The sequence below is a fragment of the Astatotilapia calliptera genome, chromosome 22 (genome assembly GCF_964374335.1).
Source record: "Astatotilapia calliptera chromosome 22, fAstCal68.1, whole genome shotgun sequence".
Classification (NCBI taxonomy): Eukaryota; Metazoa; Chordata; class Actinopteri; order Cichliformes; family Cichlidae; genus Astatotilapia; species Astatotilapia calliptera.
Window position 1 is genome coordinate 29,111,223 of NC_137442.1, and position 72,089 is coordinate 29,183,311.

At 41.3% G+C, this 72,089-nt stretch overlaps 2 protein-coding genes and 2 long non-coding RNA genes across 5 annotated transcripts; 3 read left to right on the forward strand and 1 right to left on the reverse strand.

Moving 5' to 3' along the window:
- The first annotated feature begins 724 nt into the window (after positions 1–724).
- Positions 725–26,110, forward strand: LOC113014574 (CMP-N-acetylneuraminate-beta-galactosamide-alpha-2,3-sialyltransferase 1-like). Of its 2 annotated transcripts, none has more exons than XM_026156205.2 (7): positions 725–3,026; positions 3,683–3,951; positions 12,421–12,617; positions 13,469–13,636; positions 16,914–16,959; positions 17,644–17,763; positions 24,938–26,110. In XM_026156205.2, exons 2-7 carry the CDS (start codon positions 3,700–3,702, stop codon positions 25,103–25,105), a joined length of 951 nt encoding a protein of 316 aa, XP_026011990.1. In that variant the 5' UTR covers positions 725–3,026; positions 3,683–3,699; the 3' UTR covers positions 25,106–26,110. The 2 variants fall into 2 exon arrangements, with proteins under 2 accessions (XP_026011990.1, XP_080152758.1); XM_080296632.1 differs by lacking the exon at positions 24,938–26,110 and adding an exon at positions 21,345–21,374 and having other exon boundaries at positions 729–3,026.
- Positions 26,111–28,378: 2,268 nt separating this feature from the next.
- Positions 28,379–30,841, forward strand: LOC145423801 (uncharacterized). The gene is made up of 2 exons (XR_013904843.1): positions 28,379–29,429; positions 30,503–30,841. It is a non-coding gene; the product is annotated as an uncharacterized LOC145423801 (long non-coding RNA).
- A 1,167-nt stretch (positions 30,842–32,008) lies between these two features.
- LOC113015091 (coiled-coil domain-containing protein 106-like) lies at positions 32,009–41,688 on the reverse strand. The gene is made up of 4 exons (XM_080296633.1): positions 41,553–41,688; positions 41,007–41,165; positions 38,919–39,119; positions 32,009–32,969 (listed from the first exon to the last, which is right to left on the reverse strand). The coding sequence occupies exons 1-4, from the start codon at positions 41,686–41,688 to the stop codon at positions 32,647–32,649; spliced, it is 819 nt and encodes a 272-aa protein (XP_080152759.1). The 3' UTR covers positions 32,009–32,646.
- LOC113015010 (uncharacterized) lies at positions 41,417–44,809 on the forward strand. The gene is made up of 4 exons (XR_003271048.2): positions 41,417–43,343; positions 43,533–43,640; positions 43,759–43,966; positions 44,130–44,809. It is a non-coding gene; the product is annotated as an uncharacterized LOC113015010 (long non-coding RNA).
- Positions 44,810–72,089: the final 27,280 nt, after the last annotated feature.

Below are 72,089 nucleotides of genomic sequence, written 5' to 3' on the forward strand. Positions count from 1 at the left end.
GATAAGTCAACATCGAAACACCTGCGGCTTTTGGTCAGGTGCGGCTAATGTATGTACAAAACAGGATTTTCCCCTGATTTTAGCTTGTGCGGCTAATATTCAGGTGCGCTTTGTAGTCCGGGAAATACGGTAATTAAAAATGTTTTCCCAGCTAAAGATCTAACATTTAATAAAGCCAACTTAAGTGTTTTAGAGGCATTACTTGTCCCCTCGGTTTTGGGAGCAGTCTGTGGCACACAAGGTATGTTTACTATATTTAAAGATCTTTTAGAGTGCAGCTCTCTGTGTTTTGACCAGGCCACATGTCTCCTGTCACCTAAAAGTACAGAAATTTTAAAACCTTCTAGTAAACAGGGTCCCAGCTTCTTCCACTGCCATAATCCTCGCAGCCCAGACCCTCCACACATCACACATCAGACTGTGGAGACAGAGCATGAAGGTGGTAAAGAGGAACTAAGGGGGGCGAGGCTGGGCAATGTGACTTCGATTGCTCTGTTGAGGGTGGGGCTCGATGGCGAACCTTTAGCTGCTCTGGTGGGGGGTTTATGGGGGACAAAAAGGGATTGGGCCGGGGGGTAGATCTGAGCCCAGCATTGACCCGCTCCATCAATTCCTCAGTGAATTTCAGGTGTGGGCAGGAGGGAGAAAGGGAGGAGGAGGAGGGTGATGGGGGTGATGGCCTGTCAGGGGTTTGGGGAACTGGGGAAGATCGTGGTCCCTGGTCCTGGTCCTGGTCCTGGTCGTCTGTGTTGTTGAAAGAGTTGGAGGCAAATAGGGACCCCTCTTCTTGCCTCAGATGCCTCTCCTTTCTGAGGCTCTTCCCGGGTGGGGGCAGATGGAGCTCCTCCTCAAGGTTTCTGCTGGGCTTTGTCTGTTCTTGGAGTACTGTTTGTTCCTCTTTATGAGATAACTCCTCGTTTATCTCAGCCTTGGCACCAAGCACAGATGGATGACGTATGGAATAAAACAAGTTGGAGGTGAACAGTTTCACCCCTGACTTGTTAAAATTAAATCCATTTGCTTTAAACAGATGCCTGCGTTCCCAAAAAATATTAAAGGGTTATTAAAGGCTGCGTACTTTAAGGCTGCAGACCCTGAATTGGGATACAGCCAGCTTCTTCCCCACAGCTGTCAGGCTCCTGAACTCTGCCTCCTGACATCTGACCCACGTTAACACATGGACTGGACATACACACAGCCACAACCACCTACACACACACACACACACACACACACAATGGACAACAGTACCCTCAAACACACAATAATAACATGGACTGAACCACCACTCACAACCACTAGCACTTTATATAGCCTCTTAACTGCACTACTGTATAGTTCTGTGTAAATAATCATACGATAATTTTTAATTCTATAACTGTTTACAACTTGCATAGTTCCCATTTCTGTATAGCTGTATATCTCATATATGAATTTCCTTCATATTCTGTATAGTTTTTTTCACATTTATATTCTGTTCATTGCTTGTACATAGCTTGTACTCACTACAGCCTGTACATACTTATAGTTATAGCATATTCATAACATACTTCATACTGTGTGCATATTACATACCGTAATAGACCCATTTCTGTAATATACTTACATATCTATATTATTGCTAATATATATTGTAATATATCTATATCATGGCTAAAGCACTTCTGGATGGATGCACACTGCGTTCTGTTGCCCTGTACCTGTGATTCAATGACAATAAAGTTGAATTCTATTCTATTCTATTCTATTCTATTCTATTCTATTCTATTCTATACCACACCTTTTATCTGTACCACTGACAGTTCATGTGCTGACATGTTGCGTCCACACCTTCTCTGTCAACATTCTTTTACTCAAAGCACAGCTGCTGCCATTAGATTGATGATGATTGTAAAAATAAAGACCTCACCTAAGCAGCTTATATCCAGTGACTCAACAAGTAAACAAAGTAGAATTGACAAAAATAATACCCAAAATGTATAAACGCTTTCAAGTTTAAAATTAAAGATCTGAAATTTCTTTAGAGGGAATTAATGTACACATCCAAGGCCAATTCAATGGCACTTTAAATGATTTACTCTAACTGTTATAATGGAAGGAGTACCAAAGGGCTGAAATGGTCAAATATATATACAAATATCAATAAAATGCTCCTCTGATATCTATAAAATTAACATTAAATATCATGTATGTTCCGCAAGCCTGAGATAACTCACACAGTTATCACACTAGTGATCAGCATCAGCCAACAGCAAATATCATAATGTGTACTTTATGCAAATATTTTCATCTCGAAAGCTTCAACTTAAGACAGCGGCTGAGGTGCGACAAAGGATCACTATTTTTGTACTAACTTTGTCTTTCTTTTCTTTTTTACGAGTAGTGTAATTGAATATTTATCTGTTATGCTCTAGATTAAAGACTATGGTTTGTTTATAACATTCTCTACTTACCTTTAGCTGTTTTGGCAGAAAGTGGTAGCTTTATTTATACAGCTTCTCTTACTTTTTGACTTGGTCATATGCGTTCTTTTAGCCTCATTGAATTTTCAGTGTTTTTTGCATATTTTTAACCCACAATGTTCTATATGGTTTTTTTTAGTTAGAGTTTTTTTTAGAGATATGACCATATATGAGGGTGGAATTATTTTCAGCTAATGAGAAAGATCCTCTAGTAAGAAGTATTCATAAAATGTTATGGTGCAAAGCATGGACACAAATTTCAGCTAATTACTGCTGAGTAACAGGCTAATAGATTATATATTTATACGTATGTATGTATGTATATTTGTGTGTGTATGTTTTGTGGGTTTACATAAAACATTTAAATTGTGTGCAACAGTTGTGTGGCAATTCACAAGTCAGACACAACCCCAATAACTGTTTGCACATAGTCCATAACCCCTCCCTCCCTCTCCTTTTGAAAAGTTCCTCTTTTGTTGATAGCTACATAGATAGCTTGGTAGATGTATCATACAGGTTCTTCTTGACTCATATTCCTGCTTTTGTAATTTCATCTTTTTGCTGGTAAGACACCTTAAATTTACACTCTGTCTCATCTCACACTAATCTGTACTGAACCTCCAGTCATTAAGTTTCCCAAATGTATTTTTCTCTCACTATATGTGTGTGTTTGTGTGTGTCTATATATATATATATATATATATATGTATGTATATATATATATATGTATATATATATATATATATATATATATATAGACACACACAAACACACAAACACACACATATATATATATATATATATATATATATGTATTAGAGATGATATTTTAGGTTATTCATCAGCAATAGAGTTAATACTACAATGGCACAAGTAATTCATGCAATTACACCAACCGACAGACTCTGAAAGTATTTTATGTTCTGTGTTTTCCTTTCTGTTGGCTGTCATGCTATTTGATTCAACTTTAGGCAACACACCGTGATGTGCTCAGGAGTAGCAGCTGGTTTATGCTGGTAAATGCTATCTGTGCAAATACCATAAATACAAGAGGACATTAAACCTTCTATGTTTATCTGATTTTTCTGCCTTCCAGTGCAGTGCTCTTAATATGTTGCCAACTATAAATAATTTTAATTAAAGAGTTATCATTTCTGTTACTGTTTTCTTAAAGGCTTAGTGCTAATTTTCACATTCACTCACATTGTATTTGTTCATAGATTGGAACTCCATCAAGATGTATTTCAAAAGGGGAAAATTCAGAGTGCACATTTCCCCACTACTGAGTATCACAGCAATTGTTTTGGTCTCCATCCTTTTATGGAATTTATCTGGATATACCTTCTGTCATCAGGAGTCAAGACTTTGTGCCTGTCACAAATGTCTAACAGACAGTGATCCTTGGTTTAATGACATCATTAGTGAATCTCCTAAACCTTTTATGTCACAGAAACATAAACCCTTGGAGGAAGATTTCAACTGGTGGAAGGTAAATAATGAAAACATATTACAATAAACCTTTGTCCCACTGTGGCCATGTTAAAGTTGTTTTAACTGCCCATCCCTTGTTTATTTTATGACACCTGTGTTTACTGGTATAGCAAGAGCAGTATATTCAAGTGTGTGCTACCTCCACCCAAAAAACCAACACAAATATTCCTCCGTAATTTAGCTACGGATTAGATAAGTTTAAAAAACCTTGTTTGATACTTATCTTTCTTTCTTTTATGTTTACTCAACTCTTTATCCTTGCAACCCGTATTTCTAACTGGCTGAAGAATTGTAAAATACAATTACTTATATAGACATCTTTAAAACAGTGGTTCTTAACCTTGTTGGAGGTACCGAACCCCGCCAGTTGCATATGCGCATTCACTGAACCCCTCTTTAGTGAAAAATAAAATATGATTTTTTTCAAATTCAAGACATAGATATGTTTTTTACTGGTGCACAAAATGAGCCGTGGTGGAGGCTCTGCCGAATCCCTGAGACCGACTCACCGAACCCCTAGGGTTCGATCGAACCCAGGTTAAGAACCACTGCTTTAAAATGACAAAAGAAAAAAAAAGAAGTTTCACCACTCATCTGAGAAGCTTCTTCAGTTCTAAGAGCAACTGGTGGAGAGTCCCAGATCTGAACCTTATTGGAAGTATCCAATTGGAGGGATAATAGGTACTTTGTATCAAACCAGTGATTTATGACCCGCCGTCAAATGATGTATGACAGAAGAAGTAATAAAGGAAGTAATAAAGGTTTACGAAAGTCATAATTTTTATGAATATCATAAAGTTATATAATAAACAATATAAATAATCATATGACCCAAAATATATCATCATGGAAGTATGGTGATGTAATAGGATGATAAATGATAAATGGCCTGCATTTGTATAGTGCTTTTCTAGTCCCTAAGGACCCCAAAGCGCTTCACACTACATTCAGTCATTCACCCATTCACACACACACTGGTGACAGCAAGCTACATTGTAGCCACAGCTGCCCTGGGGCGCACTGACAGAGGTAAGGCTGCCGGACACCGGCGCCACCGGGCCCTCTGACCACCACCAGTAGGCAAACATGGGGTTAGTATCTTGCCCAAGGATATTTGGCATGCAACCAGGAGGCAGCCTGGGATCGAACCACCGACCTTCTGATTAGCGGTTGACCTGCTCTGCCACCTGAGCTACAGCCACCCACCCATGTTAAAGCCAAAAGGTTTACTTTTTTGACAAAAAAATTTCATCCTTTTTAGACAACTGTTTTTGCGTGTGTGTGTGTGTGTGTGTGTGTGTGTGTGTGTGTAAAAACGTGTTAAAAGGATCTCTTCACAGCCCCCTCACCCAGTTTTCAATTGGAGATGCTCCATGTTTCAGCCATAACTGAAGAGTCCATTCCTGGAAATGGCTTGCATTACCTGGATTTAATTGACACACAACTGAGTTTAAGATTGAAAATAATGAACAGTGATGGCTCTTATCTGGCCCTTGATGTCCTGGTTGTTGTACTTTTGAAACGGTGCCGGTGCTTAAACTGGTGCTTAAAGAATGAAGAACACAAACTTTGTCCAAAAACCTCTCATGTTTAGCTGTTTTCCACTTTTTCTTTGGCCATTTTAGCCTTTTTGGCCAGGGTGAAGGGAGTATCTGCCATCAAACAAGAAGACAGCCGCATGTAACTATGACAGTGTTTGCTAGTTCACCTTACATGCATTAATTTAATAACGTGGTTAGCCTACTCAACGTAAATTACACACGAACAACATTAAGCTACTGATGCAGAGAAGAACGCTGTTGCTGCCATCATCATCTGTCATCATTTCTGCTACACTGGCAGGGCTAGGGGCCAGGACTCACCTCTTCGGGTTCTTGAGGGATGTTGCAAACTCCAGGTCCGATAACAGGCACCACACCCGCAGTAGATGTGCACGGTGTGAGGTGTCGCAGGTCAAGCTATCAAATACGGCGCATTTCTCGGCTTTTAAAAAAACGCTATGCATCGCCAAGTGTTTCATCAGATTCGAGGAGTTACCTCCTTTGCACAGTACCTTAAAGCACTTGTTGCAGGCTGCTGAGTTTGAATCTTTTGCTGTGAAGTACAGCCAGACTTTTGACTTGGGCATTTTTAATCTGTAGCTCTGCTCTAAAAGAATGTACGTACCTGGCCCCACCTACTATGCTTGCTAAGGTAAAATGATTGGCTAGAATCCAAAGTGTATGACATCTCAGTAAAAAAAAAAAAAGCACCGAAATAAAGCCCTGAAATGTGCACTGCTTTTCGGTCTGGTTACTACCGTTTATGTCAGAAGTATTTTTTGCCTGTTAAAAACATTCAATTCAAGACTCATTCCACGCAATTATTAAAAAAAACATTATAATACAGTATAGGGCAGTATAGGGCTTTGTATCTACCACTCAATTCAATTCAATTTTATTTATAAAGCACCAAATCACAACAATAGTCGCCTCAAGGTGCTTTATATTGTAAGGTAGACCCTACAATAATACACACCGCTCATTATATCTCACTCCGCTGTGATATAATGAGCTGTCACGGTCACGTAGCTTTCCGTTGCCCTGGAGGTCCACCCATTTGTAGTAGTTAGAGCAACAAAAGATGCCTGGGACAGTTCAGCCATAACTTAAATCTTTTCCTGCTCATACATGCTTGGAACGATCTTGCCACTAAAGCGGACGTGCAACGGGATATCACTGCGTGGCTCAAGCACATTCATCATAGTTTAAACCCCTTGTTTTGCACAACGTCTGCAGCTAAACACCCCAATAGCTTCTGTAATAGCTTTACCCCGGTCGGACTGGGCAGCAAAGGGCTGCTTAAATACCGCAAGCTCCTCTGCTAGCGCTGGCCATAACTAATGCTTGACAGACCCACCACGCGCACCATACACATACTTTTTTTTCTTCTTTTTCCAATCTTACGGATCAACCGTGATCCGTTACACCACTAATGAACACCCATTTCCCAACCAGAGAATCACCACAATACCACCTAATAAACCAGGCATGTCCAAAGTCCGTCAGATTCCAAGTGGCCCACAGCTTCAGTCTAATTATAACTTTCTAAGTCTGAATAAATAAATCATGAATTTAAAGGTGTAATTCTTTTTTCACCACATGGTGGCAGCACCGCCCCCCCCGCTACTTGCACCTGTGCTGCGAGCCCGCCTTCCTCTGCTCTTTTCTGCCATGGCGACTGTACAAAAAAAGAGAAAGGTTGATGGTGAGAGCTGCCGCTTTCAGGAGTGGTGGGAATTGCAGTTTTTTTTAACTGAAATTCGAGGCAATTGTGTTTGCCTGATTTGTAAAGAGACTGTTGCCTTGTTTAAGGATTTTAACATTAGGAGACACTACGAGACTAAACATGCTGCAACATATAACAAGGTAACAGGGAGTGAGCGCGCTGAAAAAGTGAAGCAACTCCAAGCTGCTCTGGCTTCGCAACAGCGATTTTTCATGCGGGTCTGTGAGACACATGAAAATATCATGAAAGCCAGCTACGAAGTGGCTATGTTAATAGCTAAACATGGCAAACCTTTCACTGAAGGTACGTTTGTCAAAGACTGTGTGTAACTCCGAAATGACAACACAGGCACGGCTTCTTCAAGACGGGCGCTTCGCTGCATTTATTGAACGCCGTGAAAAAATTACAAACATAAAACACAAAGGCTTTAAGCGCTTCAGTCTATCAAAAGTAACACTTGTGCTTTAACAACAAGAAATTACCTCGTGGCCGCCTGCCACTTCGGAGGTCCTAGAACAATAACCTTACTGTGCATTCTAAATTAAAACATAAAATAATTAGAACACCATACATTACAAATTTTCACAATATTACAATACAGTTATAGCAAATGACAAATAGCTTGTACAGTTAGTAGACTAACCAGGCCTTTGCAGATAGCTCGCTGAACTCCTTAGCGTGATTATTAAACGTGGGCTCACAGCCTATATTATCACGCCCAAAACCTTGCGATAATAGCGGTGTAACAAAACTTGTTCTTTGTGACAAGATAAACGCACCTTTACAATATTGTCCACAGAAATGTACAAGCAAGAACATTTTAACTGCTGGAACCATCTATTAAACTTCTTTATACATAAACCATTTCTGTGACACTAACACTGTGTCATGAAAATGGTGGAGAACATTTGCCCAGAGAAGAAGCAAGAATTTCTGAGTGTTTGCTTGGCACACAACACTGTATTCGCTCTAAAGCTCTGTACCACCAACAGTTTCAGCAGTTTCTGCATGACATCCTGGCTGAATATGGTGACGTAATTTATTACAATGATGTGAGGTGGCTAAGTCAGGGGTCTGCACTACAGCGATTTTTCTCTCTCAGAGAGGAAATCAGACAGTTTTTAGATGAGAAGGGACAACCAATGGAAGAACTGTCTGATCCTGTATGGCTAGCAAATCTGGCTTTTTTGGTTGACATCACGAAGTATCTGAATGCGCTGAATGTTAATCTTCAAGGAAAAGACGTAGTGGTGAGCCAACTATATGCTCACATCAAGGTCTTTGGAACCAAACTGCAACTTTTCCAAAGACACTTGTCCCTAACAGAGCCCTGTACCGCACACTTCCCAGTTTTGAAAGAGGTTATTGACAGTTTCCCAGTGGACATTAATGTCCAAATGAAGAGTTACGCAACAGCTATCGCATTTCTTTCTGGAGAATTTAACAAACGCTTTCAGGACTTTGCAGCTATCGAAAAAGACATGCTGCTTTTCTCATCTCCCTTCTCCATGGAACCTGATGATGCTCCTCCGCAGCTTCAGCGGGAGCTCATTGAGCTGCAGTGTGACGATGAGTGCCGCAGAAAACACCGGCAGTGTTCTCTTGTTGACTTTTATCGGCAGCTATAGACAAAGACAGGTTTCCTGAGGTGTGATCTCTTGCTAAGAAAATGCTGAGCTTATTTGGTTCCACATATTTGTGTGGCATTTAACACCATCATCCCCTCAAAACCTGCCATGAAGCTCGTCGACCTTGGGCTGGGAACACCAATCTGCAGATGGATTCTAAACTTCCTCACAAACAGGCCCCAGGTGGTGAGAGTCGGTAAGCACACCTCCTCATCGCTCATCCTAAACACAGGTACGCCACAGGGTTGTGTGCTTAGCCCCCTCCTATATTCCCTGTTCACACACGACTGTGTTGCTAAACATGAGTCCAACATCATCATCAAGTTTGCGGATGACACAGCCATCATAGGCCTCATCACAGACGGCGTATAGAGAGGAGGTGATGGCACTGTACGAGTGGTGTCTGGAAAATAACCTGACTCTCAACATCAGCAAAACTAGAAAAATGATAGTGGACTACCGGAAACGACCAGTCAGGGAACACCAGCCCATCCACATCAACGGTGTCAAGGTCGAAAGGGTCAGCAGCTTCAAATTCCTTGGAGTCAACATCACCGAGGACTTCTCCTGGACTCTTCACACAGACACTGCTATCAGGAAAGCTCGCCAGCGGCTTTATTTCCTGAGGAGGCTGAGGAAATTTGGCATGAACGCCAACATCACCTCAGATTTCTGGAGACTGAGCTGAGGGATGCAAAATATGCAAACTCAGCAGCCAGCAACAAGTGCTTTAAGGTGATACTGTGCAAAGGAGGTAACACCTCGAATCTGATGAAACACCTGGCGACGCATAGCGTTTTTTTAAAATCAGACAAATGCACCCTATTTGATAGCTTGCTGCGAGACCTCACACCGAGCACATCTACTGCGCGTGAAGTGCCTGTTATCAGTCCCGGAGTTAGCAACATCCCCAAAAAACCCGAAGAGGTGAGTCCTGGCCTGTAGCCCTGCCAGTGTAACAGAAATGATGACGGATTATGATGGCAGCAGCAGCCGTTCTTCTCTGGGTCAGTAGCTTAATGTTGTTCGTGTGTAATTTACGTTGAGTAGGCTAACCATGTTATTAAATTAATGCATGTAAGGTGAACTACACCGTCGTAGGTGTTTGAAGGCAGATACTCCCTTCACCCTGGCCAAAAAAGCTAAAATGACCAAAGAAAAGTAGAAAACAGCTAAACATGAGAGGTTTTTAGACAAAGTTGGTGTTTTTCCCCCCCCATTGATTAAGCACTGCTTCCAGCCAAGAGTGATACCATAAATCCCCTATAGCTGCAGAAAAGGTTAACATTGTTGTCTTTTTACAAAAAAACAGCAAAACATGAGAGGTTTTTGGACAAAGTTTGTGTTCTTCATTCTTTAAGCACCGGTTCGAGCACCGTTTAAGCACCGGCACCATTTCAAAAGTCCCGTTTTTGTACTGGTATAAAACCTAAAACGTAAATGATACCCATCCCTAATTAGCAGTGCTAGTTAGTATAGCTCCAGGCTCAAAGGAAACAGTCATTAGAATTTAATGTAGCCCCCAAAAGGCAGTCTCAGTAATCTCAGCCGCAGGGAAACCAGGAAATCCACAGTTATTATTGTTCCCTGTCACACAAAACACAGCCCCCGAATAAATAGTCCAAAGTCTGAAACAGAAAAATTGTCCTTTTTACTCACCAAAGCCGGCTGCTCTAAAATCCCGGGGTCGGACTGTGGTGAGGGGCAACAACGGCGTGAGCACCACTTCCCATTTGAAGGCTGGACCGACGGGCCGAGCAGCGAAGCGGTAATGGCTGGGTGAGTGGTAGTGCCCGGGGAGCGAAGGTGAAGCTCGTTCAGAATAAAATCCTGTGCGAGCGGATTAAGTGAGCTGAGCAATCAGGGGAGACCGGGAACTAATCGCTGTAGCCGATTAGCTATAGCTTTCCCCTTATGCTGCGGGGACAGATTGATTAGCCGCTCCACGGAGTAGGTGACGTCCCTCTGGAGCTCCTCGGATGGATTAAATGCAGCGGGGTCCACAGTGGCTGGTTCCTACTGTCATGGCTCATGGGGCAAGCCATGTGGATTTTAATGAAGGACCCAAGATGCAGACAGCTTTCAGATGCAAGGGAGTTTCATTAGGGAAGTGAAATAAACATAAATACAGTGGGTATGAAACAGAACCTGAGGATAACCTAAACTGGAGACAACTAATAACAACAGACCTAAAGGTGATACCTAAAGTGTGTGAATGTGTGTGTGAATGGGTGGATGACTGGATGTGTAAAGTGCTTTGGGGTCCTTAGGGACTAGTAAAGCGCTATACAAATACAGGCCATTTAAAGGGGAGATGCAGGGAGACTCGGGAAAACCACACAGGAAAACTATGTCTACTATGAGCGACCATCTTTGAACAGAGGCGGTGGCTCACGACACCAACTGTCTACCATCTATAATCCAGTTTTGAGATCCCTTCCCAGACACCTTAACGCCCACCCAGGAAATCACATGATAGGGTGGGGTTAGGTTTCACAATGAGCTACCCGAAACCTTGGCTGATTGTGACCTACACCCGTTTTCACACCTTGGCTCATGTGATTAGGTAGAGGATCAGTAGGGGGTCCATGTCCCTCTTGGGGGACACTCCCACGGGTCTTAAATCTGGGACTCTCCACCATTTAACCCTAGAAATGAAGAAGCTTCTCGGATAAGAAGTGAAATGTTTTCAAGCAACTCAAAGAAATCGAAGACGCTTTTCCCCCAAGCTCCTTAGACTACAATGACCTGGATGATTGAGAACCTTCACAGACATATCTCAATAATTAATAACACAAATGTGAATACGTTTGATCCTTGAAGACACTTAGAAATAGATGCTGGTGCTATCTATAAAATAACTGAAATTGAATCAAACTGAATTGATTTCATGATTTTTAGAATATTGTGTTTCTGTGACTGACAGGGGATTTCTAAAAATCACCCCGTAGTTCTTCAGCTAAGACACCTGAGTTAGAAAACACAAACACTGCAGTTGTCTTTACTCGCGAGGGCAGTCATGAACGCAAAACCTGCGACCTGCGTCTCATCACTGTCTGCGTTCTTTATTTATACTTCAGAATCAGAATCAGAATCAGAATACTTTATTAATCCCGAAGGAAATTAGGGTTATTTGTCTGTATGTCTGTGTGTGTGTGTGAACAAATAGCTTCTTATTCTAAGAACTCTGAGCTGAGGTTCCCCTTTTTCTAAATCTGTATGTTCTTACAGAAAGAGGAAGCATTAGTTGTTTATCACAGAAAAAGTACATGTCAAAAGTCATGTAGACATTTGCTTAGTGATCAATAAAAGAATACATTTCATGGAGCTGATCACATTATATAAAAACAATTTTCCTTTGACAGTGACAAAAGTCAGAAAGTACGTATATTGTATGATTGGAATACTTAGAATCAGAACAATATTAATCCCTAAGGGAATTACACTATTGCGCACAGTTGCTCCAAGACAATGCAGATATTTTGTCATTAGCAGGGATAATGTTAAAGACGAAATGTGTTTTGAACAAGAGATGTGATCTGAGGTTGCAAAACTTTATTCTTTTTTCTCAGCCCTTACAGGGGGAAAAACAAAACTTCACTGTCTACAATAAAACACTAGAACGTGTGTTTCAGACAATAACACCCATTGCAGATGTTGAAGAACCTCGCCCTGATCGCTGCAGGAGATGTGCAGTGGTGGGGAATTCTGGAAATTTGAGAGGATCCCAGTATGGACCCCTGATTGATTTCCATGATATTGTGATAAGGTAATAATAATTTAATGGCATTTGTCCCGATTCGTGATTGAGGTGTGAGACAAACGACTACTGGTCCAAGTGCGTCAAAACAATGATTTTATTAAACACATGTGTGGAAAGATACACAGCTCGATATTGTCAACCCAGATCTCCCGTCAAAACATACTTCAGCATGGTTTTATTATGTCAGGGTAAACACCCCTTCTCGCGTTAGACAAAACATCACATGTATAGGTTATCATTAAGTTTCCGTATTTAACAGCATTTTTCCCTATATGGTTGTCCAGCTCCTCCAGATGCTTCCTGTAGACCTTGGATCACTAGTTGCCAAGCAGAGACAAAGCAAGATGTCTTTCACTTTTACCCTAGAAATTATACTTCATGTCTATGTGTATGTAAGCATGTTAGGCATTCATTCACAGCATTCAAGTCATTTCATCAATATATCAGTTCAGACATAACGCTGAACGACATTTTTAACCTTCATTAGACTGTATACTTAACTCTATCATGAGCACAAATGAAATGTGTGTTAATAACATGATTGAAACTGTATGTTTAATAAATGGAATAAATGTTTAATCAAATGCCATTGCTCAAAGCTTAATAAAAAGATAGAAAGGAATCAACATGATATAAAATGATATAATCCCCACACATTATAACCATCATTACACAAAAACAAAACACAAAAGCTAATTTCAACAGCACTGTTCACTGACAAAACCTGAAAAGCCTAGATTCATGTCACAAAAAAATCTAAGTTTTGTTATGTTTTGTTATGCATATAATGTGATGTAAATTACAATGTGTCTAAAATGCTAAATATGTAAACTTATATATCCTTCTGTACTATTTAGAGTCAACCGTGGGATGACCAAAGGTTTTGAAAGAGATGTTGGAACTAAAACAACTCATCGTGTCATGTATCCAGAAAGTTCTACTAGATTGGACAACAAAACTCATCTTTTGTTTTTTCCATTCAAAACACCTGACTTTTTGTGGCTTCTGAAGTCATTAATTCCAGGGTAGGCCAAACATGGCTTCTGTCTTCACTTTAATTATATTTCAATTTCATTTAAAACTTATGTTGCTAGAAACTGTACTGCTACTGTACTGGAATGGCATTATGAAATTTCAGATTTTAATATCTTTGCAACACAGTCTTAGCTAACTATAAGTAAAGGTGCAAACCAGGTTCGTCTGTTTGAACAAGCAAATTAAACAAGGTTCAAAATTTAGTTAAACCTTAAAGGGTTCAGATCAATGGTGTATATTTTGTTTGGCATTGAAATTATATATTTTAATTTTCTTTCCTGGCCCTTAAACTCATTTACACAGTGGTCCCAACAGGCCAAACGGACTGCAACTTAAGAAAACACCAGCAATGAGAAAAACGCTGCAAAAGCAAACAAAACACAACGGAAATAGAAAAAACAAAAAAAGAAATAGGAAAAAACAGATTTCCAAAAGCACCAGGGAAGTGTTTCTGGGGAGACAATTTGCAGTAACCAAAATATGCTAAGTATTGCACTGGGAGATACTTAAAAGAAGTGGAGGATCTATCGGTTTTGTGAGGAAAGAAAAGATGAAAGGCAAGTGTGTTACCCTAACTATTAGCCTAAAAATCCATCATAAGTATTATATGAATCATGTTTTTTCCTATTTCTGTTTTTGTTTTTCCCATTTGTGATTTCTTTTTTCCTATTTCTGTTTTGTTTTTCCTATTTCCGTTGTGTTCTGTATGCTTTTGCAGTGTTTTTATTGCTTGTGTTTCCTTAAGTTCCAGTCCGTTTGGGCTCTCAGGGCCACCATACATTTAGCTGTAAAATGTATAGAATGTTATAAATCCTAAATGCTTCAAATAACTTAACTAAATGTTAAAAAAATGTCATTGTTTTGTTAGCTGACATAAAGGGGAAAAAGATTATTTGGGGTAGTATCTATCCACCTAATGCTGATGATCAGACTTTTAAGTGCTTTAAACAACAATATTGCCCTGGTGGGGATTTTACGGTGTCAGTGGATCCAGATCATAGTGCCACTGTAATTTGTAGGCTTGAAAACAAATGTACACTGGCGAAGGCATTTGAAGGTGGTAAACACACTGGACACAGTGAAATAATCTCCTACACAAATCCTTTGTTTACTCCAACACAGATGACTCAAGTTTATGAGCAATGCTGCAGCTATTAGGAGATATCAATATCAGGCCTATATCTCATTTCCCAGCCTAATGTATGGGTAACTGAACCCCCAAAAAAGAAACTATATGTGGTTCTGTGTCTTTCCTGGGGTGTTCCCACAACTGTTTCATGGGGAAACTTGCTTTAAAGAGTGGAAACACCCACACCCTCTAGCAGATCATTACATGAAGGAACCTTTTAAAAACAAGCGCGTCCATGCTCACAGGTGTACACACGGGTGCTCACACACACAAACTACACCCTTTTTGGCTCTTACCTCAAAGCACACTGTGCGCTGTCGATATTATGTGCTGCACAATAATGTTTAATATTTAGTATTTACTGTTATATTCCCATATATCATCGTGATGTTGTTTATTGTATTGCTCTCGTTTTCTTCTGCTTGTTTTCTTTTTTCTTTCTCAACAAGTGATCCGGGTGATTGATATATGTATTTTTTTGTCTGCTTATTTAGTTGGTTTTTGTTTTTTTGCCCTTTATCCCCGTCCCTCTTCTCCGCTGCTTTTTCTCCCTCTTCCTTTCTCCCTTTTCTTTTCCTCATTCAAGTCTGTCCCGTATCTAGCAAGTGAAAATAAAAAAATAAATAAAATAAACTGGGCGATCGTGGCTCAAGAGTTGGGAGGTCGCCTTGTAATCGGAAGGTTGCCGGTTCGAGCCCCGGCTTGGACAGTCTCGGTCGTTGTGTCCTTGGGCAAGACACTTCACCCGTTGCCTACTGGTGGTGGTCAGAGGGCCCGGTGGCGCCAGTGTCCGGCAGCCTCGCCTCTGTCAGTGCGCCCCAGGGTGGCTGTGGCTACAATGTAGCTTGCCATCACCAGTGTGTGAATGTGTGTGTGAATGGGTGGATGACTGGATATGTAAAGCGCTTTGGGGTCCTTAGGGACTAGTAAAGCGCTATATAAATACAGGCCATTTACCATAAACAATAAAAGGTGAATCAAATAGACCATTACGGCAAGGCTGGGATGGTCAATTTGATAAAGTAAATCCGTTGGGCATCTTTCCTCGCCTTTAGACAACAATCCTGATGGCAAAAGAGCCAAACGGGACAGGCAAGAAAAGAAAAAAAGATAAGAAAAAAAGAGTGAAAACACAAACGTGTTCTTCATCAATTCTTCTACCAGGCTCATCTTTGATTCATTTTCTCACAATCTACTTCATTTTTCTGCATACAAAAATGCCTTGATTTCCTAAGGGTCATGAATTGAACATCTTGCATTGTCCCATTGTATGTGTGGTCAAGCCTTTGACAGAATGTTAGCTTCAAACCATCCATCCATCCATCCATTCGCTTCCGCTTATCCTTTTCAGGGTCGCGGGGGGCGCTGGAGCCTATTCCAGCTGTCATAGGGCGAGAGGCAGGGTACACCCTGGACAGGTCGCCAGTCTGTCGCAGGGCTAACACACAGGGACAGACAACCATTCGCACTCACATTCATTCGAACATTCACACCTATTGGATTATCCAATTAACCTATCCCCACAAGCTGCATGTCTTTGGACGGTGGGAGGAAGCCGGAGTACCCGGAGGGAACCCACGCAAACACGGGGAGAACATGCAAACTCCACACAGAAAGATCCCGGTCTGGTGTTGGAATTGAACTCAGGACCTTCTTGCTGTGCGGCAACGGTGCTAACCACCGTGCCACCGTGCTGCCTAGCTTCAAACCATGTTTCCCTAAAACAGGCACTGCATCTCCCCATTAAATCTGCTATCTAGTTGCCGTTGGGACCATTGGGAGTAATTTAACTTACAGCTGAAGCAGTAATACTATTACTTTTAGCTGCATATCCACTTTCTTTAACAATTTGCACATTTTTTAGTGGGCTAATAAACAGGAAATATTAAAACACAATTTTGAGACACCCCACTCCCCAAGAGCTGTTTGATATTAAAATATATTCCTATGATATATTCTGGTTTTTCACATAGCTAGCAGCAACTCTTTTTTTTTTTACATGGAAAAAAGTTAAATAAATTGTTTTATGAACAACTGAACATCTTATTGTGATTCTTAAGTCTTAGGTAATTATTAGCATTTGTTTGTTAAACAATAATTTCTTTAACAAATTCAAAAATATATTTTCTTTTCAACAGGGAAAACGGTGCTCCAAACTCTAACAAGATAACTAACAAAGATTTGGTGAGTATTTTAGGTTTACCTTAACAAAACTGGCAAATGTTGATGCCCAGGAAGTCCAATAATAACTTTATGCTACCATTAATTCAGGCATGCATGCTTACATAGACACACGCAGTCACTGTCCCCCATTTAGAAAGACAGAGGCGTTAGACGCTCTCACAAACCAATCCAAACCAAACCAAACCAAACCAATCATCAAAGTCGTCATTTGGAATAAATGTAATTTTTTAAAATAAGAATTATGTATGCTCCCACTAAAAATCAAGAATGTTGGATACTGTTTGTCGGCGATTTGGACAGCCCAGCGGGTGCTCCCAATGCCTTTGGAGTAGGTGAAGCCTAAGGCAAGATATGCTTCATCACATTTTCCAGTAATGCCCCCCCCCCCCCCCCCCCCCTCACAATGGCTCTCCCCACCCCTCAGCCTTTACTTTGTTGCAGTATTTGTTGTTTACTCTGTTCTGCATCCGGTATGTTATTGTTTTCCACAGTTGCTCATACTTGACAATTATGTGCTCGGAAGGTCATGCATGTCACTGAACAAAGCCATGCCACTAATAGTGGCTTCTTTTAGCCACAGTGGTGCTTATTTAAAGTATTTTGTATATTAGTATATTGTGCATATACTTCATAAAAGAACAATTAATAAAACTCAGATTTAAAGATTTGTCTGATTCATAACAGGTGTCGATCCTTCATCCAGCTTTCATGAAATATGTTCATGATGTCTGGCTGAGAAAGAAGGCTGCTTATCCATCCACTGGCTTCCTTGCTGTGGTTCTCAGCTTATTAATGTGTGATGAGGTATGTTCACCTTACACAATCTACTTCTACATTATAGACATACTCGAAGAAAAACTGATTAAGAAGCTGTAGTTTATGGAGTACACTTGCAAGAGAAAGCACTTCTGAATATATTTCAAGCATGAAAAATGGTAATCTTGAAGCTCCTTAAGTGGAAGGTTGATGCAGCTTTAATGAAGAATGCTATTGTAAATATGTATTCATATTGCCAACTTATAGAAATACTGTTTCTATACTGCTGTAACTGCTATGAAGCTGTAACTTTCACGAAATAATATATTCTGATGTGCCAGCAAAGCATGCCGTCATATGTATTAATATCGCTATATTTTGTAAAGTTCAAGTTCAACTTGTGATAGAAATACTGTCAACAGTATACTGGTGCATTTACAATCTGAGTCGATTAGAGATGATGCCAGTGGCAGTGATAAAACAAAAAGGAGGATGGGGATTATTTAATACTAACAGTTTCGTCAGTGGATCTCGGGATGTTAAAGGAGCTGTGGATGTCAGGTAATTTTTCATGGAGTTACAAACATGTTCACTCAGCTGGTTAACCTAAGAAATATGTATTTAACAGTAAAAAATGAGTTATCATTTATATAATATTTTAACATACAGTATTCTAATACTTTTCAAAGCAGTGCAAAAATGTTGCATCTAGCTTTTGCCTGATTAATTTAGGGCTTGCTAGAAAAAATAAAACTTAAATTTGACTGCAAGGAATGCAAGTAAAACACAGCAAAAAATAAATAAAATCAAAGATTCAGCAGCACTGAGTCCTGTCGCTCTTAAATTTATTGTCACCTGTTTAGCAGGAGTGTGGCGGGTGGAGGTTTGCCAGGTGCCGCAGCGGTCATGTCAGTGGGAGGATCCGGGGGTTTCTCTGTGAATTTAACATTCCTGTGGCAGCGTGCTAGGTGCTTGCTCAGATTCGAGGTTTAATCTTTCGCTGAAGAAAGAAGTTTTCTTCCCACACAGAGTGTACAGCGGACACTAATGTTTTTGTCACTTTTTACAGAATAAAACTTAAAGTAATGCAAGTATGTCCACACTTTAAACGCTGCAAGGTCATAGTCTCTCCCACACTCCTTATGATCTATTGTTGATCTACACATGTCTATTGCTGCCACGGGTGTCGCACATGCTTACGGCATTGTCATGAGACACTTTCACAAACAAAATCATGACAGTTTAGTAACGCAATAACACAGCGTGCTTACAGGAAAGTAACAGTAATTTAATTACATTTTTGTAATAGTAATCCCTTACGTTACTCATTACTTGAAAAAAGTATCCGGAATGCGATACTGCACATCTCTGTTGTTAATGCAACATAGATTGGAAGTGGAGATAAGGGGTGTTATGATGTGAGAGGATGATAGCAAATCAGAGGGGTTAAAGAACATTTGTAACCTTCCTCTTCTTTATGTCAGACAAAAGACATAGGTCAACAAAATTTTTTTTGTAATCATCAGAAAGCACAAAACACTTTTCTAAACCAGTTTTTCATGCTGACTTCAGTCACATGAACTTTTTGAATTATTAGTAATATTCATTTGCAATAGACTTGAATGCATTTTTTTATTAAACGGCGGGCACCAATCAAGTAAATTTTCAGTGCGAAGTCAGATAGGCAAACACTGTGTCATAGATATAATGACCAGTGTCAGTCAGCTACCACTGTACTGTACCGGCCCACCAGGTATTAAAGCCATAAAGCCTTAGAATGAAAACAAACACTGTTGTGACAGTGATATACACTGTCCTGTTGGTATATGTATGATTTCTATACATTTTACATCAGATAAAAACTTTGGTTGTAAGATTCAGATAATTATTTAATAAAAACTTGACATTTTAAATGAGAATACAAAAGAAAAGTATTTCTTTGTGCCCCCCTCCCCCATTTCCCTCTTAATGCCCTACCTGCCCCCCTGGCAAAACTTTGCTGGACCCACCCCGGCACAGTTACTAGCTGTCAGCTACTTAGAAAAGGATCCTGGTGTTATTTGTCTCTCAGAAACAGTTCATAACTTCCCATCAACTCATTCATGCCACCTTAAAGATTAACCTGTTTCTCCGTCACCTGTTCAGGTCTGATAATTCAGCAGGGATCTCTCCTGGTTTCATCTTCATGTTTCCCTCTCACCACATATCCAAACCGATATCATGACCAGCTGCTTTTACGGCTGTGACTCCAGCAAACATCAGCTGATACTAAGAAATATTAAATAAATTCTAACAACAGCTGATCATGCTGTTGTTTATAGCGCGACATCGCTGGTTTCTTCTTTCTGGCGCAAAGTGGGAGATAAACAAACAAGAGAGAAAAGCCGATCAGCTGATCAATGGTCAGTTTCATGATTAAAGTAGCTACAGGAAAGGGAGGGAGAGAGAATGAGAGCAGCTTACAGCATAAAGACAGAGTAACTCCAGCTTTGTGTCTTTTTCCATTCTAGCTGAAATCCGGGACAAACTGCGTTCCTTTTCAGCTCAATGCGAAACGTTTTCTCTGAATACGAGACCATTCAGTTTTTTACGGGACGGTTGGCAACTCTACTAACTAAACTTATGAACAAAATAAACTTCACTATCAGCCCAGCAGCATAGAAACTCCGTCATGCTAGCTAGTACGCAGTACCAGTTATTGTAACTAAATTTAAAAAGTCAGCAAACCGAAAATAAACTACACCTAAACTTGGTTTATATCTGACCCAGATAGACTGCAGGTCATAACTTGACACTTGGACCCTCATCCACCTGCTGGCCTCTGTGGAAACTCCACCATAGCCACCACCAAACAACTGAGTTATTTTTACACATCGGCCAGCATCTGGCCAATCCACCACCATTCATTGTTTATACCGTTAAAAAAAAAAAAAATCATCGGCCAATAAAAACGAAAAATCACCATCGGCCCACCGGGCAAATGCCCGGTATGCCCAATGGCTAGTCCAGCTATGCCTCAAGGCGCTTTTTCTGGAAAGGATTCAGAAGTGTGAGTGTAGGAAGTGTATTTTCATTCACATGCGACAGCCCAGTTTCTGGTAGGAATCAAGCAGATGCTGAACTCCTTCCTTGTATGTAGCAGACTTGTGGATGCCCGCAAAGTTTTCGCAGAGCCACTTGAATGCCTCCCAAGCTTCAAACTCTGCTGTTGAGAGTTTTTTTGAAGCATTCATTCTGCAAAACTGACTTGATCTGCGCACTTACAAATATCCCTTGCTTCAATTTCGCAGCACTTATGTTTGGAAACTTTTCAGCAAAGTACTGAAAATGTAGTGAGTTCACTTTGCCCGTGGCTTTGACAAGATTCTTCATTAAGCTTCTTGATATAGAGAGGTGGCAAAAATATTTTATGCAGTTCAACCAGAGGCAGAAACTTGACATAGGCATCTAGTGGCTGCCAGTTACGCTTGACACAGTAGATTGACTGCCCACAGGCCCAGGAAACGGCAGTATTTGGTGATTTGCCTTCCCAAAAGCTTGCATTCCCATCAACATACCAGTCACCTACAGATCACTACTGGTGAGTTTTATATGCAACTGACTCAAGCAGTGTCTTCATGTTGTCATAGGACTCCTTTAGATGAACCGAATGGGCAATCGGCACACTTGGTCTGGCATTTCCATTATGGAGTAGGACTGCCTTCAAGCTTTTTTGTGAAGAATCATTGCAGAGATGACATTCAGCTCTTGTGTCTTGGAACATGCTCTTGTGACAAACTGCTGAAGAGTCCGTTGACGTCATGACAATGCCACAGTGAGTCATCAGCAGTGAAGAATGCTGTCAAGTTATGACTTTGACCTCTTTACAGTAACATCCTTGGCAAGCAAATGCTTCAGCTTAAGCCTCAAAGGCAAGAAGTTCTCCTATGTCTTTTGACAGATTTAGATCATGAACGATATTGTACAGCTCTGCTTGTGCAAAAGTCTCTGGTTCTAAATAGTCATCAGGCACGTAATAAAGATCTGATGACTCTGGATTGTAACCAGATGCACCGTGACTGTGTTCCTCGTAATGTTCTACAGAATCTAATGCATCATGTGACAGTACAAGAACAGGCAATTAGTTATCATGAGAAACAGGCCTTATTTTAGAATCCAGACTGGGATATAAAGTTTTGTGCTTATTTTTGGCTGAGAATCCTGTTGTATTCACGTGACAAAAATAGCCACCGTTGAGATGATCTTGCGGTTCCCACCACACCATCAGGATTGCAAATGCCATTGCTGCCACAGATTTAGCTAGTAACACAGTCCATTGGAACAACTGTTGTAGATAACATGTGGAGCCCAAATTTATCCTGGTCACCCAGTGGACAGTCAGAGTACAATTTGCATATCTTCTTAAGGTCTGTTGTAATTGGGTGACATTGTGCTTTCATCGTGAATAAACCAGACAAGTAACAGAAACTGTCTGGATGAGTAAAGCAATATCTAGGCATGGTAACAACTTAAATCAATCGCAAGTAAGGACATGGACCGCAGCTGATGGTTCTCCTATTGCAACTTATGGGGAAAGGTTAGTGACTGCTAGTTTCCACGGTCGGGAATTCCAGTGGAACTTTGTTGTTGATGCCAGCTCAGTGCCTATCTTAGGCGCTGATTTTCTTGCTCACGGGCTGTTAGTCGATTTTGCTCACAGACGTTTGATTAACGCTCTGTCATTCTTTTCGCTGCCCTGTTTTATCCGGGCCGCTAACCCCCTCATCTTGGCCAATTTGGTAGCCCCTGGGGACGTGTTTCAGCGTTTGCTGTGTTTCCGTCACTGTTAACTCCTAATTTCTGCAGCGAAACAAGGGGTTGAGCATTCCCATATCCCATGGTTGGTTCCGGTGTTTTTGCACATGCATTGCCTCGATCCTGCGAAGCTGTCTGTTGCCCGGGAGGAGTTCGCGGCCATGGAGTGCCTGTGCATTGTGCAGCATTCGAACAGTGCCTGGGCCTCTCCCATTCACATGGTGCCCAAGTCGGACAGGCGGTAGTGACCGTGCCGGGATTTTCGACGTTTAAATAACGTTACGGAGAACGAACGTTACCCGATTCCCCACATCCAGGATTTTTCCACCCATCTCGCTGGGACCTCGATTTTTTCCAAAATCAATTTGGTGCAGGGGTCAGTAATACCAAGTGCTGGTACGCGCTGAGGATGTTCCTAAAACCGCCATCATCACTCCCTTTGGCTTGTTGGAGTTCCTGCGCATGCCATTTGGGTTGAAAGGTGCCGCTCAGACGTTTCCATGCCTGATTGACTCTGTTTTGTGGGGCTGCCTTTCGTTTTCGTCTACCTGGATGATATATTGGTGGCCAGCAGGTCGGTGGGCCAGCACCAGGTTTTTCAGCATTTGGTGGAACATGGCCTGATCATCAACCCGTCCAAGTGCCAGTTTGGTTTGCCGGTCCTGGATTTCCTGGGGCACCGCATCTCCGCTGACAGTGTGGTCCCATTGTCAGACAAGGTTCAGGCTGTCACAGCTGTTCCGCGTCCCACCTCAGTTAAGGTGTTGCAGGAGTTCCTGGGTATTGTCAATTTTTATAATCGTTTCGTTCCCCGGGTCGCTCACCTGTTACAACCGCTCTACGCTGTTTTAAAAGGTAAAACGTCTAAAGACCCTGTTGACTGGTCTCCAGACCGCATCTGTGTGTTTTCTGTGGGGAAGTCAGCACTGGCCAATGCTGCTCTGCTGGCACACCTGTCCCGATCAGCGGAGATCGCATTGGCCATCAACCCGTTGGATGTAGCGTTGGGCGCCGTGTTGGAACAGCGGGTCTCCGGCGTCTGGCAGCCCCTTGCCTTTTTCAGTCACACGCTCCGAGATGCTGAGCGTAAGTACAGTGTTACGTACAGAAAGTTGTTGGCTCTCCATCTCACAACACAACATTTTCGATTTTTCCGCAAGGGTCCCAGTTTTACCACGTACATTGACCATAAGCCTCTGACCTTCACCATGTCCAAGGTTTCTGATCCTTGGAGCACGTGCCAGCAGTGTCAGTTGGCGGCCATATCGGAGTTTACTACGGACATTCAGCACGTGGCTGGCAAGTCCAACCTGGTCGCTGACTGTCTGTCCCGCGCGCTGGCGGGACAGACAGTCGGTGACGACTACGCTGCCATGGCTGCGGAGCAGTGCACCGACCCGGCCGTCCTTGCCCTTCGGTCCTCGCAGACGGGCCTCGTGCTGGAAGACACGCCAGTGTGGGACAGTCATCCATGGTTGCTGTGCATCGTGCACCTTTTCTGTGCCTGGCCCCGCGCACCACTCTCTACCAGACATTTTTGTTCCGCTGTTGCTGGGCTCTTCTAGTTTCGTTTTTGTTTGGCATGATGCCCATCAGCCCCACTTACGTCCGTTTTATGACGGCCCGTTTTGGGTTATTGAAACAGTCCCAAGCATTTTTTATTGGAATTCGGGGGACTTCATGTTCTACAGGAAGCTCCACTGATGCCGGCCCGGGCCCCAGGGTTGCTGACGGACAGTTGGACTCTGACCCTTCCTCGGAGATTGCTCCGCACCCCCGGTGCTCGTCCAGCCAATGGAAGGTTCAGCCTGTCTTTCCCGGCCCGGTGAGCCCACAGCCAGTTCTCTGACTCCCCATCTCAGCCGTTCTGGACTGTTTAAGCCCTGGGTCCTGGACTAGTGGACATTTTCTTTGGGTTTTTGCGAGGGCAGGGGTGGGGGGTGGGGCATGTGTGGTGACCCACTAGAGGGCTTCACTTCCACCCAAGCTTGGAGGAGATGTTCTGTTGTGTTTGGGTGCGATATCCTGAGTTGATGTGTGGAGGTGAATAAAGTTGTAGTGGAAAACTAGAGCTCCTGTGTCGTGTGCCCCATGCCTCCATTATGCCTTTGTTTTGTTTTGTTTTTTTTCAATTGTAGAAAATAGTAGTTTAGTGTTCCAGAACTAGGTTCAACATTTTTGTCAGTGCTTTGACATATATACAGTATATTTACATGTTTCTTTGAATTGTAACTCCATGAAAAAAATGGTTCATAAAGAAAATTTCAATTACATTGGGGGGTTTTTATGCCTAAAGAGGAATAAAAAAAAACTCTGGAAAGTTTTTTTTCCATGACTGAGGTTTTCATAATTCCTGTGCAATTTGTGGCAACATTTATTTAAGTTCAATACTAAAGACTTAATGACTGTAAAAACTTTGTTTCTTTAGGTTAATGTCTTTGGGTTTGGAGCAGACAGCGAGGGAAACTGGAGCCATTACTTTGAAATCCTTAAAAACAAACGGTTAAAAACAGGAGGCCACCCAGGAGAAGAAGAATATAAAATGATTGTTAAATTACACATGAAGAAGAAAATAGTTTTTTTTAAAGGATGGTAATTTCCTTTACTTTTTCATTTGTCTCCTCATCATTTTCAAGTCATCGTCAGTGATAACCATAACTCCGTAAGAATAAATAAATTTAGTTCTAAAAAAAAAATCTGTGACCAGCAAAACCAAACAGCAAAAAACACAATTACTGAAACTGACATGCACGGTTTGGGATTGTTAGTAATGAAGACTCAGACCTCAAGAGATAATCCAGTGGTTCCCAAACTTTTATTGGCAGATATAGACAAAATACTGTTACTGTTAATCTAACTATGTTGAGTTTTTATATGCTTACACACACCCTTTCTAAATGGAGGGACAGTAACTCCATTTAGAAAGGCGTCATGGTGTAATTATTTCACGTGTAGTTTTTTTTTCCCTGTGTAATAATATTCAGCATTGCCATCAATACATTTTTTAAAAAATGCCTCTCTGTGCAAAATGGGTTCAAGAACATAAACAGCTGTGGGATACTGTTTGTCCGTGATTTGAACTGGGGGAACAAATTGTGGTTCAGACTGATATTATTTGTATCCCACTGTAACTTTACTGTATAAAGAGCTAACATCTAGGCCCCACACTTTGGGAACCTCTGTGTTAATCTATGACAATTATTAAGCACTATGTAGCAGAGATGGCGACTTGCAATCGCAAGTTAGACCTGACCAAAACAAAAACCAAACCAAAGTTTTGGGATTCGAGTCTTGAGACCTTGTCATGAATTGCTGTGTGAGGCAGGTAGGATTAGACCCAAAATTCTGTTTATTGCAACAACCCTGAGTGAGTATGCACTTATCATTTTAAATGCTGTTGTACATCAATAAAGCAAAGGTCATATAAGATAATTCATAACATTTTACAAGTGTTAGAGAGACTAATTGGTCAATAGAATATCAGTTTCATCCATTAGACTCTTGAGACTTGACTTGGACTTGAAAAAAATTGCTGGTGAATATTTCTTCTATGTAGCATGTCTACATTTTGTCTCCAAAATAAAATGAATACAAAATGCAATGCTGCTTTCAGTTTGTCACTTTTCACTCCATTACCTGATTAGACATGAATGGGTACAGTGCCATTTAGTATCAATCATGAATTCATGCCATTCACATTAAACTCCTGTAACTTGTTCATTATCAAGAAACTATGTATATATGTTTGTTGCTAAAAAGTTATTGAATATATTCTACACTCATACTGGATGCTTCCATCAGAACAGAAGGTTTGGAGATGTTCTACAACACTTCACAATCAGATTTATAATAATGAATGGATTATGTCATGGTGTCTATGTCCAACCTTTGCATGTATAAATATCTGCAGAAAACATGGTGTGGCGATGGTAGGAAGCTGAAGTACTTTGATACAGTCCAGATCAAAAGTGTAAGACTACTTGAAAAATGGTGAAAATAAATAAATAAATAAATAAATCATATTTTGCATGGTTGGATCTTAACAAGGTTCCAAGTAGAGCTTCAACATGCAACAAGAAGAAATGGGAGAGGGACAAAACACTTTTTTGAGAATGCAATTTATTGAAAGCAATGCTTAAACTGTGGTAGCAAATGTTTGCAAGCTTGGCTACCGTTTGGGCCAGCGCCTCCTCTTGCTGGCTCACTCGTGTTTCCGCCATGCCCCAATCCTGAGTTTCAGCACCACTGTCGACTATGCATGATGGACCCGACCACATTTTCCTGTATTCCCGGTTGTCATCTTCACAGACACCAATGGACGCAGATTTTCAGCGGCGTCCTGGACATAACAACAACAACGACAATTCAGAACCCAGTTAATTCTTCTTAAGCAGGCGAGGCACAATTACTGATGCAGCTCCAGCGTGTCCCTGCAGCGTCCCCATGGATCATGCCCTTATACAGGGACGCCATAAGACAGTCATTTGGAATTTTTTAAATGATCCCGGGGGTTATGGAACAAAAAAGTCAAGTGGAAGACCCCAATTACACTAGCACTGAGGCAGAGGATCCAATTGGCTGTCTGTCATGACACTGGACAATCCTAGACGGCACAAAACCGACTGTTTGGACTTTGCAAGAGAGCTTGGGATAGTGAAAGGTGGAATAAAGTTTCCAACATTACTGACATGACAAACAAATCCCTCCCAGTTTGTGGACTGGTTAGACAATGAGTAATAGCAGTCACCTGTTGAAAGGACTTGTTAAAAAATCTGGCTCAGCACCCATATGGCGCGAGGCCCAGACTCCAGGAAGGAGCACGTAGAAGCCAGGCATGAGAGAGAAGGACCAGCTGCCTGATCGCCAGATGGAGCAGCTTGTGCGACGATCGGTGGGACTTTATTTTTCAGTTTCAATATTTGTTTCAGTTTAGTTTTAAGGTTGCATCGTTGTAACCCCATACAAGCGGGCCATCACTACCATTCAGCAAATAACGCTGTGCTTTGAATTAACGTTATTGTATTCCCAACTCAAAAAAGAAAGCTAACAAGGAGTATTTTAGTTTTACCTTAACAATCAGGGATATTGATATCAAAGAAATCCAGTAATAACTTTAAGCTACCATTAATTCAGGCAGGCCACAAAGTCAGCTGATTTTACTCATTGAACTGGCAAATCTCATATACAGTTGGTTTTACTATTAACCTGCTTTAGCCGAACCACCGTTGCTACAAATGTGCAAGCCGTTTCACAAGCCACCTGCACCTAAACTTTTACTTTGGGCGTTGTCGGGTATTGTTATGGTTTTTCCCAGTCGCTCACACTTGACAGTTATACGCTTGGAAGGTCGTGAACAAAGCCATGCGACCAAAAATAGATAGTGGCTTCCTTTAGCCACTGTGGTGCTGATTTAAAGTATTTTATTGTGCGTTCACTTCAAAAAGATAAGAGAAGTTTTAATAATAAAACTAGGATTTAACGATTCGTCTGATTCATAACAGGTGACGATCCTTCATCCAGCTTTCATGAAATATGTTCATGACATCTGGCTGAGAAAGAAGGCTGCTTACTGGCTTTCTTACTGTGGTTCTCAGCTTATTAATGTGTGATGAGGTATGTTTATCTTACACATTTTGTATTTGTCCATTATGCATCTGACTCACAGTCATGGTAGTCAGACTCCAAGACACACTGACTAACCAGCAATGTCAGGAAGAAATGTATTTATGAAATGTAATTTATGAAAATGTATTTATTGTTTTTACTTGATAGTGCACCACTGATTGTGTAGTTGTTAACACATTGGATTGGCAATTGAAAGGTTGCTGGTTTGATTCCAGCTGGAGATACACATGGCCTTTTGGGGTTGTCTGAAAGGGCATCCAACATAAAAAGCTCTTCCACATCAAAGATGCAGAGCTACCCACTTGTGTCAAGCCAGAAATAGTTTTACATAACTCTCTGATAGCACTGTATAGTGATGCCTAACTTAGTACTGACCAAGTAAAGACAGGACCAGTGTTGGAGTCGAGCAGACTCAACTAACACTTTCAACTTATAAAAGCAGCGTATTCATGTCCATGTAGGGGAGAACAGTGTGATGTGACCTTTGAGCCGAATATATTATAAATATATTTGCATAATAATAATGTAAATATATTCTAATTATCCTTTAACTTCGCATTTTTTCATGGAATATATAGGTGTGTATATCTAACCCCAACTTAGACCCTCGGTCAGGAGTCATCCACTATATTTGTCCATGGGCTAAAATTTTCTCAGCAGATACTGTGAGGGTCAGATGCTCTTGTAAAATAAAATTTATATTTTATCTTGGGCACCAATTGCATGTTAGCCTTTGTCAGCATTAACAGACTCACATTAACTGTACTGCAGCAAGCAACTAGGGGGCATACCCTGAAAAGGCCCAAACTGTTGCTCTGACATCTCAATACTCATAGTACTAACCAAACTTCAAATGAACAAGAGAGGATAACAAGTACATCTCTGCAGGCTGCCTGGACAGTCTCCAAGCATAATTAGCCATTTACAAGCTAATGTGAGGAAGGTGATGCCTCTGGCCCAGGTGGCTCTGTTGATGTTATTGAAACCACAACTGTGCGCTACTGTGTGTGTCCTGCAGGCCACCAGCTGACATTCACTGCCCCAGGTAATCAGAATATGCAAGTTTGATTGTTAATAAATTGTTCCAAGTCTTATCAATCAGGGAACAAAAACATAAATCCGTATGGAAAAAGGTTATTTATTTTATACACAGTTATTAATGCTAACACAAAGCTAGCAGTGAAGAAATGAACAGCAACATAGGATTATACATTTCTATCCATATTCTTTTCTTTTGCAGAGTCATTGTCACCACAACGTTTTTGGCTTCCTATTGGCCAGTGGTGGGAAGTTGGGTGAGTGCCAAAAGTTCTTCTTATCTCCTATTCCTAACCTATTTTTCTTGACCTCAATGACATTTTCATTGAGTAGAAGATGGACTGCAAAACACCCATCTAACTTTTCACACCATGCTCTGTTGTTTTATGCAGGACATTTAACGAAGAAAAGCCTATGAAACATATACATTCAATACAAAGGTTGCAATTATAAACAATAAGGACCATTAAGGGTCAGATTTACTGAAGTCTGCAGGAGCCAAAAGCCTTCTCTGGACATTTAAAAGCTACTGTGTTTAGTGAGAGGCACAGTGTCAATTTGTGACTGTCAGTTGTGAATAGCACTATGTATTCATTAGAGTTTGACTTAAGTAAGTCTGTCCAATAGCATATAACATTTCATAAATTGTATTTATTATATTTAGCTTCTGTATAACTCCTTCCCTACTCCCTGTTTAGGATTTTTGTGACTGCAGTAAAATACCCTCCATCCATTACTTATTTGAGCAGAACTTTACTGAAGTAAAAATTAATCCTAAGACTGCAATACAGCAAAGGACTTTACTAATGAACACTGATTATAAAGAAAGTTAATCACATTTTTATCAGTTAATAGAGATCATAATCTTGAGCTTATCAAGCATTCTGTGTTTTTATGGAAGGCAGCAACTCAGTAATAAATAGTTTTGTTCCAGCGGTGTAATGCTCAAAATTCAGCTGTGAGTTTAGAAAACTGTTAAGAGCTATAACTATATCAGGAAGTTATGGCATGGAATGGAAAACACAGTTACAGTTAACATTTATAGATCTGCACAACTTTGTCTGTTGTTTTAATCAATGGTCGCATGGTCCGGCACAAAGAATTGGGCGACAGCATTTTCTACTTTCTTTTCATAAAAGATGGTGCAAATTATCCTATGCTAATTTAGTTACATGTCCAACAAAGTGGACGCCATGCACTGAGTATATTACTACTGCATTTCATACCACTACTGTAACTTTGTTGTTCTGGATAAACCTGAGCTGCAGTTACATTTTTAGTGTAAATAAATTGATCCATCCATCCATTCGCTTCCGCTTATCCTTTTCAGGGTCACGGGGGGCGCTGGAGCCTATCCCAGCTGTCATAGGGCGAAAGGCGGGGTACACCCTGGACAGGTCGCCAGTCTGTCGCAGGGCCAACACATAGGGACAGACAACCATTCACACCTAGTGGCAATTTGGATTATCCAATTAACCTATCCCCACAAGCTGCATGGCTTTGGACGGTGGGAGGAAGCCGGAGTACCCGGAGAGAACCCACGCAAACACGGGGAGAACATGCAAACTCCACACAGAAAGACCACGGCCTGATGGTGGAATTGAACTCAGGACCTTCTTGCTGTGCGGCAACAGTGCTAACCACCGTGCCACCGTGCTGCCACGCAAATAGCCATAAATAAATTGATATTAATTGATATTTGTTATTAGAATTCATTTTTCTGATGGGAGCGGGCTTGTTCAGGGTGGTATGCATGTAAGCTTCTGTAGTGCCAATGTGGATCAGCAGGGGAGCTGGCTCCAGGGAGGTGTACTTGTCTTCACCCCAGAGGAAAGGGGACAATCTCCTGGGTCTGGGGGTGGATTGCCCATTAACTAACAGGATTAGTTAATAATAGCAGTAGTGTCAGTGGATCTCAGGATGTTTTAAAGGAGCTGTGGATGTCATATGTATTCTAATACTTTGCAAAGTAATGCAGTCTAGTTCCTGCCCGATTAACTACAGGCTTTCTAGGATTTTCTACAGGGGGGAAAAAAGGAACATACTCTTCAGTATTACTGAAATTTACAGCACTTAGGTATGGAGGTCCAGGAGTGATAAAATTAATTGGTACCACTTTACAATAAGTCTCCCCTTATAGATGCTAATAAATAGTTTATAGCTATATTATTAATTAATCTGTAAATGCTTTATAAACCATTATTAATGGTTTATTATGCATTAGTCAAGGGTGAGAAAAAGAAAAAAAACTGACCGGTTTCTTGCCAAATAGTGAGCCAAATGTGTTCACCTATATATTTCATCTAGAGTTGCTATATTAAACATTTCAGACTAAGTTACTATCCTGTAAGCACAATCAGCATTTGTAAACATATTTTTTATCATATAAAATTGTACTTCATAAATGCATTATAAATATCCACAACTATCAATCGGAGCTTTGTTGTAAAGTGTAAAGCATAAAACCATTTATTAATGAATAATAAATATTTATAAATGCCATATGGGAGACTTATTGTAAAGTGTAAAGCATAACACCATTTATTAATGACAAATAAACATTTATAAATGCCAAATGGGAGACTTATTGTAAAGTGTAAAGCATAACACCATTTATTAATGAATAATAAATATTTATAAATGCCACATGGGAGCCTTATTGTAAAGTGTAAAGCATAACACCATTTATTAATGACAAATAAACATTTAAAAATGCCAAATGGGAGCCTTATTGTAAAGTGTAAAGCATAACACCATTTATTAATGACAAATAAACATTTATAAATGCCAAATGGGAGCCTTATTGTAAAGTGTAAAGCATAAAACCATTTATTAATGACAAATAAACATTTATAAATGCCAAATGGGAGCCTTATTGTAAAGTGTAAAGCATAACACCATTTATTAATGACAAATAAACATTTATAAATGCCAAATGGGAGCCTTATTGTAAAGTGTAAAGCATGACACCATTTATTTATGACTAATAAACATTTATAAATGACAAAAGAGAGTTTTGTTGTAAAGTTTAAAACATGTCAACATTTATTTATGATCAACAAACATTTCTAAGTATTACTGGGCATAACTATAAAAAGTATAAAGCACCAACAGTTATTTAGCATTGCTAAACTTATATACAAGCCCTTTAAAGATAGCTAAAACTATATTAAGGAAACAAATCCCATCCCTAAATTCACCACTGGCATAAAACAAAGGAAAATTATAATAATTATAATATAATAAATTATTATACCTTAATTGAAACTGCACAGCTGTATTATTTACTCTACACACATTTATACAAATCAAAACATAAAAAAAAACTATAAAATAAACTAACAGGTAAATCTCTTAGTTGTGTGGAAACTCCACACATATGTGAACAGATCTTTGAAAAATGATTGGTTTTGCAGATCTTTTCTTCAGTTCAATATGCTCAAAAAACAAAACCACTTAGAACAAATTAGGGTTTCAGACAGATTTCCCTCTTTGAATTGGAAGCAAAGTACCAGCGGCCTTCATACTTTCTATTTTGTTTTTTACTTCATCACTGCCTTGAATTGCAGCCTCACATCGCTTAGCAAAAGCTAGTACCGTCTCTCCACTAGGCCTGTTGGACAGTAGCTCCTGGTAGACATTGGGGACCGCAATAGCAAGCTCCCCAACTGATGAAGTGGACACAACAGTGTTCCTGTCGAGCCCATGCTTCTGAAAAGCTTTGGTCATGGTCTTCGTCTTTGGAAATGTCTTGAGGAGGGATTTGTATCGCTGCACAATGTCATTTGGCGTTTGAACTAAAAATGAAAACAAAGCAAACTAGAAAAATTTGCATTTCCTGCGAAAATGCTGTGTGGATGCCTTAACGCTGAAGATGTCTGCTGAAAAAAGCTGAAAAAATTGAAAAAAAAAAAAAAGCAAAGAATGTTGCTCTGAGCAGGATTCGAACCTGGCCCTTCTGGTACTCAAGGCAGGTTCTCATCTCACTGCGCCAACATCTTTCTGACAAAGAAGAGGTGGAGAGACTGATAATTGTGCTGAAATGAGCAGAAGAGGCTGAGAATTGTGCTGATAAGAGGTGAATAAGAAGAATTTCTGCTGAAAAGAGTTTAATCAGCAGAATTTCTGCTGAAAAGAGTTGAATGAGCAGAATTTCTGCTGAAAAGAGGTTTTTTGCTGAAAACAGCTTAAAAAGCTTGGATTTGTGCTGAAAACAGCAGAAAAAACTGAAAATTGTGCTGATAAGCGGTGAAAAAGCTGAAATTTGTGTTGAAAAGAGTTAAAAAAGTTTAACTGTTAAGTGAAAGAAATGTTGCCACAACCTGGATTTAAACCCCGGCCTCCTACTCTGAGAACGGCTGCTTATCTCACTGAGCTAAAACATGGCTCAGCCAAGCAAGCAAAACTTGTGATCACACTGATAATGTGGTCCTATTCAGCAAAATGGGCCAAAAAATGACATAAAAAGCTTAATATCTGAAAAAGTATAAAAGTTATGACTACCAAAAGTCATAGCAGGCATCAGGAGAAAGAGCTGAACAGTTTAGAGTTTGAATGGTGAAAAACGGCTGAAAACTGAGGGAGTAGTTAAGCGGCAAAGAAAGTGGCAACTTGAAGAATAACTAGAAAAATTTGCATTTCCTGCGAAAATGCAGTGTGGATGCTTAAAGCTGAAGCTGTATGCAAAAACTAGCTGAAAAAGCTGAAAAGTTGCAGAAATTGTAAAAACTTTGCAGAAGCAAAAGAAGTTTGCTAAAATGGAATAACTTAGCAGAACTGCAATATCTTAGAGGAAACATAATACTTGGCAGAAATACAATAGCATAGCAGAATTTAGCAGAAATATTGTAACTTACCAGAAACATGATAACTTCTCAAAAATACAAGAATTTAGGAGAAATAGTATAAGATAACAGAAAGAATATATTTAGCCAAAAATACTTAAACATTACAGAAACACTATGATTTAGAAAAATAGTACAACAGAGCAGAAATATTGTGATTTACCAGAGACACTGTGATGAACTATGAATATTGTAATTTTAAATTAAGACTATGTTTTAGCACAAATATTATAATTTGGCAGAAATACTATAATTTAGCAGAAATACTATATTAAGCACAAATCCCATAAAAAGCAGAAATACTGTACTATGATTTAGTAGAAAAACTATAATTATTCAGAAATACTACATTTAGCAGAAATACTATATTAAGCACAAATCCTATGAAAAGCAGAAATAGTATGATTAAGCATAAATACTACATTTAGCAGAAATACTATATTAAGCACAAATCCTATAAAAAGCAGAAATACTATATTAAGCACAAATCCTATAAAAGCAGAAATAGTATATTAAGCACAAATCTTATAAAATAGCAGAAATAGTATGATTTAGCACAATAGTAATAAGTTAAACAGAAAAATTGGAAAAGCAAAATGGACAGCTGAAAAAATGCTGAACATGCTGAGGGTCCCTCAAATATACTAGTTAAATGACAAAAATCTGCAAAAAAATTTATGACAGCCACACAATTATAAATATGTACACATGAGGAAACACACATGCACAGAGAGACACACACACAAGATCCAATTCAGTCAACCAGTCTAAATATATTGAATTTGAATCTTACAATGAGATCATACCATTAAAAGGCTTTCTCTCTCTCTCTCTCTCTCTCTCTCTCTCTCTCTCTGTCACACACACACACACACACACACACACACACACACAAACACACACACGCACACACAAACACACACAGACAGACACAGAGGGAGAGAGCTGCCGAATTTAAATCCACCAATCCGAGTGGCTGTTTACGTTTTCCCGCCAAAAAAGGTGCATCTTTTTACACACGCAGCACAGAGAGGCACAGGATTATTGCAGTCTATTTCTCATAGTGACGACTCCCCTCAAACAAATGACCATAATTTCCTAACCGTAGGGGCTAGAGCGGTCATTCTTACACCGTTTTGTTCAGAAGAGATGGGGGAATCTTCCAGTGTTTACAATTTATCATTAACATATGAATTTTTAGAGATATATGACATGGATGACTTATTGACTTAGAAGCCACGAATTCCCCAATATGCAAATTTGAATGGCTGAGGCCACATATATGATTGGCTGGCTGGGAAGCCGTGCAGGCCCTGATTTGTGGATTTGAATTCCTCAGCCCTGATATGATTGGCTGGCTTAGAAGCCATGAAGGCCCCAATATGCAAATTTGAATGCCTCAGGACACATGTATGATTGGCTGGCCCTGATTTGAAAATTCTAATGTCTCAGTTCTCACAGAGGATTGGCTGCCTGGGGACCTGGCAGAAATATATGGAAATACTATGATTAAGCATAAATACTACATTTAGTAGAAATACTATGTTTTAGCACAAATACTATAAAAAGCAGAAATACTATATTAAGCACAAATCCTATAAAAAGCAGAAATACTATATTAGGCACAAATCCTATAAAAAGCAGAAATACTATATTAGGCACAAATAGTATAAAAAGCAGAAATACTATAATTTAGCAGAAATACTATGTTAGGCACAAATCCTATAAAAAGAATAAATACTATAATTTAGCAGAAATACTATATTAGTCACAAATCTTATGAAAAGCAGAAATAGTATGATTTAGCAGAAATACTGTATTTAGCACAAGTACCGAAAAGTACCAGAAATACTATGATTTAGCAGAATAGTAATAACTTACAAAATTACAAATATGGAGGCATATTGAAACAGAAATGCACAGAGGGACACACAAACACAGGCTCTAAACCAGTCAACCAGTCTAACTATATTCAATTTAAATCCTACAATGACATGCTGCCAAATTAGGGCAGGGTCCTCTCTCTCCCACTAAACACACACACACACACACACACACACACACACACACACACACACACACACACACACACACACAGAGGGAGAGAGCTGCCGAATTTAAATCCACCAATCAGAGTGGCTGTTTACGTTTTCCCGCCAAAACAGGTGCATCTTTTTACACACGCAGCACAGAGAGGCACAGGATTATTGCAGCCTATTTCTCATAGTGAGGACTCCCCACAAACAAATGACCATAATTTCCTAACCGTAGGGGCTAGAACGGTCATTCTTACACAGTTTTGTTCAGAAGAGATGGGGGAATCTTCCAGTGTTAACAATTTATCATTAAAATGTGAATTTTTAGAGATATACGACATGGATGACTTGTTGACTTAGAAGCCACGAATTCCCCAATATGCAAATTTGAATGCCTGAGGCCACATATATGATTGGCTGGCTGGGAAGCCGTGCAGGCCCTGATTTGTGGATTTGAATTCCTCAGCCCTCAGATATGATTGGCTGGCTTAGAAGCCATGAAGGCCCCAATATGCAAATTTGAATGCCTCAGGACACATATATGATTGGCTGGGAAACCGTGCAGGCCCTGATTTGAAAATTTGAATGTCTAAGTCCTCACAGAGGATTGGCTGCCTGGGGACCTGGCAGAAATATATAGAAATACTATGATTAAGCATAAATACTACATTTAGTAGAAATACTATGTTTTAGCACAAATACTATAAAAAGCAGAAATACTATAATTTAGCAGAAATACTATATTAAGCACAAATCCTATAAAAAGCAGAAATAGGATGATTAAGCATAAACACTACATTTAGTAGAAATACTATGTTTGAGCAAAAATCCTATAAAAAGCAGAAATACTATATTAGGCACAAATCCCATAAAAAGCAGAAATAGTATGATTAAGCATAAATACTACATTTAGTAGAAATACTATGTTTTAGCACAAATAGTATAAAAAGCAGAAATACTGTAATTTAGCAGAAATACTATATTAGGCACAAATCTTATAAAATAGCAGAAATAGTATGATTTAGCACAATAGTAATAAGTTAAACAGAAAAATTGGAAAAGCAAAATGGACAGCTGAAAAAATGATGAACATGCTGGGGGTCCCTCAAATATACTTGTTAAATGAAAAAATCAGCAAAAAAAATGCACAGGGAGAGAGAAGTAAGTTTCTAGGTCAGCCTGGGAGCTGCTAAATTTGAATCCACCAATCAGAGAGCCTGTGTACTTTTTCCCGCCAAAACATGTGCATCTTTTTACACACGCAGCACAGAGAGGCACAGGATTATTGCAGCCTATTTCTCATAGTGAGGACTCCCCTCAAACAAATGACCATAATTTCCAAACCGTAGGGGCTAGAGCGGTCATTCTTACACCGTTTTGTTCAGAAGAGATGGGGGAATCTTCCAGTGTTTACAATTTATCATCAAAAAATATGAATTATTAAAGATATTTGACTTCTAATGCACCATAACTGAGTAGAGCGAAGCAAAAACTGCCTTGACTTGCCCTCAAACAACGCTTTGTGACTTGAAATCTATTTGGAGTATCGATATCATTCTTTCACCGTAAGAGACAGCAGGCTTTGGTGAACAATCATGGAAATTTTCAGGTCTCTGTGGAAATCCATTAAAAAGATATGATGAGAGAAAAAAGTGGTTCATTTCCAGAGTTTGAAATCTGAAGAAATCTGAGCGAAGGACGAATTTCCTACCCTCAAACAAGTCTAACTCATTTCAGAACGGTAATAGGTGAGAAAATAATTCTTGATTTGTGAGCGTCAGGGGTGTCTGAAGATATACTGGGACAAGCCTTATGTCTTAACTTTGCTTCGTTAAGGAGATATGACGATTCGAATATGCCTCTCGTTACAGAAATCAAGCGGTGATTTTGAACAAGCTCTCCATTGACTTTCTATGGAGAGTTTTGCGACTTTGTGTTGGTCTGAGGAGATTTGCCAAAATTCTATAAATCCCACAACAATGATAGTGACATTTTCGGAAACCCAGCAAAAATACCTACGTTTTGATGTATAATTTGTGGAAGTTGAGTGAAAATTGAGCAAGTAGCAAGAAGTTGTTCAGACATGAAGAGAAGACTGCAAAACCTTCAGTGGCACACTGGAAGCCAAGTGCATAGCAACCATAACAACGCATGTATTTTGTGAAAAATCACAATTTTGCAACTCAAAACTTTAAGAGGCATAAAAGTAAAACGGTAAAAGATTTGAAAAAGCTGAATCATACCTGAATAGCCCAATAATTTGAGAACATTTTAAAGTTTGAATGGTTGTTCTACGTGAAAATATGAGGAAGTAGTTAAGTTTCAGAAACAAGCAAATTTTAGCAGAATTGCAGAAGTTTCCCATTCATTTCAATGGGACAAATTAAGCTTAATATTTTAAAAAGTATAATAGTGAAAAATACCAAAAGACATAGCAGGAATTAGCAGAAATAGCAGAATATTTTAAAATTTGAACGGTGAAAATCGGCTGAAAATTGTGGAAGTAGTTAAGTGCCAAAAAGTGTACGGAAGTCCCAAGAGGAACTCAATAGTGTGGATGCTTAAAGCATCCACACAATTAAAGCATCCACACAATAAAGGATAAAGAATAAAGAGAAACATCCACATCCACACAATAATTAGAAAAGCAAATGCTCAAAGCATACTAATCTATACATATATATATATATATATATATATATATATATATATATATATATACACAGACAGATAGGTAGATATGTATATATGACGTAGTGAACACAGAGTAATTTTTAGAACAAATTAAAATCATAATACTATCTTTTATGTCACATTTATAGTATCCTCTTCTGTAAAATCTTCTCTTCCAAAATCTTTTGCTCACCACGCTGCTGGAGCTTCTTCTGCTCCTTCTTGGGTTTCTTGGCTTTTGAATGCTTTTTGTTGTATTTGTGCTTTCGCTTCTTTGGGGATGAAGATGAGGATGACCACACAGACGATACAGATGAAGATGCGAAAGATGAATCTGAGTTTTCAGAAGCCTTCGAGGAAAATGGATCATTGAATGGTTCGTCTTTAGGTTGCTCTGCAGGATGTAAACAACAAAATGGCTGGTTTTAGAAACAAGTCCCCTGTTTAAGAGAATGAGGATTTTGTTATAGAAAATCATCATGTGAATAAGGTGTACATATACACACACACACACACACACACACACACACACACACACACACACATATATATATATATATATATATATATATATATATATATATATATATATATATATATATATATATATGTACAATTCTAGGCATTCCAGTATCCAGCTGTGGGGCATTGAGTCATAGGCAACATTGCAGACATAGAGGACAGTTACAAGTACCTGGGGATCCCGCAGGCGAATGGGAACCATGAAGAGGCCGCTAGAAAAGCTGCAACCACCAAGTACCTGCAGAGGGTCAGGCAAGTCCTGAGGAGTCAGCTGAATGGTAAGAACAAGATCCGGGCCATCAACACCTATGCCCTGCCCGTGATCAGGTACCCTGCTGGGGTAATAGGCTGGCCAAAGGAGGAGATAGAAGCCACTGACATAAAGACAAGAAAGCTCCTTACCATGCATGGAGGGTTTCACCCCAAGTCCAGCACCCTGAGGCTGTACGCTAAGCGGAAGGAAGGGGGCCGGGGACTGGTGAGTGTCAGCACCACAGTCCAGGATGAGACAACGAACATCCAAGAATACATTGGGAAGATGGCCCCAACTGACCGAGTGCTCAGTGAATACCTCAGGCAGCAGAAACCCAAGAAAGAGGAGGGAGACGAGGAACCATCATGGAAGGACAGGCCCCTGCACGGTATGTACCACCGGCAGATAGAGGGGGTGGCTGATATCCAGAAATCCTACCAGTGGCTGGACAAAGCTGGACTGAAAGACAGCACAGAGGCACTAATCATGGCAGCACAATTACAAGCTCTGAGCACAAGATCCATAGAGGCTGGGGTCTACCACACCAGGCAAGACCCCAGGTGCAGGCTGTGTAAAGATGCCCCAGAGACAATCCAGCACATAACAGCAGGGTGCAAGATGCTAGCAGGCAAGGCATACATGGAACGCCATAACCAAGTGGCCGGCATAGTGTACAGGAACATCTGTGCCGAGTATAACCTGGAAGTCCCGAGGTCAAAATGGGAGATGCCCCCAAGGGTGGTGGAGAATGACCGAGCTAAGATCCTGTGGGACTTCCAGATACAGACGGACAAAATGGTGGTGGCTAACCAACCGGACATAGTGGTGGTAGATAAACAGAAGAAGACGGCCGTAGTGATCGATGTAGCGGTTCCGAATGACAGCAATATCAGGAAGAAGGAACACGAGAAGCTGGAGAAATACCAAGGGCTCAGAGAAGAGCTCGAGAGGATGTGGAGGGTGAAGGTAACGGTGGTCCCCGTGGTAATCGGAGCACTAGGTGCGGTGACTCCCAAGCTAGGCGAGTGGCTCCAGCAGATCCCGGGAACAACATCGGAGATCTCTGTCCAGAAGAGCGCAGTCCTGGGAACAGCTAAGATACTGCGCAGGACCCTCAAGCTCCCAGGCCTCTGGTAGAGGACCCGAGCTTGAAGGATAAACCGCCCGCAGGGGCGTGCTGGGTGTTTATATATATATATATATATGTATATACATATAAAACCTATATTAATTCTGATTGTAAGGCTGTTACATTACTAGTTCAAGTTGGAGTTATGATCTTATGAACTATGAAATTGAATCAGTCAAGTTAGACTTGGCTGAGCTGAATTTGGAACCAGATCTCTTTAGGAATGAACTAGCACAACACTTAAAGTTAACTGACTAAAATCTTTTAATCAACACAATGACAATAAGGGAACTTCACTGGGATTGATAAATTATCTAATGTTTATTTGAAGACTGTAAAATAAAAACAATGTTCATGGAACAAGTCTAGTTTCATACTTGTAAGGGATGATAGCTGACTTCGGAGAAAATCTCTCTCTCCTTCCAGTTCTTCAATTCTCTTCTTTTGCCATTCCAGTTTCTCCTTAAGAAAAGTCCGTTTCTCTCGCTCCTTGTTAAGAAGGGCAGTTGCAGTAGGGGCAGGATTAGAAGAAGAATCTAAAGAACAAACAATTATTAAATTACAATACTAAAATAATTTATAATCTAAACTTGGGAAACTCAAATAAAATATTGATTAAAAACGGTTACAACTTGAATTTATAAAAAGCCACTTTGTAAAAATTATGTTATATACACCTGTGGTGGTTCAGGCATTTCTAAAACAAGGCAAATAATTCTTATGTGTACTGTCTTACCAGGGTGTTTAATATAAATTTAATGATGCACATAAACAAAACTAAAAATATACTGTACAACTAAGTGATATAAATCGTTTGGAGTAACCAATAGTAATAGAGCTATTCACATGTTATGTGATGTTAGTTAGCCACTGTAGCTAGCAGCCAAATGGCTCGGTAGCTAGCTAGCTAGCATTATACTCACCTTCATGTCTAACTGCTGACGTCGTTGGCTTAGTGCAATCTAGATCATCCAGTCTCTGCTTTTTGTATCTCTTCGAACGTGTGCTAACTGTGTAAGTCGCAGACGCACACAAATTTTTATCTTCTGCTCCATCCATGGCGCAAGAACTTGAACGAGCGCCTTCAGTGTTTCTGTTCGTGCTCCACTGCCTGTCGCGCTCTGAGAGGAGGGGCTTTCCTTAATAAAGTTAACTGTGATTGGATGGTTGTATAAGCTCCTCTGCGTTTAAATTAAATTTGTTTTCCCTCCCTTTGGCGGCAGAACATATTTCTTTAGCATGAATCCAGCGGGTTAGATCTACATAACAAAGTCGGAGATAGGGCTGGGCGATATGACCCAAAATTCATATCTCGATATTTTTTAGCTGGATGGCGATATAAGATATATATCTCGATATTTTTTTTAAGCCATAAAGTAAGAACAAAAAGAGAGTTCTTAGTTAAAGCTGTGTCCCAGATGTCACACAGGCACTTTTATTAACATACAGCACAGATGTACATGAAAAATTACTCAAAAATAAATTATGAGCATTCATTAAATAATAATGCTCCATAAATAAAATAAAACAATGTTGTTTTTGTGCATAACAAAGAGCTCACAATTGGGCAGTCAAAATGTAAACTAAAAGACGCTGAGCGTAATAACAAAGACAGACAGATTTCAAAGCAGCTCTATTTCCAAGTTTTACTGCGTGACTGACAGCCTGGAGTTTGAAATCCACTTCATAACCACGTCTCTTACAGGTGCTATTTATGGTCCTTATACACACACAATACGGTAATATTACGTTGAAGCACAGTACGTATCACTCCGCGAGGCTCCTCGGTAGCCGTAATGCGCCGACAATCTATCAAGCGGTGCAGCTCCGTAGCTGACCAAAATCGTACTCAAACATTTTTGACAGATTGCTGAGCGCCGCATACCACATAAAATCGGTTCGCGTCCATCAAGCACAACCAGAATTCATACATAAGGCGCGCTGTCAACTTTTGAGAGAATGAAAGGATTTTAGACTATGCAGCCCGTAGGGACTAGCGCGGTTAGCTCGTTAGCATGGTTAGCTCGTTAACACATTGACGCCGTCCAGCCCCACGCATGGGGCGATGCGCAGTAACTCGTTAACGGAGATTTGCCGTGTCCATCTTGTCGCTGCCTGCACGTGAAGCGATGGGGGAGGAGGGGGAGTTGTGTTCAGTGAAGGATAGAGGCGAGGAGGAGTAATGTTGCGTAGAGACAAAAGTAGACGAAAGAGAGGCAAACTTGCGGCTCCACAACTATAATTATAACGTAACATAGACTATATCGATATAAAGGATATTGTCACATCTTATATCTCGTATAAAAATATATCGATATGTTTTAAAAACTCGATATATCGCCCAGCTCTAGTCGGAGATACATTATAACAGGTGAGACAATCCTCTTTTTTGCGTGGGACTATTTTTGATTATAGGGCTTGTTTTATATAGCATGTGAAGTTCTTTAACTCTGAACCGATTTGCACTAGACTCCCATAGAGTATTTTACGGTGTTTCGAGGTGATAATAAAATAAATTACTCATTTTTTCCCACCAGAATGTCTCTGGGAATGAGATTGCGCGCCAGAATAGAAGGAAAACAAACTAAATATAAGGCACTAAGGCTCATTAAATGGCTGCAGAAGAAACACCTGCTAAAAAAGAAGCTTAGATGTCCTGTTTGTCACCATAAGATGAAAATGATTTCCGTGGTGAAGAAAGACCAATATATGTGGTATGTATAATGCATGATAATGTAGTGCATGTAGTAAATATAACAAAATATTTCGGTTATCAATGCAAGAGGGAGCATTAACCTCTTTTCATTATTATTTTCTTCATACTTAATTTTGTGATTATCTTTTCAATTAATGCTCTTGTTTAAGGGTCCATTTCTTTACTTAACTCATTTGTATGTTCTCAGGTGCTGCAAAAGAGCAAGTCATAGGAAAGTTTCCAGAACAATTAGAACTGGCTCCCTCTTTGAGAAATCAAAAACATCTCTTTTCAGTTGGATGAAGTTCATTTACAGGTATATGTAGATGTAGACATTAATAGCAATGCACCTTTCATAATTGAACACCAATACGAGACTTGTGAAATAAAATTAGGGCCTCAGAAAGTAATAATTGCCTGGATTTCTATCACAGATTTTCACAAGGGCTCAGGCTCAGACAAATAGATATGATCGATGATGAAGTGGCTGGCAGCTCCAGAACACTAAGTAGCATGGCAAGACACATTCGACATGTTTGTATACGTGCAATTAAAAGACACAGAATAAACAATGGACACCGTCTTGGTGGTGACAGAGAATTTGTGGTTATAGATGAAAGCTGTCTCCGTCATCAGCGAAAGGTTGGTAAACTCTCAGACAGGTTTGTTAGAATCAATGCAGATCTGAATGTGTCCTCTAAACATGGAAACCTTTACCATAAGTAAAAAAAATTAGTAGAAGCAACCATCTTTTTGAATGTTTCTTTGTAGATATTCTGTTTAATTTTATTCTTTTTGTTTTCAGTATGCACGTGGACGCTTTCGAAATGCATGGAAAAGGAAGAAATGGGTATTTGGAATGATGGGAATTAAAGACAAAAGGCGAAGGCTTGTGTTAAAACTTGTTGAAAAACGATCAAGGCGCCACCTTGTTCCTCTGATCAGACAGCATGTTAAGTTGGGTAGTGCCATTATCAGTGATGAGTGGAGAGCCTACAAGAATGTTTTGACAAACATAGGGTACAGACATTACACTGTAAATCACAGCAGGTGGTTTGTAGATCCTCAATCTGGCAGTCATACACAGCATATCGAAAGGGCTTGGATGACCATCAAAGGACATGTCCGTAGACTAAGAGCAAATCGCACTGAGAAGTTGCTGGAGGAACACCTGATGGTTCTTGAGTGGTCATCTTGGCTTGGTTCGCGACACCCTGATGGACCACTGGGACGCTTATTTAAGGACATACAAAAAATATTTCCAGTTTGAACCAGTCTGGCATGAACTTTTTTGGAGTGGGTGACTGTTTGGTGTTTTAAAAAACACATTTAATGTTACATGTGTTACTCTTACAATACATTTTTGACAGTAGTTAAATGTTATTTCAAGCACTGATTGTAATTTAGGACTAAGTGTTATAAATGGTGACATTATACATTTAAGACTCACTTTTGGCAATTAAATGTTTATTAGTGATTAATAAATGGTGTTATGCTTTACACTTTACAATAAGGCTCCCATTTGGCATTTATAAATATTTATTATTCATTAAAATAAATGGTGTTATGCTTTACACTTTACAATAAGTCTCCCATGTGGCATTTATAAATATTTATTATTCATTAATAAATGGTTTTATGCTTTACACTGTACAACAAAGCTCCGATTGATAGTTGTGGATATTTATAATGCATTTATGAAGTACAATTTTATATGATAAAAAATATGTTTACAAATGCTGATTGTGCTTACAGGATAGTAACTTAGTCTGAAATGTTTAATATAGCAACTCTAGATGAAATATATAGGTGAACACATTTGGCTCACTATTTGGCAAGAAACCGGTCAGTTTTTTTTCTTTTTCTCACCCTTAACTAATGCATAATAAACCATTAATAATGGTTTATAAAGCATTTACAGATTAATTAATAATATAGCTATAAACTATTTATTAGCATCTATAAGGGGAGACTTATTGTAAAGTGGTACCAATTAGTTAAATAAACATGCCATGAAATAATTAAACATTTTATTAATTAATTAAAATGCAAATCACCTAAATAATATTTGAATAATTAAATAAATGGCCACTCTGAAGACATTTAATAAATTATTCATATCAAATTTTATTTAATTATTAGTAAATGGCCTGTATTTGTATAGCGTTTTACTAGTCCCTAAGGACCCCAAAGCACTTTACACATTCAGTCATCCACCCATTCACACGCTGGTGATGCCAAGCTACATTCTAGCCACAGCCACCCTGACAGAGGCGAGGCTGCCAGGCACTGGTGCCACCGGGCCCTCTGACCACCACCAGTAGGCAACGGGTGAAGTGTCTTGCCCAAGGACACAACGACCGAGACTGTCCAAGCCGGGGCTTGAACCAGCAACCTTCCGATTACAAGGCGAACTCCCAACTCTTGAGCCACGATCGCCATATTTTTGCATGTTTTAATTAATTATATATTATTGTGAAACTAATTTCAATATTAGACAGTAAAGTAAATGCAAAATGCAAATTTTGTGTATGATGATTTAATTTGGTAAGGAAGCAAAAAACAAATTATCCAACCCTGACCCTATGAAAAATTAATAGTCCAGCCAATACAGAGTTTGAGTTGAATGTAATAATGTGACAAAAGAAAGCAAATGTTAGGCATTTGTTACCATCTTTAAACCAGATGCTTAACAAAAACCCATATTTACAGATATATACAGATGGCACATGTTATTGCACAAATTATGTTTTATAACCATTTCGTTAATTTTATTAAATAATAGATCATTCATCAGTCGAAAATAATGGATTGCATTTATATAGCGCTTTTTGAGACCCTCGACGTGCTTTACAATTCCACTATTCATTCACTCTCACATTCACACACTGGTGGAGGCAAGCTACAGTTGTAGCCACAGCTGCCCTGGGGCAGACTGACAGAAGCTGCCATATCGTGCCATCGGCCTCTAATGGCCAACACCAGTAGGTGGTAGGTGAAGTATCTTGCCCAAGGACACAACGTCCAAGACAGACAGAGCAGGGGATCAAACCGGCAAACCCCTTAAAGCTTGGTCCCCTCAAAAAAGTACATATTTCACACCTTTGATTAAATACTGTCAAGGGCTGAGTGAGCGGCTGGTGTTTTTCCATTCCTGGGTGGGATCCTGGACACTCACCTCTTCCTCATTCAGTGACAATCAGCATGGCTGCATTTAAGCTCGGCATGGTCATCTCTCCTTCGTTAGTCCATCAGGTACCTATGGTAACAACACGGCCACAATTCCTTGTTATTTAGCTATTGCTTTTTGCATTCTTACCTCGTCTCCTTGTGTCTAAAGCTTGCCTTGCATCCACTCTCAACCTGACTCTGTCTGCAACCTCATGCCAGCCTCACGGCATCACGGGCATCGGCGGAAAAAACATTAATATTACAGATAATAATAAAACATTAAAACATAAACATTATAATACAGACTTATAATTTGGACCGATGTTTTTTCGAAATTCTTTACCCGAAAAGTGAGCGTGAGAGCCCTCGGTGCGCCTGCTTGCTGCTGAAGTCAAAGTAAACTTTATTGTCATCTCCGCTACATACAGTCCAGTATATAGAGAGACGAGATGATAAGGCTCCAGTTACAGCAGTGCAAGAAAACAAACAATAAATATAAGAAGAGTAAGAAAATAAATATACACTTTAGCACTAGGGGTAAAGGGGTCAGTAACAATTTGAATGGTAAATGGCCTGTATTTATATAGCGCTTTACTAGTCCCTAAGGACCCCAAATCGCTTTACATATCCAGTCATCCACCCATTCACACACAGGTGATGGCAAGCTACATTGTAGCCACAGCCACCCTGGGGCGCACTGACAGAGGCGAGGCTGCCGGACACTGGCGCCACCGGGCCCTCTGACCACCACCAGTAGGCAACGGGTGAAGTGTCTTGCCCAAGGACACAACGACCGAAACTGTCCAAGCCGGGGCTCGAACCGGCAACCTTCCGATTACAAGGCAAACTCCCAACTCTTGAGCCACGATCGCCCCACAAAATTTACAATTTACAGTTTGATGATTTAAAGTCTCACACACGTCGAAAGGGGGGGCTGCTGCTTCCAAATAGAGCACATTTCATTTATAATGTTGTAAATCCAAGCCCATTATGGATTCATGATTTGAATCCTGGGTTGTGTGGAATCCCAGAAATACACCTTAGACAAAGCGAATCTGTGAACTAAGGTGTAGGTCTGTTAGGTTATGTTGTGGTGATCGTCGAGTTGGGGGACTTATATTCATACTGAAGTGCGAAATTAAAACCAATGGAAGATGGACAAGAAAAGTTGAAACCCATCAGGTGCTCAGTTTAGAAAAAAGAGAAAAGAAGAGGAGGAGAAACGAGCAAAAGATGCAGGTAAGCAGATGTGTCATTGGATAATGGCATGTATCCTGAAACAATCAGAATCAGAATACTTTAATATTAATCCCCAAGGAAATAATGTGGATTGCAGTTGCTCCAAGAAGAAATGGTAAAAATAGTAACAGTAACAGACTAAACTCCAAACATTAGTCATTGTCACCTTAGTTTTATTGTTGTTGGCGATATTCACCTGGAGTCATTCACTCTCACTGACAATCACTTACACACGCGAGGAACTACTTGGATTACAGTGGTCCTGTTTGTCAATGTACGACTCTTCTAATGCTCGGACAGATGTGATTCTTGGTGAGGATTTATTTTACCGGTCAAAGACTAATTTTGGAAAGCCCCGCCGCTTGAGAAAACGCGGAAAGAAAGGCAGCGTGCGTCAGCATGTAAGAAAACTTCGGAGGAAGAATCGTGTTCCTCTGCCTTCTATGATTCTGGCCAATGTCCAATCTCTTAGGAACAAAACGGATGAATTACAAGGAAATGTGCTTCATCTACAGGGAGGCTTGTCTGATGGCACTTACCGAGACATGGCTGACCGAATTGGACAGTGACACTTCACTGCGAATCAGCGGCTTTGGGACCCCTGTCAGATTGGATCGGAACTGTGGAGTAACACGCAAATCTCACCGAGGAGGGGTTTGTTTGTATATCAACCAGGGCTGGTGTAATAATTTTACTGTGCGGGAGCGGTTGTGTCTTCCTGACATCGAGCTCCTTTCAGTATCTGTCAGGCCTTTTTACTTACCGAGGGAGTTCCCTCAAATTTTTGTCACTGTTGTTTACATTCATCCTAAGGCTGACGTTAAAGTTGCTGCCGATGCCATTTTTAAAGTGGTACACAATCTGCAGACTCTCTCACCGGATGCTCCTAATTTTATTTTTGGTGATTTTAACAATTGTAATCTTAAGAAATCACTGAACAATTTCTTTCAATATGTCACTTGTCCTACAAGGAATAACAAAACGCTGGATTTGTGTTATGGACCAATTAAGGCGGCATATAAGTCTGTGGCTGGACCTGGACCTGGTTCTTCGGATCACAATGTTATTCACCTCCTCCCTGCTTACAGATCTGTGATTAGGAGGGAGAAGGCCTGTGTGAAGCGGACTAATGTCTGGACAAAAGACAGTTGTGTTGCCCTTCAGGGGTGTTTTGATTGCACTGACTGGTCCTTGTTTCAAGAGAGCACTTCTGATTTGGATGAACTCACCGATGTGGTGTGTAGCTACATCTCTTTTTGCAAAGACTCTGTGGTTCCAGTCAGAGAATTTAAGACTTTCCCTAATAACAAACCATGGCTCTCTAAAGATATTAAGGATCTGATTCTTAAAAGGAAAATTGCTTTTAACGAGGGAGACGTTCCCACTATGAGAATATTGAGGAAGGAGGTGAGGGCTGCAATAAAGATCGCTAAGATGAGGTACAGAAATAAGATTGAGGCAGAACTCAGCAGTAACAACCTGAAAAGAGCTTGGCTTGGTATGAAAATAATGGCAGGGCTACACACGAAAGGTAAAAGTAGCATTACCTTAGAGGGGTTTACCTCTGACAAACATCTGGCAGACAGTCTTAACAGTTTTTACCTTTGTTTTGAGAACTTTGACTGTTCTAGGCAGACCAGCACACTGAGGGAAAAGACTATCACTCCCCCATCTATTTGTATTGATGAGAGGGGGTAGCTAATCTTTTTAGACACACTGAAAGCAAGAGTCCTGGACCTGACAACATCTGTGGACAGCTACTGAGAACTTGTGCTGATCAGCTGTGTGGGATTTTTCACCATATCTTCTCACTTTCTTTAGAGCTACAGACAGTACCTAAGATTTGGAAACATGCTATGATTGTTCCTGTTGCTAAGGGCAGTTCTCCTAAGGCACTGAATGATTTTAGGCCTGTGGCTCTGACTTCTTTAGTGATGAAGACATTTGAGAAGATAATTAAGAAGGAGATTTTAATGCAGGTTGAACACCATCTTGACCCCTTCCAGTTCGCCTATAGAGCAGGGAGAGGTGTGGAGGACGCTGTTGTCATACTCCTGCATCTCTTGTATAAGCATCTTGAGGCCCCCCACACCCATGCAAGATTATTATTTGCTGACTTTTCGTTTGCATTTAATACAATTCAACCCCTCTTACTTGCGGACAGGCTTTACAATCATTTCAAGCTTGACACTAGTCTGGTCGGCTGGGTGACAGACTTTCTGATCAATAGGTCAGAATGTGTGAGGGTGAATCATGTATTTTCTGATGACCCCAGGGTTGTTGCCTCTCTCCTCTTCTGTTCATTCTGTACACGAATGAGTGTCGCAGCAATTTCACAAACAGACACATCCTGAAATTTGCTGACGACACAGTAATCGTCAGTCTTCTAGTGGGGGATGAGTCAAGCCATGGACAGGTTGTAGATGATTTTGTGAATTGGTGTGGTGAGTCCTTCCTTTCACTTAATGTGTCAAAAACTAAAGACATGATTATTGATTTTAGGAAGTCCTCTTATTGCTCATTACCTACTATCATTAAAACTGCCGATATTGGGATCGTTGAGAGTTATACATATCTAGGTGTGGTACTTGACCATAAACTGTGTTTTGAATCTCATGCTGATGCCACTACTAAAAAAGTTCAACAAAGACTGTTCTTTTTAAGGAAAATGAGATCTTTTAAAGTCTCATCTGAGATGTTGTCTTTGTTTTATAGAAGTTTTATCGAATCTGTGATGTCTTTTTGTATTGCTGCCTGGTTTGGTAACCTGACGGTGAAGAATAAGAATCGGTTGGGACTTCTGGTAAAAACTGTGTCATGGTTCGAGTTTTTGAGGAGGAGACAAACGACTGCATGGTCCTCAGTAGATGTCAAAATAGTGGTTTTTATTATACACATATATATGTGGGGAAGATGAGCATCATAAACCTTTCAGAGCTGATCTCCCCCGAACAACCATGTCACAAGGCTTTTATTGCAATGATGACGTCAAGTCACATGATAAGTATCAGTCAGTTCTCAGAACTCAAGAAGTTCTCCTTATATGGCCATCAACTGCTACTTTAGAAACAAACAAGTGTGTATTATGTTGTGCAGTTTTGTGAAAGTATGTGCAAAGAGAGACTGTCCTGAGACGACCTCCCTGTCCTTAATAAGTGTGTGTGTGAACGTGCTTGTTTTACATAACTATGTGCATGTTGTTATTCGCCTGAATATGTGCAAGTGAATGGAATAGGCCCTACTGGACCCACCAGCTCGAGTGGTGTGGATACAATGATGTACAACAGCTTAAGCAGATAGAAAGAATGATACAGAACAACAATAGACTGATTAAAGTGATGATAATCTGTGTACATTAATATATTGCTCAGATTGACATAGATATAAATCAAAGATTATTCTGTCAACTGATTCGACAATGCTAAATGATTGATTAATGATAGTTCTGACTATAAACTGTCACCATAAGAATACAAAATAAAATATCTCTTGTCCACAACTGCTAGCAAAATTTCAGGGCGCTGGCAAGATGGACTTTTGGCCATTTACAATAGAAATGTGCTTAGAAAGGCTCATTCTATTATTAATTGTGTGAACCATCCACTTCACAGTGAGTTTGAGTTTTTGCCTTCTGGCCGCCGTTTTAGAGTACCTCCGAGGAGGACCAAAAGACTCCAGGTCTCTTTTATCCCTACTGCGACTTGTCTCCTTAATGGCAAATAATTGTCCTTGAACTTTCTATCATTAATATTGTTATTATTATTTTATAGTATTGTTCTGTTTATTTTTATCCTTCTGCTGCTAAACTAATTTCCCCTTGTGGGACAATAAAGAAATTGAATTGAATTGAATTGAATTGAATTGAATTGAGCCAGCATAAGAAGTGGTCCTGTCTAGTTTGGTTTATCCTTTATGTGGATAACAGGTGGTCAGAACAACAAAAACAAAGCAACAAAACACATTCAAACATAACACTGGGAGAGCACTGAGAGAGTACTGCAAAAAAATTCATTTCATTTGTTTATGGCTGTAGCAGGGCCTCCTGTGAATTTGACCTTGTGAGAGTGTGTCCCAGCATCTTTCCTGCCTCAATTGTCACACTTTTTGTTCACCTGACTCTACTCAGCAATTAACATGGAATACCTAAGTGCAAAGAGCCTTGTTGGTTTGCAGCTAGTGAGCTGTGTGTGTGATGACTGCTTGCTCTTTTTTGTTTGTTTGTTGATTTAACCTTTTAACTTATTTTTCAGTTTAGTGACCAACTCCTAGGGTTTTGTGTTGTTTTCTTTCTTTAAAGGTGAAAGCAGCTTGCCTGTTGCCTCTAGTTTAATTAGTAATTTAAATGTTAATAAAAATCTAATTTGTGGACATTTGATTCTCTAAATGTAAAGATACATATCATATAGAATAATTCCATGTAGAATAGAACAGAATAGCCCTTTATTTTCATTGTGCATGTACAATGAAATTATGTGTGATCCATGCCAACTATAATATATACAGTCTAGAGGAAGATATACATAACCTGAGTAAAGCACACTATGGAGGGAAAAGTGCTTGGAAACAGTGTAAAAGGACTTAGTCTGAGTATAGAGTCCGTATGTGAGTGGCCTGAGGGTTATTTAGACCATGGCTCAGATAGGTGAGGTGGGTGGGGTGTGAGGGGATAGTGTTTGTTAACAGTCTGAGTGGCCCAAAGGAAGATGCTGTTGTGAGTCTGGAGGTGTGGGACCTGATTAACATGAGGTGCCAACCAAAGGGCAACAGGTCAAACAGGTTGTGGGTGGGGTCACCTGGGATGGACCTGGTTTTTCTGAGGCAGGAGGCAGTGGCAGAGGGCAGCCAGTGTTTTTCTGGGCAGTGTTAATTACCCTCTGTAGAGTCTTCCAGTTCTCAGTTGCCCATGCTTACCAAACACCCGGGAATGTGAAGGGCACACTCTCCACTGAGGAGTGGTAGAAGGCCAGCAGCAGCTTCCGGTACAAATGATTCTTCATCAGGTCACAGAGGAAGTGCAACTGCTATTAGGCCTTCATTACCAGGGTGTTGGTGTTGTGGGTTGGGGTGACATTAGCAGAGAGGGGGTTGCCCAGAACTGAAGGTGGAGACAGAATGCACCCGGCCCAGACAGTGGACCATTATGTTTTTTTTAAGGACGTTCATCTTCAGGTTATTTCTGAGCATCAGCGGGACAAGTTCTCTACCTCCACCCTGCACGCTGTCTCATCTCCATCAGAGATGAGCCCAACCACGGTGGTGTCATCAGCATACTTGACGATGATGTTGGTTGGGTGGGTTGGTGTACGATGAGATGTAGGTGGATTGCATGGAGCTGGAGTGAAGAGAGATGGAGATGGGAACATGGGTTACACAAGGGCATCTGCAATGGAGAATGACAAATGTGCAGTGAGATTTAAAGTATTGCCATGAATGCTGGCCTGGAGAGGTGTGGGAGAAGGTGATTGGACCAGTGATGACACAAACAGCTTGACAGAGTGATAAAGCTTAGATTTAGCCAGCAGCATTTGGGAGTGGACAGATGTGTAGCCATAGATCTTCCTCACTGAACTTACGCATAAGCTTCATTTATTACCTTATACTTGATGTCTGGCATCTAAAACAATCATTTTTGCTATTTTCCTTTTCACCTTTTCAATTCCTTTATGAGCAGTTTATGGCTGGGATTGCTTGTTTTGTCTGCACGGGTCCTTGTGTTACATTACATTGACTATACCATGTGGTAGAGTAGAGGAAATTCCTCAAAGGATCAAGCAATGGAGATCAAGCATTTTTTTTAATTTTTTTTTTATAAATTTTATTTTCAGTCACAGCAGCATGTTAACAACAAAACATTGAACATACAGTAGTTTGCTGTTCAGTAGTTACAATACCCCAAAAGATAATAGAAATAGAGAAGGAAAAAACAAACAAACAAACCAAAGAAACCCCTACAAAACAACAAAAAACAAACAAACAACAACAAACAAATATAAAAATAAAATGTATAAGGGACATTCAGTGTACAGTTAACTATGATAGTGATATAGAGATATGGCATCCGGTCATGATAAGGTGGTCATTTTAAATGTTTCCATGTACATCAGGAATGGCTGCCATGCCTTAAGAAATTTGGCGGTTGAACCTGCCAGTGTATATCTCATCTTTTCTAAATGTAAAAACCTCATGATCTCCGCAAGCCACTGTTCATGTGTGGGAGGAGCTTCCTGCTTCCATCTTAAAAGTATAAGGCGCCTTGCGATAAGTGAAGCAAAGGCAATAAAATTCGAATAGCATTTTGGCAAAGTGATGTCTTGAGGTATCACCCCAAAGATAGCCGTTAGAGCAGAAGGATCATATTTAACGTTATACATCTCTGACAGAGTGTTAAATATAGACACCCAATAGTTATGAAGATTGGGGCATGTCCAAAAGGTATGAAGGAGCGAACCTGTTTCTGCTTTACATCTGTTACACAGAGGGTCAGCTCCTGGATAGAACTTGGCTAACTTTTCCTTGGAGATATGTAATCGGTGTAGGACCTTAAATCGAAGGAGCCCATGCCTGGCACATATCGAAGAAGAGTGTACCCTCTGGAGAAAAGATTGCCGGAGCTCATCTGTTATAGTCATCCCAATTTCTTTCTCCCACTGTGAGAGAAAGAGAGAAGGAGATTGAAGATTTAATAGTATAGCATAGATTTCTTTAATCGCCCCTCTCTTATGAACGTTTATATTAATAATTTTATCCAAAGAAGTTTCCTCAGGTAGTTCCGGAAATGAAGGAAATCGACTCTTTACAAAGTGACGAATTTGTAAATAGCGGAAAAAAGGTTGCCGAGGAACATTAAACTGCTTCAGGAGCTGCGTGAATGAGGCAAAAATCCCATCTACAAAAAGGTCTTTGATATTTCTAAGGCCATTACTTTCCCATATTTTAAAGGCCGAGTCCATCATGGGGGGTGGGAACATATGATTTGAGCAGATAGGTGCTTTAATTGACATTAAGTGTAACCCCAACCTTTTCCTACATTGCACCCAGATTCTGAGCGAGTCATACAACAAAGGGTTACGTTTATAGGTGTATAGTTCTAATGGGAGAGCTGAACTCAACAAAGCTGATAGGCAAATTTCGCCACAATTGGATGACTCAATTTGGAGCCAAGCTGGAGTCTCTGTAGTAACATTACTCATCCAGTACAGCATATTACGAATATTTGCTGCCCAATAATAAGACTGAAAGTTTGGCAAGGCTAATCCACCCATTGGCTTAGTCCTCTGCATGAAATCTTTACGAATTCGTGGACTTTTGCCATTCCAAATAAATGCAGAGATATGCTTATTCAGTGTTATAAAATACTTATTGGGTAAGTAGCATGGGATACATTGAAATAAATAAAGGAACTTGGGTAGTATGTTCATTTTGATAGAATTGATGCGGCCAATTAATGACAGTGGTAAATTGTTCCATCTCTGAAGATCTGTCTCAGTATTTTTAAGCAGCAGGACAAAGTTTCTTTCATAAAGATCTTTGTATGAGTGGGTAACCTCAACCCCCAGATAGGTCACATACCCTGATTTAACGTTCAATTGAAAATCCGAAAATGAAATCTTTCTGGCTATAGAGTTGACACAGAGAAGTTCACTTTATGCAGGTTCAACTTGTAACCTGAAATATTACCAAAACATTCAAAAATGGCAAGAGCACAGGGAAGAGAGCATAAAGGCTCTGACATATACAGCAGGAGGTCATCAGCATATAAGGATATTTTGTGCTCCTGGTCACCTCTGAAGATGCCCTTAATGCAACTGTCAGCTCGCAGTTTAATCGACAGTGGTTCAATTGATAATGCAAAAAGAAGAGGGGATAAGGGACAACCTTGTCTCGTACCACGGAGAAGTGGGAAATAAGAAGAGAATAACGAATTTGTTCTAACACGTGCCATAGGTGAGGAGTAAAGTAACTGAATCCATGAAATGAAATTAGGGCCAAATCCAAATTTATGTAGAGTATAAAACAGATAATCCCACTCCACCCGGTCAAATGCCTTCTCAGCATCGAGTAATAAGGCAATTTCAGGGGTTGTAGTTGACTTGGTGTGTAATATGTTTAAAAACCTGCGCAGGTTGAAAAAACCATGCCTACCCTTCACCAAACCTGTCTGATCTGGAGAAATTAACAATGGTAGATATTGCTCTAGCCTGAGAGCAAGTGTTTTTGACAGTATTTTTAAATCTACATTTAAGAGTGATATAGGACGATATGATGAACACTCTAATGGATCCTTATTTGGCTTCAATAGGAGTGAGATGGTCGCTTGTCGAAGCGTTAGGGGAAGACATTTTGAAACCAATGACTCAATGAACATGTCTCGTAATAAAGGTGATAAACTGTCTTTAAAGGTCTTGAAAAATTCAACCGGATACCCATCCGGACCCGGGGATTTGCCATTCTGCATTGAGCTAATCGCCAATTTAATTTCTTCCACTGTATTTTGCTCCTCCAATTGGTCTCTGAATGCCGGGGTTAAAGTCGGAACTGTCATTCCATCAAAAAAAGCCTCAAACAGTCCAGGCGTGTTTAAAGATTCAGAATAATAGAGACTGGAATAGAATATTTTGAAACTCTCATTTATTTTTTGTGGTGTAGTGGTGACATGTCCAGATTCAGTCCTAATTTCAGGGATTATACGAGTTGCTTCTGATTTACGAAGCTGATGTGCTAAAATTTTAGATGCTTTTTCTCCGTGCTCATACCATCTTCCTCTAGATTTAAGAATCATAGACTCTGACTGCTGGGTTGAGATTAAATTAAATTCAGTCTGTAACGTTAGTCTTTTATACAAATCTGGAGAGGGGGTTGTAGAGTGTTGCTCATCCAATTGCGAAATAAGGTGTATCAATTCAGAAAGACATTTCCGTTTCTGTTTTCTAGTATATGAACAGTATGATATAATATGGCCCCGTAAGAATGCTTTTAAGCTTTCCCAAACCGTAATATAGGCCATGCCAGGCGTAATGTTTGTTCTTATAAAGATATCAATTTGTTTGGAAAGATATTCCACAAACTCCTTATCTGACAAAGAAAGAGGATTGAGTCTCCAGGAGTGCACAAAGGGTTCATCCGGGAAGCCGAGTTCCAAAACAAGTGGACTGTGATCAGATATTACTATGCTATTGTATTTACAAGTCTTGATATTGGGAAGCAATTTTTTGTCAACAAAAAAGTAGTCTATATGAGAATACGTTTGATGCACTGCAGAAAAAAAGGAATATTGTTTAGTGGAGGGGTAGAGAAATCGCCACGCATCAACAGCCCCATAGGTTTGTAAATATGACTGTAACACTAATGAGGATTTAGGGAGTGGAAGTCTTTTATCTGAGGAGCGATCTAGTACTGGATCCATAACAGTATTCATGTCCCCTCCAAGGATCAATTGGTGTGTATTGATCTGTGGAAGGGAATTAAGAAAGTCATTGAAAAAAGTTGAGTCATTCCAATTCGGAGCATATACGTTTGCTAAAATAAGTGAAGTATTAAACAGGGACCCTGTCACAACTATATAGCGACCATTTGGGTCAGCTATTGTGTGAGAGACTATAAACGGAGTATTCTTATTAATCAAAATTGCTGCACCTCTGGCTTTACCATTGAATTTGGAATGAAAAATTTGTCCAACCCAATTTCGTCTTAATCTGGCATGATCTGTATGCTTAAGGTGTGTTTCTTGAAGATAAAGAAGATGAGAGAGTACCTTATTTCGTTTCACTGGGCGGTTCAATCCCTTCACTAATAAAGTTAACATGGCAGCCATTACTCACAGCAGTTGAAGTGTCATCAACAGAAGTCATCACCATATAAGTACATGATGAAAAAGGCGGTTCCAAACGCAAATACCAATCCTATCATGGGTGCACACTGAAATGTTGTTGTTAACAATAATCTGAGCAAATAATATACAACAAAAAAGAAAAAAAACAAAAGAAAAAAAAGAAGTAGATAAGTCCCTCCCACCCACCTCCCCGTGTTCAGTGTTGTCCCCAAACGACACACACCAATTTCCCAAAGCTCCCCAGCTTCTATTAAGAGTCCTATTCACCTTATTCATAACCACAGCCCCACATGAGCAGAAGCATCTGAACTATGAATCACACATGTAGTCCAAAATATATTCAAATTAGAAAGTCACAAAGTCCAACATAATAGAGTAAAATAATTAAGAGAAGGAAAGAGAAAAACTCCCACGTCGCATTTACCCGTAACCGAAAAACGGACCTGTTTCACTTCTCATCAAAGCTGACCCCGGAGTCCCTTTTAAGTGACAAGTACTGGAATATAGTTAACCTCCCAGGAAACAAGGGCAAACTCACCAACATCTGAGATTTCTAAATGAACATTGAACATGAAACTAAGCTAAACCAAAGATCGTCCGTTTATTGATTGACAAAAATATAGTCACGATGGTACGAAAGTCCCGGTGGTTCTTATGAAATGTCATTCGGGAGATGACTCAAACTTGGAGTCAATGAAATCTTTCACTGCTTTAGGAGAGTCGAATACCTGTGTTTCTCCATTAAACGAGATCCGAAGCCGGGCAGGATAAAGAAGACCATAGCGAACTCCGTCTTTTTTCCGTAGTAGTCCCTTCACCTCGCTGAAAGCAGCCCGGCGTCTGGCCAGGTCGGCGCTGTAGTCAGGAAAGATGAAGATCTGCTTCCCTTGAAACTCCAGCCAGCCTTTCTGTCTGGCTAAGCGCTGTATCCGCTCCTTCTCCTGGTAGTAATGAATGCGAACAATGAACGGCTGCGGTCGTCCTCCCTCCGTCGGCAACGCAACCGCCGCCCGGTGAGCTCTGTCCAGGATCGGAGCCTGCTCCAAACCGCCGGGACCACCCAGTACAACGTGCAACAGATCAGCAACAAATTTAGTGGGATTCCCTTGTTCGGCTCCCTCCGGCACTCCTAATATACGCAAGTTGCATCGTCTTCTCCGCTTCTCCAAGTCGTCCGTTTTCAGCAGCAACTTCTTGTATTGGTTACTCAGATCTGCGAAACATGTCTCCATAACTTCTAGCCGCTTGTCCAGATTATTGAAGCCTTCTTCGTGTTCGCCCAACTTCTCAGTACATTCGTCAAGAGTGGTTTGGATGGGCGAAATGGCTCGTTTAATTTCGTCCCGTAGGTTGTCATTTTCCTCTTGAATCACTTCTTTGACAATGTCGCGGAAAGCTAGCAGTGTCGCTGGGTCAACGGTAGTTTTGCTAGCGGTCCCTGAGCAGCTGGCCTGCGCTCCTTTAGCAGACTGCTTAGGAGGCATTTCACTTAGAGATAAGGCAAAAAGACGGAAAGAACAACAGCTAAAACAATGCTGACTTTCTTAATAGAGCTTAAGAAATCTCTGAATTGGGCCACAATAGGTGAACCATAAAGTAATTTAACAGATAAATGAGATCTCGTGGTTTGCGCGTCTACTCCATAACGCGCCCCCTAGCGGACCCCCGAGATCAAGCATTTTAAGGCCGGTTTCGTCCCAGTGACGTGATGAAGGCTGTCCCAATTTGAAGGGTAGGGGTGTCCAAATTCATAGGCTGCATCCTCCTGAGGACCCATCCTTTGCGGTCTACGTGGGCTGGGTCCTCAGAAGGTCGGGTAGACCTTCAGGTAGACTGGAGTGAGGTAGACCTTAAGCTCCCGGCTAGCTATCGAGCTGGTAGATAACAGACGTCTCCGAAAACGTCGGAGCACTTTTGCAAATATGCAATGTCTTGATAAACCAAGCAGATACTTGAAGTTTGCACAACTACATTCTTGCCTGAAAATATGTTAAAAGTTTCTTTTGTCACCCAGAAAGAATAATAAGAGTAATATTAAAACTTAAAAGTGGCCGCTATTGTTGGAAAATGGAATTGGCTTTAAAATACTTTAAAATATATGCAGTTCAATAGTTGACCTTTATCTTACAGAGAATGTGATGATTTTATGGATAATTAAAGTCAGGCATATATCCACAAACACAACAAGCTGAAAGTCAGTGAATGCTGTTTGGTTTTGTAACGGAGCGGAAAGGCTGATTTTATTTCCAAGATGTTTTGTGTTTTTAAAAGGAAGGAAACCTTCCTCAAAACGGGCAGAGCAGTGGAGCTGCCAAGGGAAGCACACAATTTAAACTGTAAGATTAAAAATATAATTTATTATATTTAAATAGTTAAAAATGTAAAATGAATTAAAAGGGGTAACACAATAAAAAGCAATAAAACACAACATTAAAAGTCCAGTGGCATCCGCCACGATATAAAAGTCACAAAGAACTAACAAAGTCCAGCGAAGTGATGTAAAAGGGAAACCCAGCGGAGTCCTTGCCTTCCTCCCCGCATTCCGCGTCCTGGTACGCTGAAGAAAGGGAGGGAGCGGCAGTCACTATTCTTTTCGGCAATTTTCATTCAATAAAAGGGGCTAAGTCGAAGACTTACCCCAGGTGGGCAGAGCTCTCAACTCCGCCCGCCGCTTCTTTAAAACTGCAAATCGGCACCAGCTGTCTCGCCGCCTCTGCTCTCCCGCAGTGCACAAGCTGGGCTCTCGTTACTACTGCCGTCCGCCTGTTCGCTCCGCGTCCCTAGTCGCTGGTGCTGTCCGTCCTCCTCTTGAACGCCAAGCTCCACCAGCCCCTTCGGCTTGCAGGCGCCACCGCCGCCGCCTGGCACCACTTACTCCTGGCCGTCTCTCAAGCCTCTCGGTCCAACTCCTTCCTGTGGTCTGTCAGGCCCTCTTATTGGCCTCTCTCGGATCTCTCGCAGGTGTGATCAGTTTATTATCAGGTAGGGGCGGAGTCTTTCCAGGACAAGTCACCAAATAAATACCATTAAAACATGCAATAAAACTCATAAAAACAAACCAGTGTACAATATCAAAACATTAAAAAGGTAAAACGCAGCAAAACATGCACAGTAGACAAACTTAGATGACTTGTCCCTTTCCACCCCGTGACAGTTTGCAGTCCTGAATATCACGGCACAAGCAGGATTCACTGGACAGTTAATGTTAGCTATGTTATATTGCTGCCTCTGTTCGGTGGTGTCGAGCAAAACGGACTTTAACGTGTGTTTGAACGAGCTGACGGTTCACTCGTTAAGCTGAAAGAAAGATGCTTTAATCACAGGAGTCGCACATGTGTCGACTGTACCAGCTGGGAACTCTTCTTGTTGAGCACTCGTAATAACACAAACACTAAATCCTCCTTCTCTTGTGCTGTTTTGTAGCAGTGTCTACACCTGAGACTGTCACCTGTCTGTCTGTCCTGCACTCTCTCTCTCTCTCTCTCTCTCTCTCTCTCTCTCTCTCTCTCTCTCTCTCTTTCTTTCTCTCTGATAGTGGAATAAAAGTATGAACATGTATTTATAAGTTACACTTGTGTTTGAATCCTGCAGCTTATCACACATTTGATTTCCATGTGTGACAACTGCAAGTTTCCAGAGTGATCCACCAGGACAAACTCAGCAGTGTGTGAGGAAGAGGAGGAGGAAGAGCCAGCAGCAGCTGACAGATGGAGAGAATAGACAAACTGTTCCCTGTGTGTGAAGGACTGCTAGAAAAGTTTAACATAACTAATTGTCTGTCCTGAATCAGTCTTGTTAGGTAATGTTCAAATAATTTTGTCATCCCAGTGTTTTCAGTGTGGGAGAAAGTACTCAGGGCCTTCAAGTTACACACTATGAAAGGCAGCAACAAGTTTCATGTTCAGAAACCTAAAGTATGTATCAGCAGCAGAATGGAGCTAAAAATAAATCAAATCAAATCAAAATTTATTTATATTGCACATATTAAAACAACAGTGTTGACCATAGTGCTTCACAATCAGTAAAAATAAATGTTTGTTTCAGTTCTATGAAGCTTTGAGTATTTTGGATTAGTAGCACTGCTGTGTTTGTTGCATCATATTGCTGTAATTGTTTATATGCTTTATACATTCTGCGGTAAGTTGATCTATAGTGTCACATCATATTCTGTAAGGATGTTATGTGTTTGGATACCTTCCGTCCAGTTTGACCCATTTAGCAGGAGTCACCCTGTTTAAGGCTCTGATATCTATTCTGTATGACTTAAAGCAGTTATGACATGGTATGATTTTCTGACCCAATAAAGGAATATTTAATATATCAGTCTACTCTTCAATCTATCAGACACAGTTATCACAGCTCGTACATTTCCTTTTTACACATGTATGTAAGCATTGAGCTAAATTTAGTAATGCCAACATACTGAAGGAACAACATTTGTCTCTTATATATAATACATCTACACTGTCAAAGATACTTGAGTGTCTTTGAGTGAAGGTGATAGGACATATAAATAGCTGCAACTTGAATCTTTACTGCAGCTCGGTATTTGACACAGAGTTCACTCACATGTGCTGTACCAGTGTACCTGCACATGTGATGTGACAATAGAAGTGATTTGATTTGAGAGTTCAAACTCACTGCTGTAATAACTAATAATGATTAATATAATAACTATAATATTGGCCATATCATATTTACACTGACTTTAGTCTCATGAACAACATTAACTATTTGTTATTTACTAGCTAATCTTATATGAATGTTCAGTACAGATATGAAGCCCAACAATCATGTTTTACAGTCAATTCAATTCAATTCAATTCAATTTTATTTATATAGCGCCAAATCACAACATAAGTCGCCTCAAGGCGCTTCATAGGTACAGAGAAAAACCCAACAATCATATGACCCCCTATGAGCAAGCACTTTGGCAACAGTGGGAATGAAAAACTCCCTTTTAACAGGAAGAAACCTCCGGCAGAACCAGGCTCAGGGAGGGGCGGCCATCTGCTGCGACCGGTTGGGGTGAGAGAAGGAAGACAGGATAAAAGACATGCTGTGGAAGAGAGACAGAGGTTAATAACAGATATGATTCAATGCAGAGAGGTATGTTAATACATAGTGAGTGAGAAAGGTGACTGGAAAGGAAAAACTCAATGCATCATGGGAATCCCCCGGCAGCCTATGTCTATTGCAGCATAACTAAGGGAGGATTCAGGGTCACCTGGTCCAGCCCCTAACTATATGCTTTAGCAAAAAGGAAAGTTTTAAGCCTAATCTTAAAAGTAGAGATAGTGTCTGTCTCCCGAATCCAAACTGGAAGCTGGTTCCACAGAAGAGGGGCCTGAAAACTGAAGGCTCTCCCTCCCATTCTACTTTTAAATACTCTAGGAACAACAAGTAGGCCTGCAGAGCGAGAGCGAAGTGCTCTAATAGGGTGATATGGTACTACAAGGTCATTAAGATAAGATGAGGCCTGATTATTTAAGACCTTGTATGTGAGGAGCAGGATTTTGAATTCAATTCTGGATTTAACAGGAAGCCAATGAAGGGAAGCCAAAACAGGAGAAATATGCTCTCTCTTTCTAGTCCCTGTCAGGACTCTTGCTGCAGCATTTTGGATTAGCTGAAGGCTTTTCAGTGAGTTGTTTGGACATTCATTAATCATTTGGTTAAACCTAACACTGGTATTATGAGGCGCGCACATAGTAACATTGTGTGGTTTTTCTAAAATGTTTTGTTATATTAATTATGTTTCTCTTTCTTTGAGTTACCTGGGTTTGGGCGGTGGCTGTTTCCTGTCTGGGCAAAAGGCGTGGCTGCTCAGGAGGACCAACCATGGGCTTACCAGGAGCAGGGGTGTTTTAGGTTTAGTTAGGTTATTCTGTGCTTAGTTAATATTAGTGTGTGCTTTTTGTTTTTTTTCCCCCCTATTGTGTTCAAATGGTTTGGCCAAATCATTATAAAAGCTACCCTCATGTGTCTTTGTAATTAGGTCAGTTTGTGAGTTAAGTTGTGTCTCACTTTGTTGTTTAAGTTTCTGGAAATTACTTTTTGTAGAGTTATATCAGAATCAGAATCAGAATACTTTATTGATCCCTGGGGGAAATTATTTTTTGTTACAGTGCTCCATTTTAAACCAAAATTAAGACAAGACGGACAATACACTAACTAAGAATAGTATAATATATACATATATATATATATATACATACATAAGTCACTCATAAATAAATAGTTGGAAAAGAAACATGTGTAGCTGTAGTAGCAAACAGTGTGTTAAGTGGATGCGTTGTACAGGGAGATGGCCACAGGCAGGAAAGATTTCCTGTGTCGTTCAGTGGTGCTTTTCGGTAATCTCAGTCTCTCACTGAACGTGCTCCTGTGACTGACCAGCATGTCATGGAGTGGGTGGGAGGTGTTATCCAACATTGTCTTTATCTTGGACAGCATCCGCCTCTCCGACACCACCTTGAGGGAGTCCAGCTCCATCCCCACAACATTGCTTGCCTTATGGATTAGTTTATTAAGTCTGTTGGCATCTGCGACCCTCAGCCTGCTCCCCCAGCATGCAACAGCATAGAGGATTGCACTGGCCACAACAGACTCATAGAAAATCCTGAGCATTTTCTGGCAGATGTTGAAGGACCTCAGTCGCCTCAAAAAATGGAGACGACTCTGGCCCAAAACACACCGCCCGGGCAACAAAGGAGTGGCTCCGTAAGAAGCATTTGAAAGTCCCGGAGTGGCCTAGCCAGTCTCCAGACCTCAACCCCATAGAAAATCTGTGGCGGGAGTTGAAAGTCCGTGTTGCTCGGCGACAGCCCCAAAACATCACTGCTCTCGAGAAGATCTGCATGCAGGAATGGGCCAAAATACCAGCTACTGTGTGTGCAAACCTAGTAAAGACCTATAGTAAACGTTTGACCTCTGTTATTGCCAACAAAGGTTATGTTACAAAGTATTGAGTTGTATTTTTCTTATTGACCAAATACTTATTTTCCACCCTGATTTACGAATAAATTCTTTACAAATCCTACCATGTGGATTCATGGATTTTTATTTTTATTTTTCACATTCTGTCTCTCACAGTTGAAGTGTACCTCTGGTGCAAATTACTGACCTCTGTCATTATTTTAGGTGGGGGAACTTGCACAATCGGTGGCTGACTAAATACTTTTTTGCCCCACTGTATTAAATCACACAAAGCTCATTTAGAAACAAATAAACAAACAAACAAACAAACAAAATATGTTCTCCTTCATTTCTGTCAACCACAAGTTTCCAGCTATCATGGTTCCTAGGCAACCCGGGCAGCGCGACGGAGGCTAGACCATCCCATTTCACAAGCCTCACACTTCCGGCCTCAGCGGTCTTTGAGAACTCTGCCTCCTGACATCTGACCCACGTTAACACATTGACTGGACATACACACACCCACAACCACCTACACACACACACAGTGGACAACAGTACCCTCAAACACACAATAATAACATGGACTGAACCACCACTCACAACCACTAGCACTTTATATAGCCTCTTAACTGCACTACTGTATAGTTCTGTGTAAATAATCATACGATAATTTTTAATTCTATAACTGTTTACAACTTGCATAGTTCCCATTTCTGTATAGCTGTATATCTCATATATGGATTTCCTTCATATTCTGTATAGTTTTTTCATATTTATATCCTGTTCATTGCCTGTGCATAGCTTGTACTTACTACAGCCTGTACATACTTATAGTTATAGCATATTCATAACATACTTCATACCGTGTACATATTACATACCGTAATAGACCCATTTCTGTAATATACTTACATATCTATATTATTGCTAATATGTATTGTCCATCCATCCATCCATCTTCATCCGCTTTGTCCAGGGCCGGGTCGCGGGGGCAGCAGCCTAAGCAAAGAGGCCCAGACCTCCCTCTCCCCAGCCACCTCCTCCAGCTTATCCGGGGGAATACCAAGGCGTTCCCAGGCCAGCCGAGAGATATAATCTCTCCAGCGTGTCCTGGGTCTGCCCCGGGGCCTCCTCCCGGTGGGACATGCCTGGAACACCTCACCCAGGAGGCGCCCAGGGGGCATCCTTGTCAGATGCCCGAACCACCTCAGCTGGCTCCTTTCGATGTGGAGCAGCAGCTGCTCTACTCTGAGCCCCTCCCGGATGGCCGAACTTCTCACCCTATCTCTAAGGGAGAGGCCAGCCACCCTTTGGAGGAAGCTCATTTCTGCCGCTTGTATCCGCGATCTCGTTCTTTCGGTCACTACCCACAGCTCGTGGCCATAGGTGAGGGTAGGGACGTAGATCGACCGGTAAATTGAGAGCTTCGCTTTTACACTCAGCTCCCTCTTCACCACGACGGACCGGTGCAGCGTCCGCATTACTGCAGCTGCAGCCCCAATCCGTCTGTCGATCTCCGGCTCCCTTCTCCCATCACTCGCGAACAAGACCCCGAGATACTTGAACTCCTCCACTTGGGGCAGGAACTCATCCCCGACCCGGAGTGGGCACTCCACCCTTTTCCGGCTGAGAACCATGGCCTCAGATTTGGAGGTGCTGATCCTCATTCCCGCTGCTTCACACTCGGCTGCGAACCGTTCCAGTGCGAGCTGGAGGCCCTCACCCGATGAAGCCAACAGAACCACATCATCTGCAAAAATCAGAGATGAGATTCTGAGGCCACCAAAGCGAAAGCCCTCCGCCACTTGGCTGCGCCTAGAAATCCTGTCCATAAAAATTATGAACAGAACCAGAGACAAAGGGCAGCCCTGGCGGAGCCCATCACCCACCGGGAACGAGTCCGACTTATTGCCGGCAATGCGAACCAAGCTCTTGCAACGGTTGTATAGGGATCGAATGGCCCGTAGCAATGGGCCAGACACCCCATACTCCCGCAACACCTCCCACAGGACACCCCGAGGGACACGGTCGAATGCCTTCTCCAAGTCCACAAAACACATGTAGACTGGTTGGGCAAACTCCCATGCACCCTCAAGTATCCTGGAGAGGATAAAGAGCTGGTCCAGTGTTCCGCGACCAGGACGAAAACCGCATTGTTCCTCCTGTATCCGAGGTTCGACTAACGGACGAACTCTCCTTTCCAGCACCCTGGCATAGACTTTCCCAGGGAGGCTGAGGAGTGTGATCCCCCTGTAGTTGGAACACACCCTCCGGTCCCCTTTCTTAAAGATGGGGACCACCACCCCGGTCTGCCAGTCCACAGGTACTGCCCCTGATCTCCACGCAACATTGCAGAGGCGTGTCAACCAGGACAGCCCTACAAGGTCCAGAGCCTTCAGGAACTCGGAGCGGACCTCATCAACACCAGGGGCTCTGCCACCAAGGAGTTGTTTAACTGCCTCAGTGACCTCGCCCCCGGAAATTGGCGGGTCATTCCCCTCATCCCCAGACTCTGCTTCCTCCTCGGAAGACGTGTCAGTGGGATTAAGGAGGTCCTCGAAGTATTCCTTCCACCGCCTGACAATTTTCTCAGTCGACGTCAGCAGCGCTCCGCCAGCACTATACACAGTGCAGGTAGAGCACCGCTTTCCCCTCCTGAGACGTCTGACGGTTTGCCAGAATCTCTTCGAGGCAGTCCGAAAGTCTTTTTCCATGGCCTCTCCGAACTCCTCCCACACCCGAGTTTTTGCTTCAGCCACTGCCCGAGCCGCATTCCGCTTGGCCTGTCGATACCTGTCGGCTGCCTCCGGAGTCCCACAGGCTAACCAAGCCGGATAGGACTCCTTCTTCAGCATAGTGGCTCCCTTCACCTCTGGTGTCCACCATTTGGTTCGGGGATTACCACCACGGCAGGCACCAACCACCTTGCGGCCGCAGCTCAATGCAGCAGCTTCGGCAATGGAGACGCTGAACATGGTCCATTCGGACTCAATGTCCCCAGTCTCCCTCGGAATGCTGTTGAAGCTCTGCCGGAGGTGTGCGTTGAAGATCTCGCGGACTGGGGCCTCTGCTAGACATTCCCAGTACACCCTCACTACACATTTAGGTGCACCAGGTCTGTCCAGCGTCTTCCCCCGCCACCTGATCCAACTCACCACCAGGTGGTGATCAGTTGACAGCTCAGCCCCTCTCTTTACCCGAGTGTCCAGAACATATGGTCGCAGATCTGCTGATACGATTACAAAATCGATCATCGACCTACGGCCTAGAGCGTCCTGGTGCCACGTGCACTTATGGACACTCTTATGTTCGAACAGGGGGTTCGTTATGGCCAAACTGTGATTAGCACAGAAGTCCAATAACAGAGCACCGCTCGGGTTCAGATCAGGGAGGCCGTTCCTCCCAATCACGCCCCTCCAGGTCTCGCTGTCGTTACCCACGTGAGCATTGAAGTCTCCCAGCAGGACAACAGAGTCTCCAGGTGGAGCACCCTCCAGCACCCCCCCAGGGACTCTAAGAAGGCTGGGTACTCTGAACTGCCACTCGGCGCATAAGCGCAGATGACAGTCAGGACCCGTTCTCCGACCCTAAGGCGCAGGGAACAAACCCTCTCGTCCACCGGGAAAAACCCCAACGTACCGGCAGCAAGCCGAGGGGATATTAGGATCCCCACCCCAGCCCGCCGCCTCTCACCAGGGGCAACTCCAGACTGAGACAGAGTCCAGCCCCTCTCCAGGAGACTGGTTCCAGAGCCCAAGCCATGTGTAGAGGTGAGCCCGACTATATCTAGCCGGTACCTCTCAACCTCCCGCACTAACTCAGGCTCCTTCCCCACCAGAGAGGTGATATTCCATGTCCCTATTCCCAGTCTTGGCAGCCGGGGGTCAGTCCGCCAGGGCCTCCGCTCCTGGCCGCCACCCGGCACACAATATGTATTGTAATATATCTATATCATGACTAAAGCACTTCTGGATGGATGCACACTGCGTTCCGTTGCCCTGTACCTGTGACATGTGCAATGACAATAAAGTTGAATTCTATTCTATTCTATACCACACCTTTTATCTGTACCACTGACAGTTCATGTGCTGACATGTTGCGTCCACACCTTCTCTGTCAACATTCTTTTCCTCAAAGCACAGCTGCTGCCATTAGATTGATGATGATTGTAAAAATAAAGACCTCACCTAAGCAGCTTATATCCAGTGACTCAACAAGTAAACAAAGTAGAATTGACAAAAATAATACCCTATTGCAAAACGTATAAACTCTTTCAAGTTTAAAATTAAAAATGGAATTAATGTACACATCCAAGGCCAATTCAATGGCACTTTAAATGATTTACTCTAACTGCTATAATGGAAGGAGTACCAAAGGGCTGAAATGGTCAAATATATATACAAATATCAATAAAATTCTCCTCTGATATCTATAAAATTAACATTAAATATCATGTATATTCTGCAAGCCTGAGATAACTCACACAGTTATCACACTAGTGATCAGCATCAGCCAACAGCAAATATCATAATGTGTACTTTATGCAAATATTTTCATCTCGAAAGCTTCAACTTAAGACAGTGGCTGAGGTGTGACAAAGGATCACTATTTTTGTACTAACTTTGTCTTTCTTTTCTTTTTTACGAGTAGTGTAATTGAATATTTATCTGTTATGCTCTAGATTAAAGACTATGGTTTGTTTATAACATTCTCTACTTACTTTTAGCTGTTTTGGCAGAAAGTGGTAGCTTTATTTATACAGCTTCTCTTACTTTTTGACTTGGTCATATGCGTTCTTTTAGCCTCATTGAATTTTCAGTGTTTTTTGCATATTTTTAACCCACGATGTTCTATAGGGTTTTTTTTTTCAGTTAGAGTTTTTTTTTAGAGATATGACCATATCTCTTTTTTCAAGATGGCGCCGAGTATGGCAGCCTTGTCGCGAGCTCCCCCAAGCAACAGCTTTTTTCTGTGTTTAATTTTACTTTTCCTTCATTTTTTCACGAGTAGCACATGTCTCCTTGTGTACGACCGACAAACCTTACTGGACATAAAAGACGATCTTTCTTATAACTTTCCGGAGTTCAAGTTTTGCAACACGGACGCTCCGTTTGCAGACCCCCCATTCATCTCACCTGAGACGCCTTTGTTCTCTGGCCCTGGAGGCCGCAAACGCCGACGCAGAGGGAGAAGATCTGGCGTTCTGGTTCGACTGAGACGGCGCACTAACAGACCACCGTTACCCAGTTTATTACTGGCTAATGTGCAGTCTCTGGAGAACAAGCTGTGCGAGCTTCGGGCACGGATCTCATTCCAGCGAGAGATGCGGGACTGCTGCGTGATCTGCCTCACAGAAACCTGGCTATCGGACAAGGTACCGGACTCCGCAATACAACTACCGGGGTTCTCCGTGCATCGCGCGGACAGGTCACAGGATCTTACTGGGAAAAGCAGAGGCGGTGGTGTATGTTTCATGATCAACAACAGCTGGTGTGATTATGCGAACGTGCACCCGGTCAAATCCTTCTGCTCACCGGACCTGGAGTACCTGATGATTAAGTGCCGGCCACTCTGGCTACCGAGGGAATTTACAGCAATGATTATTACGGCTGTTTACATTCCCCCACAAGCCGACACTGACCGAGCACTCAGGGAACTGTACAGCGCGATCAGCAGCGAGGAAACCGCACACCCAGAGGCAGCATTTATCACAGCCGGAGAAACCTGAAGAAAGTCTCACCCAAACTCCACCAACACATCCATTTTAACACCCGTGGAGATCGGATACTCCACCACTGCTACACCTCTTTCCGGGATGCGTACAAAGCCCTCCCCCACGCCCCATTCGGCCAATCAGATCACCGCTCCATCCTGCTCCTGCCCGCCTACAGGCAGAAGCTGAAACAGGAAGCTCCAACCCGGAGGGCGGTGCACTGTTGGACGGACCAATCGGAGTCTGCGCTGCGGGACTGTTTTGATCACGCAGACTGGGAAATGTTTCACGTGGCTGCTAGGGACATTGATGAATACACAGACTCAGTCTGCGGATTTATCAGCGTGGAAGATGTCGTCCCATCCAGAACAGTTAAATCCTTCCCAAATCAAAAACCCTGGATTAACGGAGATGTTCGCGCGGCACTGGCGGCACGGAGCACCGCTTTTGCCTCCGCGAACACATCGGACTACAAACACGCACATTACCAACTCCGGAAGACGATCAAAGCAGCCAAACGTGAGTACAGGGACAGGGTGGAGCAACAGTTTGACAACTCTCGGAGTATGTGGCAGGGACTAAACACGATCACAGACTTTAGAGGGAAAACCAGCACACCGCAGACCACGGCCTCTCTGTGTGAGGATCTAAACGTATTCTACGCTAGATTCGACACAGCGAACACCATGAGACCGGACAGTGTGCGCGCCGCGGATGACGTCAGTGCGCACACTGTGTCTGAGGAGGATGTGCGGAGGTGCTTCAGGAAGGTGAACACACGCAAAGCTACTGGTCTGGACGGGATTCCCGGCCGCGTCCTCAGGTCATGCGCGGCTCAGCTGGCTGGAGTGTTCACGCACATCTTCAACCTTTCCCTCTCTCTGTCTGTAGTCCCAGCCTGCTTCAAAATGGCCACCATCGTCCCTGTACCCAAATCCTCCACCATCTCCTCATTGAACGACTGGCGACCTGTAGCCCTGACCCCCATCGTAAGCAAATGCTTCGAGAAGCTGGTCAGGGACTTCATCTGCTCTGCACTACCCGACTCACTGGACCCTCTACAGTTCGCATACCGCCACAACAGGTCCACTGATGATGCCATAGCCCTGACACTACACACTGCCCTGTCACACCTGGAGAAGAGAGACACGTATGTGAGAATGCTGTTTGTAGATTACAGCTCAGCATTCAATACCATCGTTCCCTCGAAGCTGGACAGGAAACTGCAGGATCTAGGACTGAGCAGCTCCCTCTTGTTACCGCGCCAGATCCGCGGCCCCGAACCGTAGTAAGGAAACCTCTGGCAGTTACTTGAAGGTTCCGTAACTGACTCGCAGCCGGCAACAGCTTACTATACAGGTCAACTCCGCTAGCAAGAAGATCGAGGGAGACGTAGGAAACTGCTTTACCGAACCTTTATTTCTCCTCCAAGGTACGAACACCGCGTACAGTGGGCTGAAACAGTTTACTCACAGCCAGTGTTGGGAAGGTTACTTTTAAAATGTATTCCGTTACAGAATACAGAATACATGCCCCAAAATGTATTCTGTAACGTATTCCGTTACGTTACTCAATGAGAGTAACGTATTCTGAATACTTTGGATTACTTAATATATTATCGTGCTTTTTACAACAACGTGAATGTACTATTGCTGTGTGATTTATTACTATTACTGAAGGTCCGCGACTCCGAACTGTAGTAAAGGGACCTCTGACTAATACGGCGGGGTCCCTGTCGGCTCATAGCCGAAAAATAACTTTACTTTGTTGTGTGGGTCAATTTTTCTTGCGAGAGACAGAGAGAGGCGTTGAAAGACTGCTCCAACGGAACTTATTGTTTTCGGAGGAAAACACGAACACGGTGTACAGTCGAGTCTTAATAGCTTACTTAC

Coding starts and splice junctions, on each gene's coding strand:
- LOC113014574 (XM_026156205.2), top strand. CDS start 3,700: ATGTATTTCAAAAGGGGAAAATTCAGAGTGCACATTTCCCCACTACTG. Junction 12,618..13,468: donor TTCCATGATATTGTGATAAG/GTAATAATAATT, acceptor TGTACTATTTAG/AGTCAACCGTGGGATGACCA. Junction 16,960..17,643: donor AGATAACTAACAAAGATTTG/GTGAGTATTTTA, acceptor GATTCATAACAG/GTGTCGATCCTTCATCCAGC.
- LOC113015091 (XM_080296633.1), bottom strand. CDS start 41,688: ATGGATGGAGCAGAAGATAAAAATTTGTGTGCGTCTGCGACTTACACA. Junction 41,166..41,552: donor GTCAGCAGTTAGACATGAAG/GTGAGTATAATG, acceptor TTTGTTCTTTAG/ATTCTTCTTCTAATCCTGCC. Junction 39,120..41,006: donor TCAGCTATCATCCCTTACAA/GTATGAAACTAG, acceptor TACATCCTGCAG/AGCAACCTAAAGACGAACCA.